Here is a 72,089-nt window from a genome sequence, read left to right on the forward strand (position 1 = left end):
ATACCAGTAATAGTGGTGCAATAACGTTTGATGAACTCGGAGCTGGTCTAAGGAAGTACGGCTCTACATTAGAAGATATAGAGATAAGAGAGCTTCTGAATGCGGTAATTAAGACTGTTATTTTGTAGCCCGTGAACATTAAATATTGTTCGGATTTAGCTGATGATGTGGGATTTCAGGCTGATCTGGACAACAGTGGGAAAATTGCTTATCGAGATTTTCTAGCTGCAACGATTCACCTGAACACACTGGAAGACCAAGAGCACCTTGTGGCCGCATTCCAGTACTTTGACAAGGATGGAAGTGGTTATATAACAGCTGATGACCTTCAGAAGGCTTGTGAAGATAACAATATTGCTGATTTTGTTGTAGAAGATATCATCAAAGAAGTTGACCAAAATAACGTAAGTCCAATATAATTATTATATATATTTGAATTAGGAAAGCATAGTGAATGATGAGTTTTTTGATGTGATGCAGGAGGGGAGGATTGGTTACAGGGAGTTCGTGGCCATGATGAGAAAAGGAAACGAAGGAGTTGCAAGAAGAACAATTCAGAACAGCTGAACATGAGCATGAAAGAGAGACACCAGAGGCACTCTAGTACTCGTATTTTTAAAAATTTCGTCCATAGGCATATATCCCCGCTTTGCTTTAGAATTTAACTTGGGTCATATTTAAAGAAGACAACATTAAACACACTGGAGATTGTACCGCTTGATGAGAATAGGTGCGGCAATTGAGGCATCAGGGCCATAAGTAGTTTAGCATTTCCCTTTGGGAGTATGCAATAAATACAAACACTGTTGTTTGTTTGTGATTGTTATATGAATTAAGCTAAAGATTGCCATTATAGTTGGAATTGTATATCAATTGGTATTTGCATTTGTTGGCAAGCTTATATGTGTTTGGCTGAAATTCTGATTTGATGTAAAGACTGCATATAATCTGTTTAAATGCCTGAAACAAAATGTATATCGCTAATATGTTTGTTGATCTGTTTTCCATCTTGCTGAGCGAGTGTATTGAATTTTTACTTTTGTTCTTTTATGATGTTATTTTTTTTATAAAAATGTTTTTATTTTCTTTTAGTGTTTTGTTAGTGACAGCCCTTAGGGTTGTTAGTGAAAACTAATTGGGTGCATTAAAATTTATACCTTGCTATTAGAAAAATCAGGGGGCGGTTTTTAATATATAATGTACAAGTTTTTAAGCATATAATATGTTGTTAGTGACAGCCCTAAGGGCTGTCATTATCATTTTCCTTTCTTTTAAACACTCTGAAAATTTATACATGGTCTTTTAAGTTATATCATCTAAATAATTTTGTCATAACTGAATTATCTTCTTATTATGTGGGTTAATAAGCTGGTTTATAGGGTATATTATTTCGAGGTTATAAGTATCGTACTATCGTTGGATTGTTGTAACTTTGATGGCGAAGATACATTTTTGTAAACTTTTATTAATACTAGAGTGAAGGTCCGTGCGATGCACGACTATGTCTATAATGTTATTTGATTTACGTTTTAGATAATGTAACTTTATTGTTAGACCACTTATTTCGATACTGATAATGATTACTGTAACATCCTAAAAATTTTAGACCAATGAAAATTAACCTTATTAATAGTTTTGACATAAAAATGATTTCCTAGTATTTTATTTTTAAATATGGGGTTAAATTAATTGGGACTTTAGCGGATAGCGGGTGTAATACCCTTTTAATTTTAGTAAAGACGTGGCATGGAGAATGAGTGTCCAGCCATATCAAATTGTGAATCATCTTTCACTCCTAACTAACATCTCATTACAATATTCATATTTCTTCTCAAATCTTCCATGGAGTGTGTGTGTGTGAGTGATAAATTCATCTTCCAAACATCATTGAGGTATTATTTCTTTAACCTAATTTTTAATTTCCTTGTTGTGAATTAGGGTTCATGCAAGTATGGAAAATTTGGGGATTTTATTTATATTGAGTAAATTGCTATAATATGAGTTAGGGTTCGTATAAGTTAATCAAATTAGGGTTTTAATTGGGTTGCATGATAGATTTTGATGAATACTAGTAAGAACAAAGTTGGACAGATTCTGTCTCTGAGTTTGAAACGAGTTAAACACCCCCATGACAGAATTTTCACTTGTCGATTCCTAAAAAAGAAAATGTAGGTTATTGTGTTAAGTAAATTTTGCCACTGGAATGGGTTAAAAAGACGAAGTAGAACTCTAGATATGAATTTTTGAATTCAGGGCGCAATGCTGATTTTCAGCAAAACTGATTCTATGTCTGTCATTAAAATGGGTAAAACACATTCTTGAAAGTTAATTCATATCTTGGTCACTGAATATAAAATGTACCTAAATGTGTTAAGAAGAAGTGGCCACTGGAATGAGGTTAATATATGGTGTAGAACTCAAGTTATGGTCATTTGAAGTCAGTAAGGTCAAAAATGTTCTGTTAATGAAAACAACAGCAGTGTTGGTTTTTAAAACGACCAGAAGTCATCTTTGAAAGACAATTCACATGTTGGTCACTAAAGATAAAATGTAGATATATGTGTCTTATAAATTTGGACACTGGAATCAAGTAAAAAGAGTAAGTAGAACTTGAGTTACGCTTGTTTGAAGGCAGCTTGGTCAAATATGAAAATGGTACTTTTTGTATGAAAGTGAGTTTGGCCATATGGAAATGATATAAGAGATACATGTTATGTGAACTAACCCAAGATTAATATAAGAGTGTAAATGATGGGTTGGGTGTTGGAATGCTAGTGATTCTGGCTAGGTGACCTTATACGTGATGAATGACCATATGTGTGTTTTTAATGTGAATTGATAGGTTGATTGCAAATACGTTGTTTTATGGTCATCTTGTAATTGTGGTCGCAAATAAGGTGAGTGTATATGCATATCATCATATTCTGGTTATTGAGGTTATATGTGGGTAAATTCCTATGACCCATAGTCGATTGTTTGTAAGAACTAGTAGGTGTGTAAATTCCTACTAGTCATGTTGTATGTAAGAGCTAATAGGTGGGTAAATTCCTACTAGCCAAAATATCCATGGCCATGTTGAAAATGATTGTATGAGCTAGTAGGTGGGTAAATTCCTACTAGCCAAATTGATTTTGTGAGCTAGTAGGTGGGTAAATTCCTACTAGCCAAATTGTTTATGAGAGCTAGTAGATGGGTAAATTCCTACTAGCCAAATTGTTGATTACGACTAGTAGGTGGGTAAAGTCCTACTAGTATTAGGAATGATATGGATGAGATGACTATCAATTGATAGGCTATAATTGATGCACTTTTGTATGGTAACTTGTTTATGATTATATGTGTATACATTCACTAAGCGTTTAGCTTATTCTTTTAGTTGTTTACCCTTTTTATAGGTTGTTCCGGATGCGGAAGAAAGTTAAGTAATGTAAAGATTGAAGTTGAAGATGCTTTATGGGTATTGATTGCTTTAGCTAAATGCGGTTAATGGTAATGATATTAGGACCCTTAGTGACCCCCTTGGATCTATTGGCTCATGATACACTTGCTAGATCATTTTGGTAAAGTCATTATGACGTCAAATGCTAGATTTGGGTTTTGATTCTTGTAATGGACCGTTTTGTAGTATTAATGTATTGTTCATAATTAAATGGGTTTCGGAAAAATATAATGATCCGTAACAGGTTTGGACGATGGTCTTATGAATGGGTCATGCCGAAATTTCTAATTTTGTGCGTTGTCTTTTATAACGAGTTTTGGTTAATGTATTTGTCGAGATTATGGCTATGTAATTTCCTTATGAATGGAAGGCTTCATTGGTGTGTCTTTAATCCATTTTTGAAGTATAAAAATTATTGGTGAAAGATTTCAAGTTTATTAAGTGTTCATGTAGGTTATAAATTTATTTCATCTTGGTTCTGATTTTTACTTCATCTTGGTTCTGTCTCTTACTTCATCTTGGTTCTGATTTTTACTTCATCTTGGTCCTGATTTTTACTTCATCCTGGTTATGATTTTACTTCATCTTGGTTGTGATTTTCTTCATCTGGGTTTAAAAAAAAATAAAAAATCCTTGTTTATCCATTAATCGAGTTGTGTCGTTTCAATTACGCAGAACTGGTTCTTGATGAGTGATAGGATATCTATAGTTTGATACTACTCAACCTCAACTAAGAACCATACCAACGATATTTATATGCATCTATCATCTATAGCAGACCCTATTTTAGATAGCACGGAACACGTTATTAAAATCTAGATTTTTTTACAGAAGTTTCTATTAAACTTCATCCTCAAGAGATCATTTTAATAAGAGTGTGTTGGGTAATGAGTCTAAGTGAGTAAAAACATTAAATAGAAGGTGTACCTCAGCTTGTCCATCCAAAATTTCCGGCGCAGTCATCTTGTTAACTTTTCTGTAGTCTCATCAAATAATACAATCACGGTATGGGCAGTAGCATCTTTGATATGGAGGTGAACCCGAAACCTGGCAGTTCAAAGTTTAAGCAAAATATACATAGCCCACATTTAGTTTTAGTCTTCAACCCCACTACCAAACAGAGTATCTCAATGTAAGAAAGCGTGCATTTATATATTGGATACCATACAACTAATACTTTGAATTAAAAAGGCGGTTCATGTTTATAAAAGGCAAGACAAACATGCAGGGTTATAACACAACTTCAAATGGCAGTAGATTTGTAGCGTATGCTAGACCCCATGTCATACAACTTTAGCATAAAATAAGTGAAATGCATGTTCTATAACATATACCTAGACTAATATGGTTTCACGTCAACATAATCAAGTATATTAAGTGTAGCACTTTAGATACACCTTGCACGTGGGTTGGAAACTGCCTTCTAACACGCATCGCACCAAACGTTGTGATTGTTACGACCAAGGCCATTTCGACACTTACCATTGGTACATGAATTGTACCAGCTATTTTCATGTGAACATAAAATATCTCAATTGTTAACTTAAAGGTGGCATCACACAGGATTTGGAATGCAACACCTCATAAGAGTGTAATGGTAACATGTGTAAATCTGTTAGAGAAAGCTTCCCACTTACACTGTTTCTTCTATCGCGTGCCTAATTCAATGCTTCTTCAAGTGTTTCTGCCTCTACCGACATCTCCATGATTAGACTCGCTCAAATTGACATCCCTACAACCCAAAATCATTAAGGCTGATATGTAAAACAACCCGTTCAAATGACCTCATTACATGCAATTTAGGATAGTTATAGCTATACATTAACCGATATGAGGAGCATGATGGATGATATTAATTGTTGTATCAACCCTGTCATTTACATAATGGATAATATTAATTGCTGCATAACCCCCTATTTCTTTTACGTAAAGTCATCATCAAATATATGTAGTATAGTTAACAAAAGTAATTAACCCTATTAATTAACCCTATTAACTACACATAATGAAGCGGCAAGAATACACTAAATTGCGTCAAGAATGCGCTAAATTCTTCCACCACCATGATAGAACTTTTATATATAAATATAAATATAAATATAAATGCTCGGGTTGCCCCTGATTTAATTAGTTAGCTTTTAAAATAATTTAATTCAAGTTTAGTTAGTTTAGGCCATATTTGATTACAACCGAATGAAATGTTTCAACATCAAATATTTGTTCGTGAAGTTCTTTTGGACACTTAATGACATTGAACAAAGGAATAAAATATATCAATTGGTTCGTCCTAAAACATCACTTAACCATTCTTTATCTAACTTATGCCCTAATACTCTTTCTTTAACACCTTTATTTTCATCAGAATTTTTTTGTACGGTTTTCATGTGCTACTTTTACCCTAATCATTCCTATGCAAAAACCGAGTAGAGGGTTACGAGTATTAGGACCTATGTGGGGAGGACCCGAAGAGTCAAATCGGTCTACGACTTAATTCGACTTCCGCAACTGTCAAACATTTAGACAACTGAAGCTAATTTTGCAATGCTTGTACTAAACACTACCATTTTTAGTTTAAATATAAATCAATGTATATTAATGGTCTACTTAGAATTTAAAAACATTGGTATGAGAAATTTTTCTTCTTGATCTCTTTTACATTTTAAAAACACTGAGCATAATACCCGCGCATTGCGGCGGAATTTTGATTTAGGAGTGACAATTTGTTATTAGGATAGATATGGTAATTAGTGTTGTAGTGTATGGAGGGACATTTTGAGAACCATAATATGGTGAAATGGGTTTTTTTTGGCAAAAATAAAAATAAAATATATGCTTATTTCTTAAGACATACTGTAAATAAAAACTCAAAATGCTTTATAAAGAACAAAGATTATACATACACTAAATAGTGTTGTAGTGTATGGAAAGACATTTTGGGAACTATAAAAATGTTGAAAGGGCATTTTGAGAACAAAAAATATGCTTAAAGTCTTAATATAATTCTCTTTATAACAGGTTAAAGAAATCTATAAATCCTTATAAAACATATTGAAATTCTATTTAAGGTAATTTAAGCACTTTTTTCAATATCTCCATATTGCCCCTAATTCACACATTACTTCTAATTATATATCTCTAAACACAATCAAACAAACACCCTACCATGATCTAACAAACAGTATCTTCTTTCTCTCCTTCCTATTTACACACACGCATATCAATTCTTCCCCACTGTTTTGTATTATCATCATTGTGTAACCGCCACAACGTGCAGGCACCAACCCTCGTATAAATATAGATAGATATAGAAAAGTTAGGGAGCAATATTTTAAGAATATTAAAAAAAATGCTTAATTACTTAAAATATGAATCCTTATAAAAAAGTATAGATATAGATATACTAAAATTTGCAATAGTTTGTTCTCTTTGACAACATACCCCTTGATAGTTATTTTAAAAACATCTAAAGATAACCAAAATGAATAAAAAAAAAAAAAGAAAAAAAAAAGCAAAGTCTGCAGTACTATATTTTGTTGTTGTTATTGACCCCCTCCCTTCATTCCCAAACATTTCTAGCGACAGAAACCTCAAAAGCAATTCATTTCTAGAGACAAGGTTTTGATATAAACATTTTCAGGGTTTATATTTCACATTAATTAATTTTTAAATAAAAAGAAGAAGGAATTGATTCTTTGAAAAGAAGAGTGAAAATGGAGTGTTTCGGAAGAAGTGTACGGAAAGAAATTTGAGGGGTTTTAATGGATTAGTGAAATCATCATCTGGGTTGGTTGAGATCGATTGAGAAACTGCGAAATCGAAGAAATCGAGCTCGAAGAATCGTCTGATCTTCTGAATTTGGATCAAACAAGTCTTGGAATGACCTAAAAAATTTGGTAAGATTTCTGGGTGTTGTTTAAATTTAGGTAATGTAGTTAAAGTTTGATGCTTTTAGTTTGAATTTTGTTGTAAAGTATGGAAATTAGTTGTAATAGTGATGATGATAATAATAATAATAATTTAGATTTGAATATTGATTTGAATAATGGAAATGATTTAGTGGATAATAATTGTGTTAAGAAAGAGCGGGTTATCGATTTAAATATGGACGTAGATGATGATGATAATGATGATGATGAGGATAAGAATGAAGATGTTGATCTTGGTGGGTATGTTAAGAAAGTCGAGAATTCGAGTGAAGATGTTCAGGAAATACGGATGCAGGATGTTTTACGTATGGGGAATGGGAATGTATCGGAAAATGAAATGAAAAATGTGTCTCCGAAAAGAGAGGATGTCGAGGATGGAAGTTTGGGGAAAGGATATACGGGAGGGAGGAGAGGTAGAAAGAGAAAGGTTACGGAGAGTCCACAAACTCCGATAGAAGGTGTGTTAAGAAGGAGTGCTCGGAGACGGGCTAAGTTATCTATGGAAGAGGATGAGGCGAAGGTTATTAAGTTTGATGTTGATAGTAATGGCGTTTTGCCAGCTGCCCCTTCTCCGGTTATAAGTGCAGTTTCGGAGGAACGGCCGACAGGTTCTGGTTGTGAAGAAGTTGAAGAACCAAGTGTTTTACCTCTGAAGCCGGAGTTACCACCGACAAAGGGAAATTTGAATCTAGATGGGCTTCCTGCCCTTGATCTTTTCTCTGTTTATGCGTTTCTGAGGTCGTTTAGTACAATATTGTTTTTGAGCCCTTTTGGGTTGGGGGATTTTGTGACTTCGATTAGAAGCAAGTCTCCTAGTTTATTGATTGATTCTATTCATGTTTCTCTATTACGGATCGTGAGGAAGAATTTACAGTTCCAGTCAAGTGAGAATATAACATCAGCTACTAGCTGCCTAAGGTATGCATCTTTTGCTTTATTCTAGAACTTTTTTAAGAGGTGGCAATCGGTTCTCATTTACTTTTGAATTGATAGGTTTGGCTTTTATATCTTTCTTGCTGGTAATATATGGGCGTTTAGTCTAAAGGGGAATACGTCAACTAGGTTGAAAGTTCCTCATTCATTTTTTATGTGAAGATAGATAGTATCTTACTAAAATTTCTTTGTAGTCATTATAACACGTGATTTACATAAAAAATATTTACTATTACGTAATAACAGATAGGAAGTGTTAAGGCGAAACTTGAAGTGGCCAGTGGTTCATGTAAGCTCATACTAAAAACGACTTATTAGCCCGGTTGGCCAACCTGCCTGGCCGTTACATTTTTCTACCTCTGATTTGTTTTTCCCCATGTGATATTAAATGTAGGGATCTTAACTGGGATCTCCTGGATTTGATGACATGGCCCATATTTATGGCTGAGTACCTACTAATGAAAGCTGATTTTGATCTTGATCGGTTAAAGTTATTCAAGACTGACTACTACCAACAGTCGGAATCTCTGAAGATTGAACTGTTGCAGTATATATGTGATGATGTCATAGAAAATGAAGCAATTAGTTCTGAGCTTAATAGGAGGATTGTGGTAGGTGAACGTATAGATTCTGGTTTAAATTCAAAAATGGCGACTCCCAAGAAAAGGAGGTTAACAATGGCTATGGGCGAGGAGGTTATTGATGGAAGTGCAGATTGGAACAGTGATGAATGTTGCCTATGTAAAATGGATGGCAACTTAATATGTTGTGATGGTTGCCCTGCCGCATATCATTCAAAGTGCGTAGGTATTGCAACTAATCTGTTGCCAGATGGCGACTGGTATTGTCCAGAGTGTGTAGTTGACAAGAAAAATCCCGAAGTTCATGTGGCAAAGTCAATTCGAGGAGCAGATTTATTGGGAGTTGACCCTCATGGAAGATTATATTATAGTAGTTGTGGTTACCTTTTGGTGTAAGCTCTCTATTTATCTTATTACCAGTGACATTCTATCTTCTTAGACTTTCTTGATGTATGAACTTCACAGAATCTCTTTCTTGAAAGGTGCCACTGTCGGTTCCTTAACTTCATTACTGGTTGATCTGGGTTACTTTTAATCTGAAACATTTCATATAAAGAAATATTATCTAAGTAGAGAACATCTGGGTTAACCCTAATTTGAAATGTTGAATATGTTAGTTAAATAGGCTAGTGGGGTCGAAACTCAAAAGTCGACCGAAGTGTCATTTTCGTGCGTACAACCTTCCAAATCACCTCAACCTAGCCTGTCTGTTTTGACCCGTTAAAAGATACATCTCAACCTGACCAAACCTCTCATCTCGTGGCTTCTACTCTTTCTGGATATCCTTTCCATGCTTCTCTAATTGAAGTGGATGAATTTGCAGGTCAGATAATGATGCGGAAACTTCGTTTCATCACTATCACATGGATGACTTGACAGATGTTATCAACTCACTGAATCTATCGGATGGTTCTTATAGAGCTATATCGAAAGCCATCACCAAGCACTGGCGTTCATACACAAAACTTTATGGAGAAAAAAGCAAGTTGAATCCAGAAAATGCTTCTTTAAGTGTGGATCCTCTTCTGAAAACGGCCACAAAATCTGTATCTGAGTTTTCTGAGGATGTCACAGGTACTAAAAGTTCCGTAAAAACTCGACGACGTTCGTTAAATGCATCTTCTGGGGTTGTAAAAAATGTTGATTCTTCAAGCAATGATGTTGAATTACCTAAAACAACTACAAGGTTTGGATTGGATTATCTCAATTACTACAGTTTTGCTAGAGTGGCGTCATCTGTGGCTGTAGAATGGACACGGAAACCATCAGACAAGACTTCTCAAACACCTACAAAGTCACTGGAGGAATTGATTTCAATACAGATGAAATCTATAATGAAGACATCTGTTGACTTCTGCTGGTCTAACACTCCAAATTTGAGTGTGGATGCACGAAAAGAAAAATGTGGGTGGTGTCTTGCTTGCAAATTTCCTACTGATGATGGGAATTGCCTGTTCTTCATGAATAACCCTACTGATGTGGAAAGTTTTACAAGTGACCTGTTAGGTTTTGACTCAATAATAAGCAGGAAAGATCGTCTAAGGGATGCCATGTGTCATATTCTCTACATTGAAGATCGTTTGCGTGGTCTTTTGTTGGGTCCTTGGCTCAGTCCTCAATTTCCAAACGTTTATCGTAAAAGTTTTCTTGAGGCATCAGATATTGTTCCGATTAGAGACTTGTTGCTCATGGTAAGAATTTTTGGTTATTTGGTTCAACACTATCTATAATGCGTGGGCAGGCAGACCAGTAAACATTTCTTACATATTTATAAAGCTATTTTGAACAATTAACATGTTAAAAGGGTTCTTTGGGTTAGTTGTTTATTATAAATGGAACTTAATAGCTTATTGCTGTATGATAAAGCTATTGAGTTCTTGTAAGTGTTCCCTATGGGTCTTTTCGAATAACTTATTTGACTTCTTCCTCCTACATAAGCTTATGCACGAAAATTTGTGTGACTTTTCGACTTATTTGACCCATAGATATATAGCATAACTTAATCCACCCAGTGGGCTGAAATTGCCACCTCTATATCAAGGATTCTATTTTTGGTAGCTGTTATAAGCTTGTGTCAAAAGTATATCATACTGCTGTTTTAAGTTGTTGCATATGATGGTTTAACATATGAACGTACAATGTATATTTTCAATGCCTGCGTCAAGAAAGCAAATAAATCCCAGGAAATTTGTATCAGATGCCAGTTCCTATTAGGTTCAATGATCCTAATTTAGTATTTTGAGAAAGCAGGATCTGGATGGAATCTGTTTTCGCTTTTGTGTGGTCTTCTATTTAATTAAAAATTTCTCAATGAAAATATGCTTCACATGCTTTTTCATTCCTCCATTTTCTTTATCTTATTTTGAAGAATGTTAGTTTATTAATTTTAATTGAACTCTTGAGATCACCGGGAGAATTAATGTAAGAACTTCGATTGTCAGACAAGGTCACATGAAGTGGATTGTAAATCAGCATGGTCGGTTGGTAAATCATGAAACATAGTCGATGCCAATATAGCTGTAATTTCATACTAGAGCTTTTCCCTTCGAAGAGTTGATTATATAAGTAACTTTCAGTTTGCTAATTACTATATAAGATAAACTCCTAGGTTTTTAAGATAAACTCTTAGGTGTCTTTCATGCACTCTTGTGTGGATCGAGTTAATTAATTTCGTTGGTGGATATTCATCAGGATCTCCTTCCCATTTTATGCAAGGGTGATCTACCAACAGGCCTATAGTTTGTGGTACTCGTGGTGCCCAGCATACTGATTTCGTAAACGGTAGTCAGGCATTAGGTTTTGATTTATAGTAAGATGGTTAAACAAATATAATAGTTATGAGCATTTACGCCGAGAGTGACCACACCTGCTAACTCATCCTTGGTCCACTGCATTTGGTTACCTCAGACATATTTCCACTTCACGTGCTTAGTAGTTAGTATATATCAAATTTATCTAAAATCTTTACTTCGAAACGTTTTTCTCTAGACCTCCAACTTTGTATTAACGCTAATAATATTTGCTTCCTGTTTCCACTTCCTCACAAACAAAATTAGAGCACGAAAATGGGAGCTCATGCTTCCGCATTTTTCCATATCAACCTATATAGATATACCAATAGTAATTATCAAACAAAGTTTTGTAAAATATAAGGTTAGTCTTCTGCTTGTTGCTTAAGAAGCCAAAGTCAAATTGTAATCTGGATACTTTTTATAGATGGATGTAGGTCAAAATCGGTAGGGTTGAGCTAGTATGCAATAACTTTTTTCTCTTTTCCTTTTAAAAACTGTTCACCAATATAGTAATATAGTTCTCTTAAATCTATGGCTAGTATCCATTTAAGGAAACGCTAAGCATTTGATAACTTATTAGGCAAGTATTTTGACTTTCTATATTCGTTGGTCCCTCTTAAATCTATGGCTGGTGTCTTTTATTTTACATGTATGATCTGTTGCTAAAGTACAACCTAAATTGACCAGTTTTTATGTAAATAGGTTGAATCTATTGTTGCTATTGTTTAATACTTTATTTACAATTTTCATCAACCTTTTGGTATTAATCTATAATATAGAAGGTTATTTGACTTATGGTTTGTGCTACTTATGTGTTCAGTTAGAGTCCAATATATGGTCACGTGCACTTTCTGATGACTGGCTGAAACATGTGGATTCGGTGAAAACGGTGGGCTCTGCTTCTCATATTATCACATCTAAGCTTCGTATGCAATCACAAAATGTGATTGGAAAGAAAAGATTTACGTCTGGTTTGCAGCCCCATTCTTTCAAAAGTGCATACACTGGTCTTACCATGTTTTGGTGGAGGGGTGGTAGGCTCACTCGAAAGATTTTCAACTGGAAGGTTTTGCCTCGCTCCCTGGCTTGCAAAGCTGCCCGTGAAGGTCTGTATTGAATTAAAACCAGTTATCTAGTTTCGATTTACTAATATAATTTTAAATGCATAGTGGTTAAGTCATTCTCAATTTTGACGTTGTTAGGCGGGGGCAAGAAAATTGATGATCTTTTATATCTTGAAAATTCCGACTATCCAAAGAGAAGCAAAGCTCTTGCGTGGCGAGCTTCTGTCGAGTCAGCAGTTACAGTGGAACAGCTTGCTCTTCAGGTACCTTTTTGCTTCATCAGTTCCTTCTTTATGCTGTTTAGGTTAATATTTCACTTTTACTTCCAGTATATGATGTTTTAAGAAGTGGCAGTTACAACAAGTTTCTGTGAAAATGGGTCAATTCTACTCCCAACATGCTCAAGTTTTGAAGTCTTGCTAAAACTGGGTAAAATGGTCTGAAATGTTAGCGACTTTGAAAGTTGCCTGATATGCGTATAAATGAATACAACCCCTAGAAATGCTTTTATTGGAAAAAAATAATTATTATTTTAATGATATAGCTTGTGTTTGAATTTAATATATTAGTTACAACAAGTTTCTGTGACAAAACCCCAGCATGATCAAGTTTTGAAATTTGCTAAAAGAGGGTTAAATGGTCTTGAATGTTAGCAAGTTTGAAAGTTGCCTGATAAGCTGATATGCGTTTAAATGAATACAGCCTCCTTATTGCTTTTATTGGAAAAAGATAATTATTATTTTGATGACATAGCTTGTGTTTGAATTTAATATATTAGTTTACTACAAGTTTCTGTGAAAACGGGTCATTTATACTCCCAACATGCTCAAGTTTTAAAATCTTGCTAAAATAGGGTTAAATGGTCTGAAATGTTAGCGAGTTTGAAAGTTGAGCATTTGGTAAGTTTTCAAACCTTGATAGATTTTCAGCGGATTAGTAGTTCTAGTTTTTTATTCTTACTCAGATTAGGGAACTTGATGCAAACATTAAATGGGAGGAAATCGAGAACACAAGTCATCTGGCAAAGATGGATAAGGAATCTATAAAGACAATGAGGTCATTTAAGAAGGCTATAGTCCGGCGTAAGACATCTGAAGGAGCTGTTGTGAAATATCTGTTAGATTTTGGTAAGAGAAGATTTATACCTGATGCGGTTGTAAAACATGGGTCTAAGATTGAAGAGGCATCAAGTGAAAGGAAAAAGTTTTGGGTGGAGCAGTCTAGTATTCCGTTATTTCTTTTAAAACCATTTGAAGAGAAGAGAATTTCACTCAAGTCCAATAAATTGAGTCTGAGTAGTCTTCCAGTTAACATAAGAGCGGTGAGACCTGCAGAGAAAGACGTTTTCTCATATCTTCTTTCTAAAACAGAAAAACCTGAGAACCATCTCTGTGGGCATTGCAACAAGGATGTCCTCGTCAGGTACATATTTTTCAATGTATCATTACTCAACTAACCTCTGGTTTTCTTAGAGGTATCAATTTAGACCCATTCAATTATGACAGTGTCATTTGGGTTGTGATTTATCATTTATCTCAAACGGGTCATATAAAGTATTTAACTAAAAGGAAACTGGTCAAATGGGTTGAGTGGGCATGTTGAAATTTGCTTAATAAAGTGTTTTTGTAATGCACACAACCTTCTAAGTTGTTTTATCTAAAAATTTAAGATTGATAGTGTAATAAATTTTCTTATAAGTTATAACCATAGTTAACAGTAACACCTTACTCATTTTCAACTTCTCTATATTGATAAAGAAGTCTTTGCTGTTCAACCCAACCAACCCCGGCCCGTCTCAACTGTTACCAAAAAATGACCTGTTTTTACTTGGCACATTAGCCAATGTTGTCCATCTTACCACTTCTAGGTTTCTTAACAAATATACAAATTCACATACAATGGATATGTGGATTTTGTTTGATACTTTCCCTTTCTATAACTCTTCGAAAGTTGTATCTATATGTGCATTAACTAGAACCCTTTCAGATTTTAAATGAACTATTATATGCTTTTTATGTGAGAAGGAATATACAACCAGTCTAAATTGATGGAGATGGACTCAGAAAACAAATTTTGACAAATCCTTTACACATTCGAGCTGCAAAGCTTGAAGAAAGTGTTGAATGCTAGCTGAATTATGAATTACTAATTCGAAAAAGTAGGTCGTGCTAGAGTTATCAATGTCCACTATGAGTTAGATGTGTTGTAGAGGATAGATTGTTCAATATTTGGCTATTTGCTAACAGTTACTCAGATACTTAGGGGCCGTTTAGTTGGGGAAAAAACACCTTTTGTTTTTCATCTTTGTTTTCCAAGAAAACATGGAAAACGGAAGACGCGATCAAATCATAGTTTTTCAAAAAAGTTTTCCAAGAAAACAGAAATCACTGTTTTTCACTTTTCTATGGGAAATTAGAAAACACTTTCTCATTTTTTTCCACTTTTTATTTTCCATTTTCTAAATTTTTAAAACCTCAAATTATATTAACTCCCCCCTGACCCCCCCCCCCCGGCTCCTGCCCCCGTCCCTGTCCCTTTCACACCCCTGCCCCCACCCCACCCCCAACCACTTATGGAAGTATATTAGAATATGTTTTCTAGATGGAAATCGAAAATAGCATTTTCTAGTTTTTAATGCGTTTTCAAATTGTTCTTTGTTTTCTAGAGATGAAAAACTCCTTCCATTTTCTAGAAATGGAAAACTAGAAAACATTTTCCTCAACTAAACGCGCCTTTAGTGCTTATAGTGTTATATCCTTCATTTCGATGAATGTTTTGTGGTTAATTTAGCTATATAACTTTAATCATCATTGATTCATCTGAGTATTTACATAAGTCAATGAAATGAAGAAGAAGAAAATTAGAGATAATGATTTTTTCCTTAGTGATTAAGTGGTATGTTAGTGAATTTAGACGTTTTAATCTTTTAACAGCATAGAAGATAAGTATTGTGAAACATCCCATAGGAGCACATTAAAACCTCCTGGGTGTTTGTATCTGTGCGTTAGCCGCTGATTAAGGAGTATCATTTACCTGCCTTATAGAAACCCACATAACCCACACTTGGCTTTCTCTTCATTACAACCTCTGCATTATGCATCTACGTGTGTACGAGCAATCACTATTTGAAAGAACAGCCAAACACCCTCAAGAGATATCCTGTGTCTTTCTTGCAAGTTACAGAAGTCTTAACTTAAGCTCTTTTTAGAGCCTCCATGAGTCTCTGATCCATACTTTACAAAATAATATGGCAAGTTTTGGTATCTGTACTATTCTTACCTGCTTTAAGATTTAAATCAGGATGCACTTGATATTCGAAAACCTAATTTTTGATCATGAACATTGAAGGTTCCAAAACTATATGTTTTTCTGTAGCTCGCGTATCTAGGGTCTAAAATTTCAGCATCTAATATAACTAAGTTGTGGTACTTGTTGCATATCTGACCAAAAAACCAGCATTAGACAGGTGGTGTAACCATATCATTATCATAGTATTTACTTTGTAGCTGTATTAACACCACATCTTGTTTTGTTTGTTTATGCAGGAATGCCATTAGCTGCCGGTTTTGTGAAGGTAAATATATTTTACACCAGTTTTTTTTTTTTTTCTGCTCTTTGTAATGAATATAAAATCTAAAACCCTTACTTCTAAAGTTTTATGTCCTTTGTCCAATACACTATTTTTCATTTTTTTTTTTTTTTTTTTTTTTTGATTTTGCAAATTCTACTTCAAGTCATCTTCCTTTATAGAAGGTGTAGATGTCGATGCATAAGTTTTTTTAATCATAAATAAAATGTGATAAACTACTTGGTCTCAAAAACCCAATTTTGTTTCTGTAATTCTCTTTTTGAAATTGAAACTTGGTGGGTCATAAATCCAGGCTTTTTCCATAAAGGACATGTGAGGAAGACAACTGGAGGCACGCATACGTGCCGCAAGTGCCATGTTGGTGGCACAGTGAATTCTATACCCAAAAAGGGAAAGTCACATTCTTGGAATACCAAAAAAGCCTCGAAGATCACCAAAAAGGGTGGAAAAGGAAAGCAGTTGGTACAATCACAAGCCAAGACTAAAGGTTTTGTTGTACCGTTAAGACGATCTGCACGCACAGCTAAAATTGTTTCATTGCAAAGTAAAAAGAAGCCTGTGAAGAAGAAATATAAAAAAGGAAGTAAAAAGAAGCAGCAATTGCAATCTACTGTAGATGAAGTGGTAACACCGAAGGGTAAAAGAGGAAGGCCAAGAAAAATAACTAAGACAAGTTTTCAAAGGAAGAGAACACACTTGTATGCTAGTTACTGGCTCGATGGTCTCCACCTGTCTAAGAAGCCTGATGATGAACGGGTTATACATTTTAAGGCCAAGAATCATCTTTTGCCTTTGGAGCCGTTGGATTCCTTCATTGAAAAACCTATATGTAGTCTTTGTCATGAACCAGAATTCAGATCATCTTTGAGTTATGTTAACTGTGACACCTGCAGAGGTAACCACACTGGCTTTCCTTTATGTTTGTAGTGCTTTTGTAAAAATGATTAATCTTCGGGTCGGGTGGCTCAGGTCAAGCTGGGCTAACCTAAAACACATTTTTTCAAGCTCCTACAAAAACTTATAAATAATTTGTTAGTCCGTTATGATTACAAGAGTTTTTTTTGTTTAGAAATAATCTTTTTTTCAATAAAATAATTTCAGGATTTTTGTGATTATAAATACCCTTTGGGCAACTTTTGACCGGTTTTATTTGTAATTCCCATCTGACATGTCAGAGATAAAACAATACACTAGTTAAATAGTTCATAGGTTAATGGGTTGAAATCTCCCCCATTATATGTGTAATGATTGTATATATATATATACTTCTTGCAGAGTGGTACCATGGGGATGCTTTTGGACTTACAGATGAATACATAAGGGTTGTTATTGGCTTTAAATGCCATAAGTGTCGTGAAAAGGTGGCACCTATCTGCCCCCACTTACATTCTATTGGTGATGAAACTCAACTGGCTGAACAGAAAAACGAGGGGACTCGATCTGCTAACAAGCTATCAAGTGAAGTACTTATGAAGCAAATGTCTAATACCATCAAAGAACAGAATGATTTGTTGAGTAAAGAGGCTTCTTTAAAACAACAAAATGGGCATGGATCTAAAGAAGACATGGCAGAAGATGTAGAAAATGGATTTAATTCTGAAGAGTGTGCAGAAGATACACTTATGGAGCCCGGTTTGGGGCCAGCAGATGCATCGATTGAAGTGGAAAATGGGCATGAATGTAAGGAAGACCGTGCAGATGCACAAGATGGGTCTATTTCTGAAGAACAGCATGGAGAAGGTACACAAAATGGGCCTGATTCAGGGCCAGCAGATGCATTGATTGAATTGGAAAATGGAAGTTCGTTGGTACAGGATGAATCTTGTGCGGCAGTTGCACCAAATGGTTCACTAAAGGCAGAATAGGCAAATACAAGTCTTGTTGATCGAAGCAGATCAAAATCGTGGTGGGTTGGTAGATAAACGAGATTAGTCTATAGATTAGCTTTTAACTTATGACCCATAAGCTGGCTAATCAAATGATGTGATTGCCATAGGGTTCATTTTATCCAGCATATTCTTACATTGAGTTTTTAGGAAACACCAGGTGATGAAACCAACTGCTTTTTTAGGCTTTTAGCATTTTACTCAATTATAGATGACATTTCTTTGCTCTGCAATATGCACAAGTGTCTGCAAAATCGATAGCCTTGTTTTGAAATATAATCGTAAATTTGATGCATGTAGCTCTGACTTACAAAAGAATGATTGATATGTAGTGATCGAAAGCGGATTATTACAGAATTGGGAAACATGCTTTATGTAACATGTTGGGATCGAATGAACAGATTTGATGCGTTATAGCTGATTGATTTTCAATGCTTGAGTGAGGTGATTTCAATGCCCTATCGTAAGTTTTTGGAAAAATTTGGTTCAACCTTTTAAAACTTTAAAATAGTTTTTGGTTTTGCTAATAGCTTGGAAATAGTTAGAACTGGCCATAGAAGAAAAAAAATATATAGTTTGACCTCGGCATTTGAGTCAAAAATGGTTCGCCCATTTCACGATAGCTATATATGGAAAATCTTATCTGTTTATAAGAGTCAGATGCATAATTGGTTAACTGGCTCATAATCGCAAGTATAATCATTACTACTGCTTTGTAGTTATGAAACCTTCTCTGTTAATCAAAAACTTTTCATAAAAGGTTCGGTTTTTTGTTTCTAAAAAAATTTAATTTTAAGTTTTATTTGGTTTTAGTTACACATAACATCATGTCGCTTAATTGCATGTGTTTAATGAAGAAACCAAATATGAGTAACCAGTAACCACCGAGTACACATTTATCGGTGCTACAAAGGTGGGTCAATGCATGTCATCTCAAGTTTTATATGCTAATATACCAATTGTATTAAAGAAAGTACTTAATTTTATTTCGTTTGTATATGGACAAAAAGTTTTAATTATTGTCTTAATTGAAATCCTTATATTGTGTATTTCGTATTTATATATGTCAAATGGTTGCTTGCTTCAATAACGATAAATTCACTTGACTTTTTCAACAATTTTGACTTTTAACATTGCCAATAAGACACTCTTAAGCTAAACTTTACACTTGTTATATACGAGTACATATGTTTTTTTTCTTATTTCAAAATTCTTTTTCTTTAAGAACGAAGAGAACTCCTAATTTGTATATTGGATCACATATTTGTAATGTTTATTCACATGTGAAACATTATAAATATATAACGGCGAGTTATTAGTTATAATCAAGTACCAACTGAACAAAATGACATTCAAATGGACAGTATGCAGATCCTGATTCACGAGCCACATTTCTTTGTTATCGCCACAAGGAAAATAGATCAGGGATACCACGTAGAAAGCAAACCCTTGAAAGACTTATACTCAAAACCTTATGAAAAAAAAAAGCCCCTCCATCGCATCACATTGATGGTACGGTCAATCCTTCTTCTGAAGGGACTAATTGGTTTACACTTAGTATATTTAATCTAGTTAATAACTAGCATAAGGTCTACTCTAAACATTTTAAAACCACACTTGTCTTACTTCCTTTATAACCTTTAGCTCATGGCTTCAAATTTTCAAACATCTCAATTTCTCCACTAGCAATGGTTTCCTTAACTACAAATTTCAAAGCACTTGCATTTTCAGCATCTATCTTTATGGTCTTTGTGTTTTTCCCATTCATTAACAAACCCATTTCACTCCAAACCAATTTTATTCATCTTGCTACACCACCCTTGTCTCAACAACCAAATGATGCCACCAACATTTCCCATCTAGTTTTTGGCCTCGTGGGCTCGACCAAGGCATGGCGCTACCGAAAATCCTATACGGAGTCATGGTGGCGTCCAAACGTTACTCGTGGCTACCTCTACCTCGACACGCCTCCCACTCAAGACCTCTTACCATGGTCACAAAAATCACCTCCTTTTCGTATTTCTGACGATAACACAAAGTTATTAGAAGAAACCAAACATGTTGCACCAATAATGGTTCGAATGGTTCACGCCGTGATTGAAGTATTTAGAGAAGAACACGAAAATGTACGGTGGTACATCATGGGAGATGATGACTCGGTTTTCTTTGTTGACAATATGGTTGATGTTTTGTCGAAATATGATCATACAAAGTACATATATATTGGTGGTCACTCGGAGTGTATAACATCAAACCAAGCATTTTCTTATGACATGGGATTTGGTGGAGCTGGACTAATAATGAGTTACCCTTTGGCAAAAATGGTGCAAAAAAATATAGAAGATTGTTTTAGAAGGTATCCATACTTAACAAGTGCTGATCACATTTTAATGACTTGTGTCAATGATTTTGGAGTCTCGGTGACTTCTCATCAAGGTCTTCATCAGGTATAAATATTACGAGTAGCTAGTATATTACATTACATGTATACATAATTTTGTGTTAAAAAGTAACTACGTAGGCTTGTAACTACGTACATAATTTTGTTGATAGGTGAAACTAAGCTAATATAGATCGAGTTGTACTATAATTAATCAGGTTTTAGTGACCAAGTCGTTAATTAGCCTAAATTTAGTAAGTCTTTGTTTAAGTAATTTACGAGTAATGTAAGATTTTGTGTTAAAAAGTAAAATTGTTAGTCTTTATATAAGTAACTAATACAGTAAATTATTGTGATCAACCATACATGCGATCGATATGTATTACTCGTAATTAGTTCACGTAAATTGGGAAAAAATATCTTGAATTTCATGCAAAAGAAAATTATGCATTAATTGTTCTTATTGAAATTTTACCACTTTGGTGTGCAAGATATATAAAACAAACATGTATTCGTTACTTAAATTATACTAAAACGAACTGTGAATTACACAATATTAGTTACGTTACCTAGCTACCTTAACTAATGAGACAAAAGAAGGGAAATTAATTATGATTGATAATTAATAGTCGTCGATTAAAGGCAATAACACCTAGAGTCTTGAACCATATAATAAAGTTATGCAAGTTGATTTGCTTAATTTAGTATCAGTTGAGTGTTTAATTAGCTATCGATAATTAGAAAGTTAATTATTCAACAAACATGTTTGGCCGGTAGTGCAAATCTAATTTCACATTAAAAATTAAATATTGACAATTGTAAGAAACAAATGACACTATACGTACATACTCCATCTATTAAGGAACCATTTAAAGTTAAACCTTATCTACCTTCTATGTTCGATCGACATGTATTGAAATTGTATAGTAGCTAGTGTCGCAACTTAATTATATGATCATTATATATGAACCTTTATGGTCGTTCCATACCAAAAGTAATGAGAAATAACATACTGTTTTTTTTTTAAAAATATTTGTAAAGAATGGTAATATATGACTGTTAGATAATTAATCTTCAACATGAAATTAACCAGTGACGAAGCTAGAACATTCTCAGCAGGGGTCGGGATCTATATTTTCATTTCCCTAACACTATTTTTTTTTTCAAAACGGGGTCGAAACCGAGTATATCGAAATTTTTCTATACGAAAACAATATACCCCTACATCGTTAAAAAATATTCGGGGGATCGGGCGCCCCTCCCCGCCCCTATGTAGCTGCGCCAGTGAAATTAACATATATTTTTTTTAATTATTCCATAAAATTTATAGCGATCCAAACATTTATACATATATACCTAAACTTAGATGTTATATTCATTTTCCTAATTTGAAATCATAGTTAATACTCCTCCGTAGTACATTGAAAAAAAGTCAAAATTGGCGGAGTACAAGTTAACTCTCAATTTAGAACATGGTCCACTTGTACATGCACTTAGATTAAGAAACTTGAAATATGTCGTATATGAACAATTATTATGTTATACACCGTACAACTTATTAGATTACGTGCATCTTTTTTATTTGTTAATTTAGACGTTGACAAGTAAATTATTTTTGCTATATCCATCTATCTCTTTACACAGTCTCAATGAAAATAACGTGAACATGCATTTATTGACGTTTGATTATCATTTTATTAAGTATTCATGTTCAAGTACATACGTTATCACTAGTTATCCAAATTAGGAGAAATTCAGGATATAACTTAATTACTAGTATTAGTTTGGTTACTTAATCTATTGATCATTCTTCTGTGATATAATATTCGAACTCGAATTTCATTGGTAAACTATAAGTTGACTAAAAATATAACTTATCGAAATCTGGTCGATTACTATAATATTTTGTAAGAAACTTCTAGTCAATTTTATCTGTAGTTAATGATCGAAATTTGGATAATCTCCAAGTTGATGGAAAAACTCAAAATATTATTAAAGTTGAAGATTATGCATAATACTCGTATATGCCTAGCTTAATTAATGCTCTCATTTTATACTTTATTTTTCCATTTTAAATGTTCACATTTTTTTTTTTTTGCCTCATGATAACTAACAATTAATAGTACATGTGTTCGACACATAACAAATATTTCTACATAATGGATTCTTAATTAATTAATTATATATGTATACATGCATATATGCAGATGGATCTACATGGAGATGTATCCGGATTTTTATCCACACACCCAAAAGCCCCATTGCTTTCTCTCCATCACTTAGACCATGTCGAGCCAATCTTTCGGTCGATGGACCGTTTTGAGTCCCCAAGACACCTCATGAAAGCCGCGAACATGGACCAATCTCGTCTGTTACAACAAACCATTTGCTATAACAGAATGTTAAATTGGTCTTTTTCAGTTTCATGGGGCTACTCGGTTCACATTTACGAAAAAATCATCCCTCGTAGCATCTTAAAAATCCCGGTTGAGACGTTCAAACCATGGTTTCGGTTTGCCAAACCGCCTTTCTATATCTTTAACACAAGACCTCTTGTCACAAATGATCCATGTGAAACTCCTCATGCTTTCTCATTTGAATCGGTAGAAAAGAGTAGTGAAAATGAAGTTATTACAAATTATGTCCGAATGGCTTCACGTGGATTACCCGCTTGTGAATTTGCAGGCAACCATTCTGCAGAATTCGTCTCGAAAATCATTGTTGTGTCACAAGTGAAAAAACCTACCCAGGTGAGTTTAGATATCAAAATATTCGATAATGAGAACTTTTTTTTTTTATTAACAGCAAAATTATATTAAAACTGCAACTAGTAAGACACAACAACAACAACATGACCCAATTCCTACGTGGGGTATGGGGAAGGTAAGCTGTAGACAGTCTTATCTCTACACAAAATTATATTAAAACTGCAACTAGTAAGACACTAGATGCCAAATGTACAAAAATACTTTGGCGTCTTCCGAAGACTATAATAAATACATATTTATAAATGAATTGTTAATAACTTTGCCTTTGCTATGTACATTTGTTATAGAATGGAAAAACAGAATGTTGCGACGTGATTCAGACCAATGACGTGAAGGTGGTAAAGCTAAAATACAGGGATTGCTTGGAAGATGAATTAATTGCATGAGATTGCATGACAAGATGATTAATTTGTATAAAGTTAATTAACTGGGTATTTCTTTTTAGAGGTTGTTTTACCATGTTACAAGCAAGTGTGACATTCAAATTATTATTTTTTTCCTCCAATAATAATATAAAAAATTTAGATATTGAATGATGAATATTTCACATTTTTTGTTTTATGAGGAAAAAAAAAAGATAGAACTTTATCTTAAGTCTGCATGTATATAAGTATATAACACTAAATGACCGAAAGAAAACACATATGGGCTTCCAGTTTAGTGTTCAAACCTTGAAAGCATATTAACGATTTATGTTTTTCTAGATGACCCAATGGCCCAATGGGCCGTTTGAATTACCTTGTCAAATTGAATTGCTTTTTTTGAGGTCGAGTCCCACTTTATCAGCCCACCTGATGTGATTACATCATTTTATATTAATATAGGGTAACATACATGATTGAAATGTCCATTCTCATTTTTGCCTTTTCTACTTACGGTATATTTGGCAAAACTAGCTGGTAGTTAATAACTGTAACAAAGAGCGGAAAGCTGAAGCTTTTTAAATACTTTTGTCAAAATACTTTAAGCTTTTAATAAATTGTGTAAAATGACTAAAATAGGTATAAATAAATATTACTTAGTACATAATGATATATAGGGGGACAATCAAATAGGAACAATTTTAAAATAAGAACGGTGAGAACACTTAAAAAACATCATTTTGATGCATTAAAAGTCCATAAAACTAACATAGTGCTTAACTAATTATCATTATTTAAGTGTTTAACAACACATTGATCCGTCAAAATCGAAAAAATCATGTTTTTTGGTGGATGCATTATTTTGAAGAATATGCATCCAAGATGGATGCACAAAACAAAAAACATGATTTTCTTGATTTTGACAGGCCAATGTGTTGTTATACACTTAAATAATGATAATTAGTTAAGCACTATGTTAGTTTTATGGATTTTTAATACATCAAAATGATGTTTTTTAAGTGTTCTCACCGTTCTTATTTTAAGTCTGTACTCAATGGAGTGTTACTCATGATATATATATATATATAAATTTATCAAACTTCTTCAAATAAATACATACATGATGAATAAAAAGATGTTTGTTTCTTAAATATATAAAATATAAAACTTATACATAAAACGCTTGACTCAATTCTTATACCTATCTAACAATACCATGAAAAAGTGCACGGAGTTCTATTAGATGTTAAAGTTGATGCCATAAGAATATGAATATATGATTACTCTTTAATGTTTTGTTGGCACATATATTTTCGCTTTCATTTGTTATATGAAGAAATGGATAAAATTGTCTAGCAAGAAATAAAAACGAACATATCCAAAATAATTGAAAGGTCATTTATGTAATTAATAGATAAAAAGCTACTAGCTTTTCCCTAAACGCTACCAAAAATAACGTTAAGCTTGAGGCTTTTTCTTTCCATTTAAAAACTTGTAGCCCCTTCTATCAATTTGTAACCAAACAAAGCTTTTCGTTCGAGAAGAGATTTTTCTAAAAGCCTAAAACTTGAAGCTCCACAGCGTTTTGTTACCAAACATACCTTAAAATATCAACCCAATTGCTCTAAACGTCCATTCTTGTTGCCATCTTAGCTTTTTCTATTGCCACCGGACCAAATTTGTCCACCTTTTTACCCAAAATGTCCCCCATTTTATATTGGAAAATGATATTCGTATCATAACAATTAATATATTTATCACACATAAGTTTTACTGACTTGTACAATATGTTATAAAATTTGTATATTGTAATAAATAAATCACTTTATGTGGTACAAATATCACTCCCCTTTTACATTATATTAAAACCATGTTTATAAACATCATAAATGACCTTTACATATGTGTAACATCTTTAAATCTGAAGTCATGCTTTTTAAACGTAAGTGAAAAAGTTTTGTTACATACCTTTTATCCCCTCGTTGTTCCCTCCGTTTTTTTAATTCTTTTACTACTTTTGTCTAAAAGTTTTAAAAAATAAAATTAATATCAATTAATATGTCAGTGATATAGGCTCAACAAAAATGATTTTCTTATGTCATAATTCACTAAACAAAAATTTAATAAATTATTATCAAATAATAATAAAAGAATGTGAATTAATGGTAATAACACATATTATTGAAAACTGGTTTACCAAAATAAATACATGTTATTCAAAGGTTTATCATTTTATTTTATCGATTATATTGGAAACAAATAATTTATTTAATAGAATCTAAGTCTAATATATTTCTTACAGATAATTTCAAAACATTTACATCTAGTTATTCATGAACCGAAAAATGCAAAACTTGTGAAATTACACATTTGGTTTTGAAACGGCCGGCAAATAACAAATCGATCATTGTATATTTTGGCTCCTTTCTGGATTAATAAAAAACGTGAGACTGATGCGTATTAATAATGGTGAATAAAGTTTGCCAGATTTCAAGCTTAAGTAGCATAATTAATCATGTGCTTAGCCAAATCATAATTACTAGCAAACTAAATTTTGTGACAACAATTTTATATTATTATTTTCAAACAATTCGATTCGTGACTGATCTTAATTATTTACCTAATTTTTGGCTTTATCACAATTAATTTACACTACATAAATCTTATGCTTTCGTTGCTCATGTACATACTTTGCTGTACTATATATATATATACGTACTTTACAAAATTTCAAACTTATTCGATTAAAGTTGATAGCTCAAATTTCAGTCAAATTCATTGCTATATATGATTTAATATCACGTACAATCCTAGCTTATATACATTATATTCAATCTTTCCATATCACAATTCACCATTTTACCAATGTCTTCGAATACTAGTCTTAAACATCCATCAACGCGATTTTGCCAAAAGCTTGCGTTTTTGGGGTCGATCTTTTTGGTCTTTTTCATCCTCTTGCTCTCAAACGAATCTAAACGTCTCCGGAATGACATTTTCCATCTAACAACGCGTCCATCCGCGTTGTTGCCCCATGACACCCCCACCAACATTTCCCACCTTGTGTTTGGACTTGTTGGGACAACGAAAGCATGGCATCACCGAAAACACTACATTGAGTCATGGTGGCGCCCAAACGTCACGCGTGGCTTTCTTTACCTTGACACATCCCCAACCGGTGACCTTCTACCATGGTCACCAGCATCTCCAACTTTTCGTGTTTCTGATAATATTACAAAGTTATTAGAAGAGACCAAACATGTCGCACCCATTATGGTTCGCATGGTTCATGCAGTTATCGAGGTTTTTAGGGAAGAACACGAAGGGGTTCGATGGTACATCATGGGAGATGATGACTCGATGTTTTTTGTTGACAATATGGTTGATGTTTTGTCGAAATATGATCATACAAAGTACATATATATTGGTGCTCACTCGGAGTGTATAATGTCAAATCAAATATTTTCTTATGACATGGGATTTGGTGGAGCTGGACTTATTATGAGTTATCCTTTGGCAAAAATGGTGCAAAAAAATATAGAAGATTGTTTTAGAAGGTATCCGTACTTGAATAGTGCTGATTTGATCTTAATGACTTGTGTCAATGACTTTGGAGTTTCCATGACCGCTCATCAAGGTCTTCATCAGGTATATATACTGCTGTACTCCATAAATCTGGATCAGTTTTAAAATAAGAACAGTAAGAACATTTAAAAATTTCATTTTGGGCATTATATATAAGTTCATAAAATTAACATAGTGTTTAATTAATTATTATTATTCAAGTGTGTTTAGCTAATTATTACAGATGGATCTACTCGGAGATGCATCAGGGTTATTATCTTCTCACCCAAAAGCTCCATTGCTTTCTCTTCATCACATTGACCACATAGATCCACTTTTCCGCAACATGGATCGCTCTGAATCGGCAAAACACCTTATGAAAGCTGCAAATATCGACCAATCTCGTTTAGTACAACAAACTATATGTTACAATAGACGTTTAAACTGGTCTTACTCGCTCTCATGGGGCTTTTCGGTTCAAATCTACGAAAAGGTCATCCCTCGTAGCATCTTAAAGATCCCAATTGAGACATTTAAGCCATGGTCATCATTTTGGAAACCGCCATTATACATCTTCAATACAAGACCAATCTCAAATGATTCATGTGAAACTCCTCACATGTTTTCATTCGATTCTATTAAGAAAATCAATGACAATGAAATTGTAACGAAGTATGTTCGGATGGCTTCACGTGGCTTACCGACGTGTGGATTAGCCGGTAACCATTCTGCGGATCTAGTGACAAGAATTGAAGTTGTATCATCGGTGACAAAACCAAACCAGGTATATGTTCAATTTCGAGTTACTGACTTAGATGTTTGTTATAAATAACTTTATTAAATAAATAATATTCAACCTATTATAACATATACTAGAATAATACTCATCTAATGCATGGTAGGTCTACATATTTACATATTGAGCTGAGTAAATTAAAATTTGAAAATAAAACTCATAAATTTCACTTGATATCCTTGTTCTTAAAAATTTAAAATGCTAACCCAAATATGCTTGTTAAGTTGTAGAGATTTCTTTTACTAGTGATGAATTTTTTTTTTTCTGTGATGTAGAATGGAAAAACGGAATGTTGTGATGTGGTTGATACCAATGGCATGGAAGTTTCAAAGCTAAAGTTGAGAGATTGCATGGACGATGAGTTAATTGCTTGAACTACAATAAAAAGATATGTATTATAGCAATAAAAGTGTGGTGACCATTCACGTGTTTTTTGTTTCTAGATATACGAAATCATCCGTTCAATTCGATCATGTGTTTGTAATTTTCATTTGGTAAAGGATTTTGTTATTGATATTGCACTTTGCTCTCCAATAATAAACCCTTTTTTGCATTTTTCTTATCCGATCTGTTGTCAAAAATTTTATTATACATAAAAAGTATTCAAATTTTATTATACATAAAAAGTATTCAATTTCTTATGCTTGAAAGCACATGTGAATTAATTTTTTCTTGGTGACTCTGTAAAGTTTGTAGTGAAATTGGCTGGCTATTGGCACAAACAAGGCAAGGCATAGCCATTTTTATCCGTCTTGTGGCAGCAAGTTGAACGTTTGGCCTGAGGGTGGGTCTATTCTAAAAGCATTAATTAATCAACGATAACAAAGTACGTTATGTTATCCTATACATTCTTAATTATTTTATACTTCCGAGTTAGTAAAAGAATCACTTCCTACATTTGTAGAAGTGACTTAATTGAGGGGTATTTCAAGAGTTTTGGGTTTCATCACATGCATACGTGGTTCGAGATCTGCATACATTTTAATTGAATGTTACTGTGATGTTTCAAATGATAACTACTAACTACTAATTACTAACTCGCTGTTAAAAAAAATATTAGTAAAAGAATAAACTTTACAAATTAGTTATTGAGATCCACGGATTCCATTTATTAAGGGTCTATTTTGTTAAATGAAATATGGAAGTATAAAATCCTCGGAAGAAAAAGAAAAGCTAGGAAATGATTCTCAAATGAGAGGTTCAAATGTAGTTTAAAAACAAGAGTTAACGACATAAATCGTCCATATATTTGGTCAAATAGTCACATTTCATCCATGTGGTTCAATAACGTCATGGATCGTCCTTTATAGGAACAAAAGCTTCATGTTTCGTCCTTTGACTTGTTGACCGTCAACTCAAGTCCGTTATCCCTCTCACGTGCGGACACGTGAGGGTAAAAGAGTCTTTTCACACTCTCTTTTTGCTTTATCCTTCCCTTTTTACGTTTTTTAACTATATCCTTTTCTGACCGTAGACTTTCTCATCAAACTCCTCTCTCTTTCTACTCCCAATCTCTCTCTCTCTCACTCTACATATACTGAATACATATACATATATACAGACAACAATCTATAAAAAATCACTTATCATATCTAAACATACACAAATAGATATATCAAACTGTAAGTAATGAAATCAAAAATACATATATACCTTCAATCTATGAAGTCAGATATATATATATACCTTCAATCTATATATATATATATATATCAAACGTTTTGTCCTTTTAGCCCCTCTTTAAAGCAAATTATGGTAATTATATATACAAACACATGTATATATACGCGGATGAAGAGATAGAGAGATGGTGAGGAGGCGGATTCGACCATCTAATGTTTTCATGGTGATGTCGTCACCGAAAAAACGGACCCAAAAATCAAAAAGATTTTCTTCAGATCGATGTGTTAGTTTTGGCCGGAAAAACGCAGGCGGCGGCGGTGATAGGTACCTCAAGCTTTGTTTCAAAAAGTTGGGTACGATTTTCGAATAAGACAAGATGTTCAACGAGCAAAGATGCTATAGATGAATGTTGTGGTGAAGATTCGATCTTCTTATATGGTTTTGGAATATATTATTGAAATAGATCTAGATTATAAGATGAATTTGGAGTATAATATTTAAATTTAGGTTTTTTTTATGTATTGATATAGATACAGACATGTTGCCAATAATGATTGATTTATATATCTATGAAGTTATAAATTTATCATACTATAATTTATTAATTATTGATGATACATAAATAAAAGAGAATGAGGGCTTTGAGTAGAAAAGAATGGATAAATATATGAATTTTTTATTTTCATAGTATATATGTATTTTGAATTTTTAAAAAATCAAGTTTGGTCCTTTATGCTTGAAAAAGTACCAAAATACCCCTCACGTGAAAGGCACGTGAGAGGGATAACGGACTTGAGTTGACGGTCAACAAGTCAAAAGACGTAACATGAAACTTTTGTTCCTATAAAGGACGATCCATGACGTTATTGAACCACAGGGATGAAACGTAACTATTTGATCAAACCACAGGGACGATTTATGTCGTTTACTCTAAAAACAATTAAAGAATCAAGAAACGAGGTCACATTTGTACCACCTACTTGGGTCCAAATAGTTAATTGGATTGTCTTAAGAAAATGGCCCTATAAGAATTGAATCAGAATAGTCAATTTTCTCAAATTGACTCTTTCAGAAAAAGATAACCTTCTTTAGTTACCAAAAATATTGACTACGTATAGTCTATAGATAAATAAACAAGTGGTATCCAAACCCATCATGTCATCATAGAATAAATAGATGATGATCCGTACTTTATACTATCTTAGCCTTAGGGGTGTATGCCTGTACGGTTTAAACTAGAGTAATAATTTAAGGAAATTACTATACATGGTTGTGAAGATAGCACAACTTTTACCTTTTTTGATGAAATTAATAATTAATGATCCAATTCTTGATATAAATGATTTTAGGATCATTTAGGTTAGTTAAAAAGTAAAAGAGATCAGTCGTTTAGAAAATGATTCATTATCTATCAAAGTTTGTTGTTGATCCCTCTTATCTTGGCCTAGAAATAGATGGGGAAGTGTGTTGGTTAGAGTGAGCAGCCGGCCCATTTTTTTCGCCCAAAAAACTAATTGCTTGGCTGGGGTAGTATGGCCGGCAATTTGCCGGCGGCTCATGCACGCGGCAGCCGGGTACCACCCCTCTCTCCTTGGCCTTAGATATTCTTTTCATCTATCAGAGATTACACTATACACCTTCACATGTATACAAAGAGTTATCATTTAGTTTTAAACTTTCACCACAACTGAGAAGCTAACATAATTTGGATCGGTGACAAACACTCTGGTCCCTGGAGATATAGGTCATGGGTTAGATCCTCATCCCATGCAAAGGTTAGAGGTTTTTTTTAGTTTCTTTATTCAATTCTCAAGAGTGCAGCTTGTGGTATAATATAATAAAAATAAAAATAATAGGAAAAAGATAGAACTAATGAAAAGCTCAATGAAAATTTCCAATTTGTGACCAAAGCAAGGCAGGAGTTAATTACAAAAATGCTTGGCAATGAAATAGGAATATGAGGAAATACAGAAAAACACACACATACACAACAGAAAAAGCCTTCCGAAATGCTCTCTTCACTTTATTCTCATAATAATACGTGAAACACAACTCCTGAAGCCTCCGCTTGACCACTCAGTTGCTCCTCGTTTACTCGTCGATGGCCAATGGAACAGATTCGGCCTGGAACAGCACCATTTTCAAATTTAGTTCAATCGCTAACCGATGGTTATTAATGATACACGCTATAAGTATGAAAACTCATTAGACTAAAAAAAATGGGAACGTCTAACTTACCAGTTTGCGGTACTTAAGAGCGTGAAACATCTCAAGATAACGACGGATCTCAAGCCTGTCAAGCTTAGACACATGCTTCCAGAATCCATAAACTCCAGCAAGTGTCAACAACCGATCTGAGTAAATCTGCCATGTGTATCTGTTGAAATGAACGAACACATATTAAACTCAGCTCAATACATATATGTTGTATATACTTGCTAATATATTATGTATATAACCCGAATAGCACTATGTATACTTACTTCTCCTGGATACGTTGCAGGCCACCCTTGGAAATGGCTTCCCAGTGAGAAGGGTCTTGTTTGCTTTTTTCAAAGAAGTTGATGAGAAGCTCGGTGATCTGGTCACCGTGATATGGATCAATGTGAAAACCAGATTTTCCATGAACGATAATTTCAGCTGGCCCTCCATGAAGGGTTGCAAAAGTGGGCAAACCGCAAGTCATGGCTTCCACCACGGTCAAACCAAATGCCTCATAAAATGCAGGCTGAATAAATGCTCCCCTGGTGTCAGCAATCACACGGTACAACTCACCGTTCCTCACTCTGTTCATCTGTGAAGAAATCCATCTAAACTGACCATTGAGCTTGTAGTTCTCAATCAGCTCATACATCTTCTTCATCTGGGCTTGCTCTTCAAGATCTTTAGATTCCTTCCTTCTGTCACCACCCACAACAACAAGGTTCACCAATTCACGAAGCTTGTCACACTTGGCGTACCATTCCACCAGTCCCGTTAAGTTCTTCACATTGTCCAATCTCGCCATTGTAAATAGAATGGGCTTGTTCTTGTCCTTCAACACACATCTGTAACATTCATTCAAATGTTATGAGTACTTGTTTGTTTTCAATCAATAACTAAAAAAATGTAATAACAGAGGAAATAAACTCCTACAGGTGCTCTTCGTTCTCAACAGCACTGAAGAGTAGTTCATCTATTTCAGGGTGAAGTGCCGTGAGCCTCCTTTCTTTCTCGGTGTAAGAGAAGTAAATTCCCATATCAGCCCCAGGTGAAACGATATTGAATTTGGGGTCAAATACATCTATTCCATGGACCACACGGTATAGCCCAGGCATTGTGAAGGCGGTATGACTCTCATATTGTCCAACTGTGTCCTTGCTGAAAACATCATCAACTCAAAATTAGGTTGCTACAAACCTATTTGAAAAAATTAATCAAGAGATTCATCTTAAAATGATATAACTTACCTTCCAGCGATCTCTTGGAAGGTACTAGTAATGATAAAGTCGGTGTGGTTCATGGCAATAAGATCAGCTGTAAACTGAGCCGAGAAATGATATTTTTCCTCAAAGTTCTTCCAGTAGATATCGGAATCAGGGTACTTGGTTTTTTCCAAGGCATGAGCAATGGTACACTGAATTTATAAAAAAATTTAGTCCGATTTATCAAGTAGCAACATTTTATTATCAAGTTACGAGTTTCAAAATTCAACGTAACGTACCTGAGTGACACCCAACTTGTGAGCTAGCAAAGAGGCAACAAGGTTTCCCTCACTGTAGTTTCCAATGATCAAATCAGGTTTTGCCTGCAGCTCTGCAGTAACTTCCTTGGCGACATCCTAATGTAATAAGAAGATGGTATAATTAGAACAGGCAGGATTTTAACCGATGATTAAAGACGATCCGGACCCATGTTTTTCAGGGTTCTCACGAGTATCAGTGACATCGGCTATAACAATTTTTACAATACTAATGAACCTTTTTAACATATATATTTAACAGTTCGGTGTTCAAGGGACCTACTCTGTGCTTATGGCACAGGGCAACAATAGATAAGTTGTTAACAACCGATAGTTAGCGGGAAAAATAGGTGAGATGCGTTATATACCTCGGTGAAAGTTTCAATGTATGGCCACACCTCAAAACGAGAGATCCATTTACGTAGAATACCCTTTTCGGTTCTAAAGGGAACACGAAGAATATGAGAGTGCTCTGCTCCAAACACTTTCTCCATACGCTGTCCACAAGTGGTTCCTACAGCATCAGGAAGGAGCCTCGTCACCTGCCCAATATCAACATTTTTACACATTAGTTATAACCAACTACCACATAACTAACATGATTTTAAATCAAGACTTACAATGAGAATACGAGGAATAATATCAAGTCCTTGTTCCTTTATTCTCTTAAGCATCTCACGTTCCAAAGCAGGAACTTGATCAAGAATGTACACAACTTGACCACCAGTATCGGGATATCCTAAAACGTTTTCTTGAGCAAAGTAACCATGTGGTGAAAGAATGACAACGTTAAACACCATTGGGATTCTTCCAAGGAATTTCTCTAGAGTGCAAGCATCAGGAGCCTCTAGAAGGTCTAGTAGCATATGGATCATTTCCATCACACGCTCTGCTTTATCGCCCCAACCTCTTTCCAATCCGATCTCTTGAAACTTGTGTTCAAAATCAGAGAAAGGAGTGGTTGCATCGAGTGTTGATAGGTACTCGGATGCCTTTCTCAAAACAGCTTGGAGTGCATTCAGGTTTTGGATTCTGTCATTCAGCATCATTGTCTGCACATCAACATACAAACCAGGCACAATTGTAGTTAATACAAAGCTATATACATAGACAAATAGTCTAAAGGGGGAAGTGAATATGGGGTTGTTACACATCCAACTTGAGTGAAAAACCCTCACATCCTAATTTTTAATACAGGTGGCAAAATGTTCGGGTTGGGTGACTGGTCAAAACGGGCACTTTTGAAAACGGGTCAAATTGGATCGGTTCAAAATGGACCCGGGCCAAAACAGACCTTTTTCAAAATAGCAAACAAACACACAGAAATTCCCATATTGGTATCATATAAGAAGTTTGATGCCCTTAATAAGCTCAAAGTTGTGGGCTACTAGTATCTTTTCAACATGGTTCTTAGTTATCCTAGTAGTCCATTGCTTTCGGCTTTGGGGGCGTTACAGGAAACAGTTCACTGATAAAATATAACAGAACATAAAAGTTTTGAATGTGCCATGCTATTACTTCAGTTATCCTAAAACAATTTCATATAGCAATACCTTGCCCTTGTAGTTATGGGTACGAAGGAAATCCAATAGAGGGTGCATGCTATCCTTGTCATGAAACATTTTAGCAGAGAGGTGTCGGTTAAGGAACTCGACCCCATTACCAATGGATTTGGTGAGAGTTGGCCGGGGGAAAGAAGCGGTGAAAGGCTCAAAGTCCAACTCCAGTACAAAGTTCCCATTGGATCTGTAGTTATCAATCAAACCATAATTAGTTTGCGAAAATAACGAGTTTTCTGTTACCATAGAAATTGTAAAAAATGTACTTACGTTCCGTTAACAAGTTCTTCCTTGAAGTGAAGATACTCGGGAACACTTAGCTCCTCGACTACCAATGCATTTACATTGACTCGAACATATTCCCAGACACCGGGTCTGAGACGAATAGCAAGTGCAACCCATGGAGGTAGCACAATTGCTTCCTGTAGAGACCAAAACAACCAGAAAATCAATCAAATTGTAGCTCTTTGGCACAACAAAGATACTTGGCCAATTCTTATGGGCTTTAGCCAATTTTCATAATGTGTAGCATATAATTATATAAATAGAAAGTATATGGGCTACATCTTATGGGCTAGAGTACAAGCGTAACAAATATTGCATTTATTAACATCTGTTTACACTTTCTAATTTTAGGTAAACATAAAACATAACACTACAGATTACAGAAGTGATTAATCTTGTTTGAATATAATCAGTTGTAAGTTTGTAACGAACTAATTCACATATTTAGACGCGAACAAATTTTATTTCTTTCAATAAATTAAGAACAAAATTATTCAAACATTGCATACGCGAATAATTGGATTAATTTGAGATCCTCTGAAGTTTAATATGATCCGGAGAGTATTCTCAAGTTGATAAATTATTTTCTTTATTTATTTGGTTGACCCTTACTCATGCTCCTCTTAGTTGGTTTAACATTACCATCTTTAAAGATTTAACTTTCGAAGATCTCAATCCCCGAAAATATTTTGGCTTAGTAAACTTTCTTTTTGTCATTACGTATAATGTTTTTAATATTAAAACTAAAGTAAATGTGTACTATTATAAATTATAGAAAATGATCCGTACGGCAAACTTTACTTAAAAAATTACAAATTAAACTTTTGAATTTGATACGTACATAAATCCTAAATTTTACATAATCCCGCTTTACCTAAGATACCTAACCTTTCCCCATGTGCCAAATCCAAATAGAGAATAAAAATAGTATATGAGATGTAAGCAAGTTAGGTGAGAACCTGAGTGTTTTTAAGAACTTCATAAAAGGCATCATCATGGAGCTTGGTTTGATCCTCTTGGCAGATGGATTCAAATTCAGCCATTAGTTGATGAGGCTTCAATATTCCTTTTCCATGGCTCTCAATCCTTCAATTTCACATTACAAAAAGAAACTTTGAATTGATTCTTAAATCCAGTGGCCAAACTTGCACATTTTTATTGGGCTCAAAATATATGCAGTATGTATACTTTTTGGTTGGTAAAGGTTTAACCAAATAAGTTACTCAAAGTTGCATTACAACAGAAGATCATTAGATCAAGCTAGAAGAAACACTTTTAGGCTTGTTGGATTAGCAAATCACTAAGTTAATAATAGTAAAAACATTGTTCAGAAAGTTAAAAGATTCAAAATTAACAGTAAATTCTTTTTGTATGGTCAAAAGTACACTACTATTTATTAGTAGTACACGTTTCACGTTATTATACAGTATAGTAACTTAAAATATATTTGGTGATGTACGGCTTTAAAATGGTGTGCTGATCATATAACTTGTGAGTCACTTTTTTTTAATAGAAAAAAGCATCATTTTACATATAAATGGGTTGAGATCATTAAGATTTACACTACTTTATTCATTAAAATTAAAACATTGATATAGATATATACATACCTTGAAAGAACCATAAGGATTTCATTACGATGAGTTGCGAGAGTCGAATCAAGACGCTCCCGAAGACTGTGAACACGGGTGAAAACACGTTCCGCCATGATCGATATCAACAAAACACTTTCCTAATATAACTTTTAACTGCCAAAAAAAATAATTAAAAATTAAAAAGATATCAAACTACACCTGAAAAAGATACACACACATATAATTTGCCTATACATATGAAAATATGTCGATATGTATTACATTTTGTTATTAGTACATACATATATATACATAGGACACGCGGCACTATTGTACTTGTTTCTAGAGAATGGAAAAGTAAAAGCAAAAAAATTTAGTCAATGTTGGACAATATAGCCAAACTTGAAAATGAAGTGTCAACTACTCACATTATTTACCATCATGAATGAAATTTACTACGAGTAGATTATATTACTGCTTTTGTAGTCAGCAAAAGTACATTTGTCCCACTATGTCAAATGTACATAAACCAAATTTATCAAAGTTATACAGGGCGACCCGAACCCGTCTCGATCGAGCCCATATTTTTAGAAATAAAAAAGAAAGTGATCAAAGAAGAATATCTAACTCTTTGTAGTTATATGTCGAATATATATATGTCAACATTCATATTGTTGTTGGCATATATGGTTCAATTTCAAGCCATTCAAAATAAAAGAATTTTTGCAATTCAAAAGTGTAGAAGAACAAAATAGAAGCAAAAATCATACCTTTTTTTTTCTTATATTTCTACTTGGTTTTTAAGAAACTGAAATAAAGGGAGAATGATATTAATGAAAGGGGGGTAGAATAGAAATGAGATAGAATGAATGAGGATTGTAGTGTAGGCAGGGGATATTATATAGGCAAAGCTAGAAAGTGGAAAACAGACACCACCACCTTTTCTTTTTATTAATTAATCTATTTATCTATTTATGTATGTACTATACCTTCTATTTCACGTCCAATTTTCATTATAAAAAGTTATGAGTCTTTTTCTTGAAAAACAAGTTAATAAAAAAAACAAAAATAATTGTAGGGAGGATAAGTGAAACTAACTTTAGTTAAAGAAAACTGGAAATCTAGTTAACAAACAAGACTTTTTTTCAAAACCACTATGTCAAATTTTCTAGAATGGTATTAGACCATTATTTATTACACCACTTTGGGCGGTACATAATATATTGTATTAACATTTACTCTATACATATAACCACTAGGAATATGACATGAGATTGATACTTGTTTGTACCGGTTTCGGTATTATTATCAATTAAAACTCATACCAAAAATATTTTACTCGATCCTTAGTCCACATGAATTCAGTACCACTTTATGATCGACATATCATATCAATATCAAGATCAAGATGGTAACGGAACGAAATTAGTATCGACTTGTATAATTCTACTCTCTAACCACATCTACATGTACATTAAAAAAAGTTATTACATACACATCAGCTTTATAGTTTTTTTTCTACCAATGAATATCATTTTTTACTCCAAAATTTTTTTTAAAAAATACATCGAATAAAATATCTATATCTATCTATATTTGATATATATACATATAAGTTCTAAAGTTCATATATACTCGGATAGAAACCAGATTATTTACCTGTTTCATTAATTACAAGTAATATATTTAATATTTCTTGCCTTATTAATGCATTTGTTAGGATCAGTGTTCGTTGATATATCTTAATTGTTGAAGTAAGCCATGAACGACCAGTCAGTAAGTTCACATTAGAACGGTACTTTTATCTTTATCCTTGTGTAAGTCAAAAGGCGAGAAGAATTTGAAAAAATAAGAAAACAAAAAATCACATTGCATTATTACAATTGTTATATGACTATTTTATCAATATAAGACAAAGATTTTAGTCAAGGAAAAAGAAGACATTCTTTTTTGTGCCGAAAATGGAGAAAGAAGACGGAAAATGTCAGTTGCAGATTTCTAAGCCAAAATGAAAGATCAACAACAACCATCATGTCAACATTCGGATCTCGATCGTGTTGCCTTATCACTTTCCCTATAAAATGCAACGCATAGAATTCATTTTAGTGTGTTCACAGATATTACCTAATGTATTTCAGTCTACATCTATTGTAAACTGTTGAGTTAGTTTGTTAGTCAGAAACTCAACAAGTATTGTATTTATGTTCTTGTTTGTCAAGATTTAATCGGTTATGTATTCCCTACTTAATCATTAATAAATCTGATTAAACTTTGTTATGTTTCTTTTTACGGTTTTATTAAGTTTAATATTAGTTTTTAACTGCAAACTTAAAACTTGAGAAACTAGATCAAAATTCATGTTTCATTAGCCATCTCCCAACAATGAACTTTTCTCTACCTCTTCCTTGTTGCCACATCATCGCTACATCACCTATTACTTACATCCCATTCTCATCACTTTTGCCAACATTACATTCTACATCCTTACTTCTTCCTCAATATTTTATTATTTTGAATTAAATAAAACATACATATATAAATTACACATTTTTTTATGAGTATTAAAAAACATTTTATTAATATATAGCCATTCTAAAAAATAACATTTTGTTAATAAATAAACAACATTACATTTATGAAAAAACATTACGTTGAAAAAAATTACATTAGTTAAAAAAAAATGCACTATGCACTACATATATTAAAAAAAACATTACAAGAAATTACATCAAAATTGAAAGTAATTTGCCGAGAGGTTTTAAATGTGTTCGACTAGAACCTTGCAAAGTCGATGGGGCACTCTTTTATTGCTTAGCTCTGCGTCCATAGGTTGTTGTGTTGCAATCCTTTCATTCCACGAACGTTGCGGGACATTAGTTGGATCAGCTAGATAGTCTTCTTCAAGTTCACATAGTGCGAGATTGTTGTCCTTTGTGAGCATGTTGTGTAAAATCACACAATTGTCTAAAATACCTTTAACAATTATATTACACTATTAGTCATTTATCTTTTAAATTATCTCTATTGACCCTTTATATCAATTACTTTTACATCAATTATCTACACCACTCGACACCCCCTCTACCGCCAAAAGTCGTTTTCCACCACTACACCATCACCGCCATGAGCCACATTACGCGGATACTGTAATAGTATATATAGACATATATATCAAGTACTAGTTCACAATCTATAATAGTCTAATAGAGATATATATGTATGAGATATCATTTACACGTGTGGCAAAACTTAATTTGCCAACTTTACAAACTTCCAAATGGTAACTTGAATCGAACAAAGTCAATAAGTCATAAACAATATAATGATATAAAAAATATTGTTAGAAAAGAAATAGAAAACATTTGCAAAACATAAATACAAAATAAGATTGGAATGAATTAATCTTCGTAACTTCGTCACCGCTTGTTCTTCATGAAGAATTGTTATTTGGTGACACGATGAAGACACGGTTTGGCCAACAGTATCAAATCGTGGCACACCGATGATCGGTTGTGACGCACCGTTGAGAGCGATCTTCTAATATGAGTATATTAGTTTATATCTAAATATGTAAGTCAAACATCACTAGCATAAAATTAATGAACCTTAATTAAGGGGATAATGACATGTGGATGTAGTGAACTATGACAAAATGTCTATGTTATGTATTGATCTAATCGGGGGTCTATGTTATGTAATGAACTTACCAAACTGTCTATGTTATGTATTGATCTATGTATTGATCTAATCTACAGGTAGGCGGTTACCATCCATTTTTTTAGGGGATAATGACCTGTAGATATAGTTAGAGCTGTCAATTTCGACCCAACTCGAAAAAAATCAGGTTAGGGTTGAGTATTTTTGACCCACCAACCCGCCAACCCACCAACCTGATTTTTTCTGAGTTGGGTTCAGGTTGGGTTGTTGGCTTGTCAGGTTGACCCGCTAACCCAATATCTTTAAAATAATTGAATTATATATAATAGTTCATACTCCACATTACACTAATTCATACGTCTTATTCTCATTTTTTATATTAGTAACTTCAAATATGAAATAAAAGGAGGATTCAAAATTCTGTGAGATGATAAGTGATGTAGGATGAGGCGGTAAGTTTGTTAACTTTGTACCAAGTATTAACAATACCCTCGTATTTCTATCTTTTTTGTACCATTCGTTTTCGACTTACACCATCAATGATAAAACTTTATATTGGTTGATTTATTCCATTTTATATTTATATATATTTGCTTCTTGGGTCACATGGGTTGGGTCATGGATTGTGTGTCAGGGTTGAAATTTCTGACCTGAAACTTTTAGTGGGTTGGGTTAGGGTCGGAGTTTTTCAACCCACCAACCCGCCAACCCGAACCCATTAATAGCCCTAGATATAATGAACTATGACAACATATATGTATATATGTTCTGTGATTATATAAAAACTGTAAACACCTTCATATCTTCTGGTCGCCGCCTACCTTCCCATTTTTCTGATCAACCCTAACACAACCATATACCAAAAAATCAAAGATCTCAAAAATTAGAATCGCATTTGAAGATTACGATCCCTTATAGGGTCAAGAACCTGAAACCAATCACTACATATATTCTCAAACATATACACATTGACACACACAAATCTAAGGGTACATATATACAACCCACACAAACAAACAATGAGAGACTAGGGGACGTATTCTTACATGGCTTCTTGAAGCATAACTTAGAATTGAAATGGGAAAGAATAACTAATTGCTAGATTTTAGTTAAAGCAACAAAACAACAAACTTAGAAGAACGCATTACAAGCCTAAAGCTGAAAAGATCACATCCCCTTGACCTCAGAATTCATCATTTTTATTTTCGGGATATTAATAAATAACAAAATGGAAACAAGAAAATACCAGTTCTCAAATACTCGGGAGGAGTTGGAAACAATAAATAACATTTATCACTTAGACAGTTTTGGTAAGTTCATTACATAACATAGTCCCCCGATTAGATCAATACATAACATAGACATTTTGTCATAGTTCACTATATTCACAGGTCATTATCCCTTTGGATGGTAACCGGCTACCTGTAGATACCCGGTAACATGCATCACGTAGACAGTTTTGGTAAGTTCGTTACATAACATAAAACCCCGATTAAATCAATACATAACATAAACATTTTGTCATAGTTCACTACATCTACAGGTCATTATCCCTTAATTAAGTGAATGAGTCACATAGTTTATGGATTATTGAGGATAAACCTAAGAATTTAAATTATGATACTGTACGTCTTAAAAACTCGACAAGTACACTTGAAACCTATGGCATGTTAGGTATACTGGTTTTGTAACTTTATGAAGAAACACTTGGCTGATTATTTTAATGTACGTGTTTTAAATTTAAATCAATAAATAAATAAGATCCTAGTTTGATTTATTGGTGTGCTGTTAGTAGACCGTATTTTCTTTTGTTTATTAGTCTAACTTGCTCTTGACCAAACTACCAAAGTACAAAACAATGGGAGAAAGATACATTGGAAACAGTTGGTAATTACCATCACATTGTTTTGCTTATACGGAGTATTATTTTATTTTAGAGTAAATTACACTTTTTGTCCCTGAAGTTGGTACGTTTTTCACTTTTCGTCCCTTAAGTGAAAAAATTACAATTTTGACCTTAAAATTGGCAGATTTTTTCAATCATCGTCCCTCGCCAAACGTCGTTAAGTTTCAGCCGTTAAGTCGAACACGCGCAACACACATGAGGGACTTAAACTGCAAAAAATGACAAGTTCACGGACGAAAACTGAAATTTACTTTTCTGTTGTAATCATTTTCATCTTCTCCGGCTGACTTTCGTCGGAAAATTCGTCCAGAAACTTAAAATGCCGATATCTCACTCGTTTCTTTGAAATAGACCACGAAACCTCACCAAACTTCTCAAAATTAATTTCCGCACGAATCATAACAAAAAAAAATCTTAAAATGCCGATATTTCATGACATGTAAATGAAAAGCATCGTAAATTTTTGGTGATTTAGTTAGATATTAGTTTCATCGTAAGGTTTTCGATATAGTTTACTGGTCAATCGTTAAGGTTATTTAGTTGTTACAATAGTTACATTAGTAGATTGAGGTACAATAGTTACATTAGGAATCGTGCAGAAATTAATTTTGAGAAGTTTGGTGGTGGTTTCGTGGTCTAATTCGAAGAAACGAGTGAGATATCGGCATTTTAAGTTTTCCGATGAATTTTCCGACGAAAGTCAGCCGGAGAAGATGAAGATGATGACAACAGAAAAGTAAATTTCAGTTTTCGTCCCTGAACTTGTCATTTTTTGCAGTTTCAGTCCCTCACATATGTTGCACGTGCTCGACTTAACGACGTTTTGCGAGGGACGATGATTGAAAAAATCTGCCAACTTTAAGGTCAAAATTGTAATTTTTTCACTTAAGGGACGAAAAGTGAAAAATGTGCCAACTTCAGGAATGAAAAGTGTAATTTACTATTTATTTTATTTTTTGAACGGCAACTTATTGAGAGTATTATTATATATTATTTTTAATGTTAGTGGCGATTAACGAGTTACTATTTGTTTACATCATACTCCTATCACTATTTGAATTTTGTCAAATGATGTCATGCATGTTCTGGTTCTTTAATACGGTTTATTTTTCGGTTTCTTGCACGCTATTTTTCTGTTGGATTTTCTACTAATATATAACTACGAATTGTCCACGTCACACCAACGCACGCATATTTAGAGTTTGTCACATTGCATCATGTTTGAGTTTTAACTATGGGTTACCTCTATCTTTCTTGCACCCTCTTTCCTTTTGGCCGGGTTACCATTTAATATATAAGAAACTTATATGAAATTTTGTTGTGGCCACACCCTATACCATAATTCGAATTTCGCGACATCGTATTCTGTTTAGGTTTTCAAATAGTATATTGAAAACTTTTATTCAACATTTTGTGGTCACACCCCTTATCCCTATTCGGATTTTGTCACATCGTCCCGCTTGGGTTCTCAACTAATATATTAAAAACTTTTATTCAACTTTGAAAATCAAAATAGGATGTAAAATTTACTAGATATTCTTATATAAAAGCAGTAATAATTTAAAGTAATAGGTTATTTTTTTGTTCTGGTATAGTATTAATAAATGGAAAAATGAACTACGATGTGAGGATTGGTTGAAGTTCCCTTTTCTTTCCATTTCGTTTCCAAACACTAGACATGGTTGATAATGAGTTCCTTTTGCAACTTTTGGTTTATAGCACGGTTGATGCCGGTAGAAGTTGATCTGTGTTATCCTCATGTGATTGTGCTTTAAGGATAACATTAAGCTAAAGTATAAATACAAGTTTCTTGGAGTTCAAGAAACTCTTATTACGAGTACGAATCTAGGCATATATAATTGTTGCTATATGGGGTAGTCAATCCTTTCCATTTGTTGAATCCTTAACTTTTGGTCATTCTGGCTGACGATGTACCCCCCCCCCCCCCGAGGCACCATACGAAGGACATTACAACGAGGCACATTTACGAAGGGCATAAGCACGGAGGTGCTTAACTTGATCGATCAGCTGAAGGATCAATACAAATCCTTTCCAAAAGGATAAACACATCTTTGCCTAGTCCGGAATATTATAGGATATCCTCCTGAGGAAACTAGATCGGATACACATGGCAAGAAGAGTTTGATGCGAAGAAGGAAAAGGAAAACCCTAATCTTCACCTCTAAGAAACCAAGGAGGAGTATTTCTCCACAAAACGATATACAATATCGAAAATCCATGTTAGATGAAGGATTGTATTATGTTGATGAAGTTACTAAAAGCGGAACTGTAATGCTTGCTCATGGAACTAGTGAAAGAGAAGCATGGTTATGGCATTGAAGATTGGGGCATCTTTCAGTTAGTTATTTACATGTTTTGTTTCCAAAACTTTTTCCTTTGAGTAAAAAGAATGATTGTGAAACTTACATTCTAACAAAAAGTCATAGGCAATCTTTCAAACCTCGTAATACTAGAGTTCAATTTCTTTTTTCATTAGTTCATTCTGATATGTAGTGTCCTGCACCAACTGTTGGAGGTCATAATTTCAAGTATTTTGTGATTTTTGTTGATGATTTGATGAAGTTTATGATAGATTAACTGTTTTCTATAATATGGTTCAAACTCTATTTCAAAAATCTATAAAAATTATGAGAACAATAATGGTGGAGAATATGTGAATTCACAAATGAACTCGTTTTTCCAATCCAAGGGAATAATTCATCAAACCACTTGTCCTCACACTCCAGAACAAAATGGTGTTTCTTCCAAAGATTCTTCTGAAGATTTATAGTCCTCCTCTCAAAGTGACAACCCGAGTCCAGGCCTGATATTCAAGGTAAGTAATTCTGAACCGAACCATAATTTAAATGATATGGATATTCCAGATAATGAAGTGCAGGAAAATATAGAGCATGCTGAAGTAAATAAAGAACCAGAAGTTGTAGAAGAAGCAGTTCCAGAATTCTCCAAAAAGTATGTTTTACCTCCAAGGTCAACTAGAGGAGTTCCTACAAAACGATATTCTCCAGAAAGAAGTTCTCGGTCTACTAAGTATCCAGTAGGCAACTTTGTTAATGTTGTAGAAGGATATATGTCTGAAGAAGCAAAAGGATTTATAGCAAAGTTGTATTCAGAAGAGCTTCCATCAGGAGTAGAGCATGCTTTGAAATTAAAAAGGTGGAAGGATGCTATGGATACTGAAATGAGGCTCTCATCAAGAATGATACATGAGAAAAATGTATTTTACCAGCATGAAAGAAGCTGGTAGGTTGTAGATGGATATATACAATCAAACATAAACCAAATGGTGTAGAAAGGTACAAAGCAGGACTTGTAGCTAAAGGGTACATTCAGACATACGGCATTGATTATTCAAAGACTTTTTTTCCAGTTGCAAAATTAGATACAATAAGGGTTCTTTTCTCAATAACAGCAAATAAGAGGTGGTCTCTTCATCAGTTTGATGGAAGCTCCTCCAGATTTTTCTTGTGATTTCAGACATGGGGAAGTTTGTAATTTGAAGAAATCCTTATATGAATTAAAATAGTCTCCTAGAGCTTGGTTTGGAAGATTCACTCTTGCTATGAAGAACTATGGATATCAGCAGAGTAATTCAGATCACACATTATTCCTTCGTCATACAAGGAATCTAGTAACATGTCTTATAATATATGTTGATGACATGATTATTATAGGTAATGATGAGAAAGAGATTGAGAAACTGAAGATAGCCTTGTTTACAGGCTTTGAAATGAAAGACTTAGGAGATCTCAAGTATTTCCTTGGAGTAGAAATTTCAAGGTTAAATCGTGGAATTTTCATTTGTCAGAAAAAGTATATACTTGATATGTTAGCTAAAACAAGGATGATTGACTGTAAACCAGCTGACACACTCATGGTCATCAATCAGAAGTTGTTTGTGAAGACAGAAGCTAAGGTTGTTGATAAAGATAGATATCAAAGGTTAGTGGGTAAACTTATTTATTTGGCTCACACCCGTCCAGATATAGCATATGATGTTGGAGTGGAGAGTCGGTTTATACACCAACCTCAGGAAGATCATATGGATGCAGTTCTGCGAATTGTTAGGTATTTTAAAGGAACTTCAGGGCATAGGTTGTTATTTAAAGCTAATGGTCATCTCAAGATTCACATATATACAGATGTTGACTGGGCAGGAGACAAAGGTAATCGAAGGTCAACTTCCGGATATTTTTCTATGGTAGGTGGTAATCTGGTTACGTGGAAAAGTAAAAAACAAAAAGTTGTTTCGTTGTCAAGTGTTGAGGCTAAGTTCAAAGGTATAGCTAGAGGATTAGCAGAAGCATTATAGTTAAGAAAGCTCGTATCTGAAATAGGTTTTGCTCCTAGAGAAAGTATTCAAATTATGAGTGACAATGAAGCTGCTATCCAGATTTCAAAAAATCCCGTTCAACATGATAGAATCAAGCATGTGGAAGTTGATCGTCATTTTATAATAGAAAAGCTTAAAAGTGGAATTATCAAGTTACCGTTTGTTAAGTCTAATGATCAACTTGCTAATATTTTAACTAAAGCAGTGGGAACGTCTATGTTTCATAAATGTCTAAGAAAGTTGAATTTCGGTAATTTCGCTATTCAACTTGAGGGGGAGTGTTAGACAATGGGATCAGAATAATATTAATCACCTCCCTAAAGTAGAAGATCAAGACTTGGAGCACACACAATTAGGGTCGATCAAGGAATTAGAGTCGGTCTAAAAAACCATGACTTTGTAACCATAGTTAGTTTTCTTTTCTTGTATAAATAGAGGTTATATACTCAATTGTAATCGATCAACTACAATTCAATAAAACCAATAATTTCAAAACCCTTAATTCACAAAAACCGGTGCTTAGTGATCTTGAAGTATATAATAATTGAGCAAAAATAGACTAAAATAAATAAAGTATTTGAATAGAAATACTTTACTAAATATTAAAAGTATGTTTTAACGAAGATGCAGTAAATAACTTTAAGATAAGCATATCCTCGAGATCAATATACTCTGATTTTGATGAATATTAAAGAAAATGAAGTGCAAAAAGATAAATAACACCAAGATTTGTTGACGGGAAAAAACCTTGATCCTGTTATAGAATTCTAGGTAAAAAAACCCAGAAGGAAACAAGTGTTTCTGCCTTAGTTCTTATATTAACGATGAGAATAAAATACAGCAATTAAAGCGTTTTGATAGATTTCTAAATATGAAAGACTAACTGATGTGTGTGTGATTACAAGTGAATAGATGTGTCCCTAATTGATCATGAAGGCTAGTACTTAAAGACTAAGACGTTAAACTAATTGTGCGAAATATCAGAACTCCTGGTCTTGCTCCTTAAGTCGAAGACTTGGTGTAGATGACTGTTGAGCTTAATTCTATATGTGTCAAAGTCTTTTCAAGTTCCGATCTTTTAGGTTAACTAGGTATTCCAGATGTTCTGGCTTATTTCCTCACTTGAATAATGTTCTTGACTTGTTTCTAAGATGAATAAGTTGTTGTTGAGTCAAGGATTCGCTGAGGAGACTTTCTGAGTGAATAAAACTTAGAAAAATTTACACAAGTTTGGAAAGATGTTTTATATTTCATAATAGAGGGTTACATGCTAACAAATAAACATAAACTACTCTATTACATTTGTCTCCTTCCCAATTTGCTCCAAACATCTTCGTTCTTGATGAAACTTAGCGATGGATCAGCTTGTCTGTAAGGCAGCAACCACTCATGATCGATGATGTCAATGAATGCTCTGTTGTTGGTTGTGTCAGCACACCTTCTACTTATGCCAATCAGGAACCCACTGATGCCTTTTTTATTTCACTTACTCGGAAGAAGAGTTGCTGATTCTGATAGTTCGTATAGAACATACCAAAAGGGTTTTCTATCACGAGCCCCTCTTGAAATACAACCCTCGCTTGCAATCTTGTATCCAGAGTAGCATCTCCAGATATAGGAGGAAGATTTATATGCACCATCTGATCATCCCTTTTTCTTTTGAGACCAACTTTCCTTTTAGATGTTGATGATGATGGTGTCGTTGAAGATTGTATTGCTAGAAAGTCTTTAAAGTATTTCTTCAATACTTCTATAACCAGTCTTCAATCTCCTTTCCAATTCTCTGGCCTTGGTGAAGAAGACATGAATGGAGTCCTTTAGTGGAGAGTAACTGTGAGCAGTTTTATCTTTTATCAGCTTATGGACTTCCAGCCATTCAGTGACCCCAGATTTGGTCTTTGTACATCTTTGAGATGAGAAACGTGTCCATCTATGCAAGTTTATAAAGGAATACCCTGATCTTAGAGTTATTAATACGTGCATATGATTCAAGATCACATAATAAATAAAACATTATCTCAATTCAAATGATTATCAAGGATAAATATTAAGCCAAGATCCTAATGGTCAAAATCTTACCGAAAGAGATAGAAATTTGAAAGACATGTTATATGAGTTTATCATTTTTTAAAGGTTAAATGCATAAAAAAGAAATCTATTTTCATAAAATTCATAAAAGAGTCCATGTGTTTTCAAACCATATCCAATAAAGGTAAAATCGTTAGATTTTAATTAAGTACCAATGTGCCATGTCACATCATTAGAAAAAATCTACGTAGTATTTATCTTAGTAATGCACATCTCATTTCTATACACATAGGGATGCAAACCCCAACTCTATACCTATCATCGAACACCGACTTTTTCTTCAACCATTTTTAGTCATCATCCGATTATATTTATTTCACCGATAAATAATACTCGATTGTTGGAGATTACGATGTTATTGTGTAAACTGTTTAGATCGACCATTTTCTTTGATGATGTGAACTATTTTTTATTGATGTGGCTTGTCACGTTGACACTTAATGATGGTTTAACGTTAAAAAGTAACGATGTTATAGTTTTCACAATTTGAAGGATAAAGATCCTCTTAAGTTATATTAACTTTATTGGTAAAGTTAAAGGAAGCTCAATAATTAAATTAAAATCAAAGGTTAAAATTTAAAATTTATTTTTGAATTTTAACCATTAATATTAATCCAATGATTAAAAGTTGTCAAATTTCAACCTATGGAGTTGATACATTAGAGTATCCCAATTTGAAAACATAGTAAATTTAATAATCAAAATATAAATATATTATCTTTATAGGATTATTACCTATGGATGTAACTAACTATGCTAAAATGTCTATGTTATGTAAAAATTTAGTAAAATATTTATGTAATATAATGAACTTTCAAATTCTGGTTATTGAATGTACCTGGGTATATGTTGCAACCATATAAGCTGTCATGTGTAAGTTTTTGATTAATCAGATACATCTAATAATCGGGGTTTGAAAGTTCATTACATGACATATACATTTTACAAGATCTTTACATTACATAGATATTTTAGCATAGGTAATTACATTCATAGGTAATAACTAGATATTAGACCCGTGTCCAACACTGGACACGGGATTTACGATATTATCAATATTAGATCTTCATACATTTAAGTCATAAAAGCTTATAATTTTGAAGAAATACGGTTTTAAGTGTTATATACAATAATCATAGGTTCGTCACTGTCATTATTAGCCTAGACATATTGATGAGATTATTTGTCGTAGTCATTCCATAAGGCACATGCTATATATAATAATTTCCCCATTATAAATTATTATGAAACCATATGTACTCATAATGTGATATCATCATGAAAGATAATTAAGAATTAAAATATAAACATATTTGTGATCTTGTATTTGACATTCAAGTATATGTATTTAATCATGATGCGCGTCAATAACACGCATAGGTTTATTTTCAATCACTTATTCTATGATAATATGATAACAATTAGGATTGTTTTTATGTTCTTTGATAACAATTAAGACTCTTGATTTGAGTGACAACTGTAACTTTAAACAAAAAAAGAGAAAATTATGTACCTTTTTTATTGAGAGATAGAATGAATCTTGAATGGAGTTTATATTGATTTGGATTTAGGATTCAAGTAACTCTGTGTTTTAAATCATGTTTGGTTCTATGATCGTCCCATGTCCAGTGAATCCTATTGTGTTTAGAATAATGATGTTGTATATCGTCGTCTGTTATTATGTTTGAGATGTGTATCTAGAGTTCACTTTGTATTTATATCTAATATTAAACTAAATATTAATATTTATAATTATAGAAATCTAATCTAATATTTGTTAATAAGTTATTAGGTTTTGAAATACTTTTTTATAAAAAATATTTCATATGTTTAAAAAAAATCTATTTAATTAAATGATTATAAATTTTAAATAATTCTCTCAAGTTGATGACTAAAAATAAATATAAATTAATTATCAATGAAAAACAATAAAAATGTAAATTAATAAGACTTTTTCTACAAACTAATATAAATATTAGTATAATAATATATTTGGATAATGATTATTAAGATTTTTAATTTGTAGTTTATCTAAATGATGACATCATCGAAAGTCAATTTGATAAAATCGAACGATATGATAATAAATCATTAATTCAGGTTTCTTATGGTATAAATTAAGAAGATTAAGATCCCTATCTCTATCGAGAATTTAGGCTAATAGGTTACCGTTATATAAGTTTATCCTTTTTTCTCAGTTTGTTAATTATTTTTCTTAACTTCGTTATGGAAAAAGGAAAGGGCCCCACCAACTCCGAAAAACAATGTGCGGTTGAGGTTTTATATTCCAAAAACCATGAGTGGTATGGTGATGTGTTCTATACGGTTTGCATGGCGCAGGACACCAACCAGTCAATTGTTAATGTATCTGTAAAATTCATCTATTTGTTTTTATATATATATATATATAAATAAATTGTTTTTCGCAAATTCTTGATGCAGGCAAAAGGCCCAAAAGAGAAGAGAATGCTAAAGTAGTCTTGTGCCATCTGGGAGTATATATGCATGCAACCAAGCCCGTACGTTGTACATACATGTGGATTGTGGAACGCCAATCATATCATACACAACACGTCAGTATCAAATAAATCATCTAATCATCCTATAAATTAAGTTTTCATTTTATCCGAATTTCTCCATGAATAAATTAAAATTTTAATTTAAATATTTATATCAATACTATATTATAAAAAAACCACTTATTGTTACATGGAAGAAATTGTCTAAAATGTCCTTAATAATTAAATTACACTATCAATCATTAATCTTTTAATATATCTTCATTAACTCTTTTCTCCAATTACATTTATATATCAGTTATCTATTCCACTCGCCGCCATATCGACCAAAAATGGACAACGGTCTTCCCCACCACCACAACGTCACCGCTATAACCACCGACGCATTACTCCCATATTGCTTTTTCAAACTTTTATTTTTTTGTGTTATATATATAAAAAAATTTTAAATATAGTTTTATTTTTATCAAAAAATATTATATAATGACAATTTAATAACTTTATAAACTTTTACATATAAAGGAGAAAATATGGATAGAATTTAAATTAATATCCTTTTGATTAGTAAACGTTAATAGATAACCACTGGGTTAAACCCCAGTGGTCAGGGGTATTTCACTAAACCTGCTATGCGGGACCTTTGGAGAGTTTACTCCAAAGTCTCGAGTTCGAGTCTTGGTAGGTTCTTCTCAACGATATTTTCCATTTAAGGAGGTGGTATGGTGAGAAAGACTATTTAAGATCCGCTTAGTACGAGACCCTTTCGTTGTGCGATTAGCACATCATACACGTCTGAGATAAAATTCACTTGTCAAAAAAAGTAAACGTTAATAGATACCTACCCAATATTTTAAGGTAATAGAAAATTAACCTTTTTTGTAATTTTGACATTTAATTAATTTCCTAGTATTTTGTTTTGACTTAAGGGGTTAATTTAGTTGGAACTCTAGTGGCTAGCGGGTATTTTACCCACAATTATTTGTTATGGGACGTGGCTAGCTGGGGGAAAAGCCAGACACTAAGTCTTATGACTCATATTTCCCACTCACTCAATTCAACTTATTTATTTACTCATCTCTCAAACCTTTCAAATCCATGCAATAGAAACTCAAATTAAAGAATTGTAATCTTAGAACAATAACAATAATCATCTCCAATTGTATTAGAAATTGAAATTGGGGCTTTCATTGAGGTGGTGGTGACCGAAATTTTAAGGAAGAAAAGGGGGAAGAATTTCAATTTAAAAACCCTAATTCTTTGTCTCTCATTCTTGAGGTATTGATTCCATAACCCTAGTTCTATTTGTTATTGAAATTTAAGGTTCTTAACCTTAGAATTGGGGGCGGGGGTTTGTTAATTGAGATTTTAAAGTAAAACCCTAATAAATTTGATTGATAATTGGATAATTTGATTGAAAGAGAATGTTGATAATGAAAATCCCCCATAGTAAGAATCTCATATTTTGTGGTGTTTGGCTAGTGATTATGAAATAAAGTTCTATTATGAGAATTTGGAATTTTGTTGGAAAAGTTTTGAGTAGCCAAACACCATAATGTTAGAATTGATGAATGCAAGTAGATGTTTGTAAGGAAGTTGAGTCATAGAACTCATGGATGTTTATGTGTTGATTTATGTATAGGTGTTGAAGATTAATTGGTTGAGCTTGTTAGCCTTATAGTGTCAAGTAGCCAAATTGAGGTGAGTGTATATGCATATAATCAAGTTCTTGTTATTAGAGGTCATAGATGGGTAAATTCCTATGACCCATTTGTTGATCTATTTTGAGAACTAGTAGGTGAATAAATTCCTACTAGTCATATTGTATGCAAGAGCTAGTAGATGGGTAAATTCCTACTAGCCAAATGTCCATGGCTATGTTGAAAATGTATGTGTGATTTGCAAAATCAAGCCTTAAATTTATAAAACTAGAATTACCTAAAAACTCACTACTACGCATTATCGGGCAGTGGACCCGACCGTTTGTAATATAGCTAAGAGGTAAAACCGTGTTCGTTCTCAGGGATTGTATTGACTAGTTGATTGATAAAATGGTTTGGAAAACGGGTGTTGCTTCGAAAATCCTTTTGACAATAAAATTAAAAATGAATTTGAAAGACAATTTGCATAAAAGTAAAAAGAACTTCAGATAATATTGATAAAAGTCATTCACCTTGAATTCACTTGACTTCAAATGTGATTACATTTAATTAAGACCAAATTCATTTGAGTTTAAAGATAATCGTGACAAGATTAAGGTGCTCACGTGGTACCACCAACCGTGAACAAATTACCGAATCACCTAAGTTGCTAGTTAAATTACCCAAGCCGGTACCACCAAAGCTAAGACAACTTTTCCAACAATTAGTTTTATTGATTATAGAATTATCAATTGCACCTATGTGACAATAACGTGGTACCACCAACCGCTATGAATCACGTTGACAAAATTACTCTTTTCTTAAAATGATATTCACTATCATACCATGAACTAGTGATAATTACTCATAGACAAGTAACCGTTTTAAAATCACACATACATTTAACTGGTACCACCAACGAAGAATTTATATGCAACCAATATCATATTAAATAATAAAAGAGTTAAATTTTCAAGATCACGGAACAATGATAATTAAATAAACCCATTTGAATTAAAAATATTGCAATCACATCATTCGTCTAGTTTCATCAAGGTGGATGATTAAACGTTTAGCCACTCATGATCAATTCAAAATAATAATTAAAATAGAAGAGAAACATGATGTACCAATCATTTGATAAATTGAAATTGCAAGACAATAAAAGTAGATACGATCTAGATGGGTGCTCGTGAATCTTCAATGAATCCGCCTAAGAAAAACTTGCTTGGTGATTGAAGAACCCTTGTAGAACAACTCCTAGAAAGATTTTTGATAAGCTGGAAAAATAGGGCTAATTTGTTATCTATTTATACTCTTCAAAATCTGATGCAGAAAACGTCCCAGGACTTCAGATCCCGTGCTCTCACTGCGGCGCAGTGGGATTGGCCTTCCCTCACTACGGCGCAGTGACCTGGGTTTGACTTTGACTTTCAAGTGACTGCGGCGCAGTCCTTTTCTTCGGCTTCCTTTTCCCTTGTCATGACTGCAGCGCAGTCTTTCTCTTGCCATCCCCACTGCGGCACAGTGGGGTTTGTTCACAACCTTTCCGTGGGATTGGACTGCGGCGTAGTGGACAAGGTATATCCCACTGCAGCGCAGTCACATGCATGTATAAATTTTTTTTTTCCATTCTTGAAACTTGCATCTCTTCCACTCGAAACAACTCTCGGTAATACAAATCAACTTCTAAGCCAATAAATCTTCCAAAAATGTATAAAATGAACGCGTAACCTGTTTAGAGCCTGAAAACACTAACAAACACATAAACTCGGCAAATGCACACAAATTCGACTTACAATACATAATAAAATGGCCAATAATGATGTGGGCGATGGGTATAAATTGGTCACATCAAATCCCCCCACACTTGAGCTTTGCTTGTCCTCAAGCAAATCCAGAATTTAAGTAAAAGTAATCCTTGACAAATAAGCTATCAAAACAAGTGACGAGTATCAAAAAGAAGCAACACCAAGCATGTCAAATGACAAAAGGCGGGTCAAGCAGTTTTAATCTTAAATGAAAACCCAAAATGTTTGACAATACCTGAACAATCCACAAGCCACGATAACTCAAATAAGCATAAATGAAACAAACGATGCTATCAATATCATTATACTCCAACAAACTTACTTTCGGGGTTGAATATATGAAGAATCACTCATAGCTCACTCGTGATGTATACTCTTTTACCATAGGCTTGAACTAGGACCGATGCTCCACCAACACGGCGCAAGCACCAAGTACATCGTCAAAATCGGCATCAGGTCGGTTGTATAATTAAACTAAGGTTGTGTATATATGAATATTTACGAGGAAGTATGGGAAATATGGGTAGTAAGTGAAAGGTGATAATCACAAGTATATAGTATATGTATGAGAAATGTACATACCATTGATTGCCAACAAACCACCAACCCATAAGATGTCATCCCGCGAACACACCTCCAAAGTACCAAGCAAAACCGATACCATTATGGTGTATCAACTTCAAACAACTTACAATCTACAAAGTCTTTCATTATAATGATACAACAAACTTTCTAGACATTTAAAAATGAGGAAGACCCAATAGTAGCCTAAGTTCTTTTTCTCTTTTTTTAAAATTTTTCTGTTTTTCATAATTTTTATTCTTTTTGAACCATTTTTACTCTACTAGTGGATACCCTCTTACAATGATAAACATGTCTTTAACTCTTCACTTTCTTTGTTTGAACAATCAAAGACAACCCTCAATAACTTAACCCATTAACGTATTCTCCTAGACAAGAATATTCTACTAATTAATCCACTGAAGCTCTCCCAAACCATCCAAACAAACCAATGACAATCAATGGCCCCCTAGATTAGACTATCGGTATAGTAAGGTATAATTAAGCGAAGTTTACATATATTAGTGGATTTGTACAAAGGTAAAGGTAAAGTTAAAAGGGATGTATAAATGTATAATTGAACTAAGGTATACAAAGAAAGGAAAAATGAGTGTATATATAAGTATATGTATAAGGTTTTGTATAGTAGAGGTATGAATATACAAAAGAAAAGTGAAAAGAAAGAAAGAAAAAATATGGTCAAACCTAAATGTCAATTCGTCATCCGATGTACTCGTCACGATCACCAGGCCAAGTTCTAGAATCAACACATCACTGATATACTCTTATCGAGAAAAGAACTCGGAAATGGCTTAGAAATACCTCAAACATGCACATCCTAGTGCAGGGCATAAAAACAGAAACCCTTACTCCCAAATAAATCCAAGAACCTAAGAGAGGGACGTATTTACGAGGCAATCAAACCAAAACCGTCACCTGACACAACTATATATGAAATGATGAAATCTCACAATTGGGTGTTTTGGATATATATGAAATGATGAAATCTCACAAATAACCGTTCAGAACACACTTCGCCAATAAAAAATTTTGTCAAGGAAAGATTTTGTAGTAAAATTGCTTATTAAATTATAAATTAAGTGACAAAAGCAATTTACCACAAGGACAAGTTCAACTCAGGTTTTTTTTAAAAAAATCATATCAACTTCTATCATCCCGCCAAATTGAAAGCACCAGTTTTAAACACGCACATCACAGTGAAGAGCTCGAAATGGAGACTCCTACCTTTAGATAGAATCCAAAGGCCTATGAGAGGGACACATCAACAAAACCGGTAGAAATCTCAATGGCAAAACAACAAAAACGATAAACCCGGTAGCTTAAACCTATTTGCCACCCCCCACACTTAAGATGGACAATACCCTCAATGTCCATATTCGGTCAAACAAAGGTAAATTGGGGTAAGCAATCATAGAAAAATGAGAGCACATACCGAAATAAGGACACATTTCGTTTTGAAACAAGTTAGTCGACTCCGTGTCACAAACCAAAAACTTGATGTGCAAAATTGAGCCTTAAATTTTTAAAACTAGAATTACCTAAAAACTCACTATTACGCACTATCGGGCAGTGGACCCGACCGTTTGTGATAAAGCTAAGAGGTAAGACCGTGTTCGTTTTCAAGGATTGTATTGACTAGTTGTTTGATGAAATGGTTTGGAAAACGGGTGTTGCTTCGAAAATCCTTTTGACAATAAAATTAAAAATGAATTTGAAAGACAATTTGCATAAAAGTAAAAAGAACTTCAGACAATATTGATAAAAGTCATCCACCTTGAATTCAAATGTGATTGCATTTAATTAAGACCAAATTCGTTTGAGTTTAAAGATAATCGTGACAAGATTAAGGTGCTCACGTGGTACCACCAACCGTGAACAAATTACCGAATCACCTAAGTTGCTAGTTAAATTACCCAAGCCGGTACCACCAAAGCTAAGACAACTTTTCCAACAATTAGTTTTATTGATTATAGAATTATCAATTGCACCTATGTGACAATAACGTGGTACCACCAACCGCTATGAATCACGTTGACAAAATTACTCTTTTCTTAAAATGATATTCACTATCATACCATGAACTAGTGATAATTACTCATAGACAAGTAACCGTTTTAAAATCACACATATATTCAACTGGTACCACCAACGAAGAATTTATATGCAACCAATATCATATTAAATAATAAAAAGAATTAAATCATCAAGATCACGGAATAACGATAATTAAATAAACCCATTTGAATTAAAAATATTGCAATCACATCATTCATCTAGTTTCATCAAGGTGGATGATTAAACGTTTAGCTACTCATGATCAATTCAAAATAATAATTAAAATGGAAGAGAAACATGATGTACCAATCGTTTGATAAATTGAAATTGCAAGACAATAAAAGTAGATACGATCTAGATGGGTGCTCGTGAATCTTCAATGAATCCGCCTAAGAAAAACTTGCTTGGAGATTGAAGAACCCTTGTAGAACAACTCCTAGAAAGATTTTTGATAAGCTGGAAAAATAGGGCTAATTTGTTATCTATTTATACTCTTCAAAATCTGATGCAGAAAACGTCCCAGGACTTCAGATCCCGTGCTCTCACTGCGGCGCAGTGGGATTGGCCTTCCGTCACTGCGGCGCAGTGACCTGGGTTTGACTTTGACTTTTAAGTGACTGCGGCGCAGTGGCAATGGATACCTCCACTGCGGCGCAGTCCTTTTCTTCGGCTTCCTTATCCCTTGTCATGACTGCGGCGCAGTCTTTCTCTTGCCATTCCCACTTCGGCGCAGTGGGGTTTGTTCACAACCTTTTCGTGGGATTGGACTGCGGGGCAGTGGACAAGGTATATCCTACTAAGGCGCAGTCACATGCATGTATAACAAACACATAAACGCACCAAATGCACACAAATTCGACTTACAATACATAATAAAATGACCAATAATGATGTGGGCGATGGGTATAAATTGGTCACATCAATGTGTGATGTTTGTTATGAATGAAATGGCTAGCTTACTAGGCTTTATATGGTGCTTGATGTACAATGTCAAGGTAGCATAATTATGATTGTATGTGTATGCATTCACTAAGCATAGCTTACCTTTTAGTTGTCTAACTCTTTTATAGGCGTTGGTAGTAACAAGAGCAAAGAAGTGACTGAGTGAAGTTCAACTTGGAAGTTCTTGCCAATTCGAGGTTGCCATTTTGGGTAACTTGGGTAGATGATCCCTTTGGTACATGTTGGCTCTTGATACAATTCCTTTTGGTTAATTTAATTTTGGTAAAATTTTGGAAATTTGGTGGTTGCGATGGATATGTAAGCTTTTGATAAACTTGCGAATGACTTGACAAATTATCCAAGTTGGGTAATTGACCCACTTGTTGATCAATGTGGATTGTAAATCTTGTATAAATGGCAAATCTTAATGTAATGATGTTTTTATATGTCTTGAATACTTTTGGTTTAGTCTTTGAAAGGTTTTGAAGTGAAATGGTATTTTGGTTGAACCTATTTTTGAGTCAAAGTGCAGGAAAAAAATGAGGTTTTGATCAAAGCTCTTCTGCAGGTAGTACCACTACGCCGTAGTGGGAGTCCGTCCTAGCTCACTGCGCCGCAGTGGGCATTTGATAAATTATTGTCGGGATTTTCCACTGCGCCGCAGTGGAGATGTTTTGCCTCACTACGCCGCAGTGGAGGTGTTTTGCCTCACTGCGCCGCAGTGGGTACTGATAAAAAAAAATTATTCGATTTTGATTAAAAAGGATTGGGTCCTTACATTTTTGGTATCAGAACCATGGTTCAAGGTATTTAGGTATTTGATCTTTAGGTTAAGATGCCTAGACTTGAACCATAGGAAATTGACCTTGACCTTAGGTATTGGATTGTTCATGTTTGAAAGTTGAAGTATTTCGTAAGATTGATTTAAAATGAAATAGTTTATGATTATAATAGAGTCGGCCTATTATCAGTCATAAGCTATTATGTTTTAAATTGAACTTACTAAATATGGAAATGATCGAATATGAAGGTTTGGGGGTATTAGAGGTTATGTAATGAATGAAATGCGATATTTATTGGTCTCTTAGATTTTGTAGTATGGATTCATCTCAAGACGAAGATGGGTCAAGTCGCGATAGAAATAAGAGTGTGATGAATGAAGATTTAAGTTGTGACTTCATTAGTGAACAGATAGGGAAAGCCTTGGAGAATTTATCTCCGTTCATTGTTAAGAAACTAAATGAGACTCTCGAAGGAGCGATGAGCGATTCTATCGCAACCAAAATAAGAGAAGAAGTGGCCTTCGCGGTACAGGAAGTATTTGATAAACGCTTTCCTAAAGAGAAAGTACCGGAAGCACAAAATGCTGAAGAACAACCGAAGCCTAAGAATGAAAAGCCTTATGATCTTAAGAGTTTCACTATTGTTAACCCTCCCAAATACAACAAGGTAACTATTTGAGGGAGCTTTTCGCATCACAAAAACTCCACCAGAAGACAAGACCTTGTATGATGGGATGGTGTAATAGTGAAGATAGGAGAGGATGCGACGGTGAAGATGGAGTGGGCTGATTTTAAGGTGGCCTTTTTCAAAGAATTTCGATCCGAAGCCGATGTGACTAGGCTTAGGAGTGAGTTTTTGAATGACTCGCAAGGCACCTTAAATGTGAATGAATTCCGGGTAAAATTTCTAGACAAAGCTCAATTTTGTCCGGAGTATTTGAAGGAGCATTTCTATCGCAAGCTTCCCAAGAGTATTCGAGAAAAGATTACTCTACTTCAAATTGAATCGTTTACCCAACTAGTGGATGTGGCAAGATGGCATGAGGTTGAACAAGGCATGCCGGATGATGAGTCTTCGAAGAAAAAGGCGGAACAAGGTAACTCTCCAAACAAGAAGTTTCGGCCTAGTGGAAGTTCGGGGGGTAATTCAAATAGAAGAAACATTCCCACTTGCAATAATTGTGGGAAACATCATTCTGGAGTATGTCTCTCACCATCTAAGAAAGGATGCTTCAATTGTGGCCAACTGGGTCACATTAGCCGAGATTGTAAGTTCCCTCTTAGCAAGCCTACCGTATGTTTCAAGTGCTTCAATGAAGGGCACATGAAGAGTGCTTGCCCATTGTTGTCGGAAGAAGAAAGGCAAGCCGAAGTAAGAAAAGCAAATGAAAGAAAGTTAGCGAAACAAGTAGGGAATCCTAGGTGAAGATCATTTCAAATTTTGGTAGCTCAAGCTAAAGAGTCCCCCGATGTTGTGTCAGGTACCTTTCTAGTTCATGACACACCCGCTAACATTTTATTTGATTCCACAACAAATCGTTCCTTTGTTGCTACTCGATTCACTAAATGCATTCATTTACAATTGTCTTCTCTTGAATCTCCTTTGCTGGTGGAAGTAGCAGGTGATCAAACTTATGTGCTTAAAAGTGTATATTTAGGTTGTAGCTTAACCTTAAATTTCGAAAATTTCAAAGCAAACCTTATTCCTATGGGTTTGGGGGAATTTGACGTGATTTTGGGTATGGATTGGCTTGGCCAACATAAGGCAAATATTTGTTGCACCAACAAAAGTGTTCATCTTAAGGCTCCTAGCGGTAGGAATATGGTTATTTACGGTGAAAGAAACCAAGACTCATTACCTTTATGCACCTATGCTCGAGCTCGTCGACTTATCTCTCGAGGGTGCAAAGCTTTTCTTGCTCATGTTGTTGATTCCAATAAGGAATCTAAATTGATATATGAAATTCCTGTCGTGAACGAGTTTGTAGATGTTTTCCCCGATGATCTACCGGGTTTTCCCCGATGATCTACCGGGTCTTCCTCCTGAGTTTGTAGATGTTTTCCCCGATGATCTACCGGATCTACCGGGTCTACCGGGTTTTCCCCGATGATCTCATTCCGGGTGCTACACCTATTGCCAAGGCTCCATATCGTCTCGCTCCAATCGAAATGCGAGAAATGATGGATCAACTCCAAAGTACTACTTGATAAGGGTTTTATTCGCCCAAGTAGTTCACCATGGGGTGCCCCCGTCTTGTTTGTTAAGAAGAAGGATGGTAGTTTACGGATGTGCATTGATTACCGTGAGCTCAATAAGGTTACTATCAAAAACAAGTACCCTTTGCCTCGTATTGATGATCTTTCTGATCAACTTCAAGGAGTTCTTATTACTCGAAGATTGATCTTCGATCAGGGTACCATCAACTTAAAATTTGTGAAGAAGATGTATGTGTGATGTTTGTTATGAATGAAATGGCTAGCTTGCTAGGCTTTATGTGGTGCTTGATGCACAATGTTAAGGTAGCATGATTATGATTGTATGTGTATGCATTCACTAAGCGTAGCTTACCTTTTAGTTGTCTAACTCTTTTATAAGCGTTGGTAGTAACAAGAGCAAAGAAGTGACTGAGTGAAGTTCAAGTTGGAAGTTCTTGCCAACTCGAGGTTGCCATTTTGGGTAACTTGGGTAGATGATCCCTTTGGTACATGTTGGCTCTTGATACAATTCCTTTTGGTAAATTTAATTTTGGTAAAATTCTGGAGATTTGGTGGTTGCGATGGATATGTAAGCTTTTGATAAAATTTGTGAATGACTTAATAAATTATCCAAGTTGGGTAATTGACCCACTTGTTGATAATGTGGATTGTAAATCTTGTGTAAATGGAAAATCTTAATGTAATGATGTTTTTATGTCTTAAATACTTTTGGTTTAGTCTTTGAAAGGTTTTGAAGTAAAATGGTATTTTGGTTGAACCTATTTTTGAGTCAAAGTGCAGGAAATAAATGAGGTTTTGATTAAAGCTCTTCTGCAGGTAGTCCCACTACGCCACAGTGGGAGTCTTTCCTAGCTCACTGCGCCGTAGTGGGCATTTGATAAATTGTTGTCGGGATTTTCTATTGCGCCGCAGTGGAGGTGTTTTGTCTCACTGCGCCACAGTGGGTACTGATAAAAAAAAAAATTATTCGATTTTGATTAAAAAGGTTTGGGTCCTTACAATACCCTTTTTTAATATTAAAACAAATCATTTGACCTTATATATCTATTTAAAGATCTATTAAATAAATAAAATATAATTGTGATGACATAAAATTTTTAAAAATTATGTACTCTCATACATTCTTGTAATTAATTATGACATCATCATACTTGTTAATTTAAACTTTAAAATATCCTTCCTTTTTTAACTATATCTTATTAAGATAAAATTTTATTAAATGCTCACGTTATAACGTAAATTTTTAATCTTAAATTTTAAAATATCCTTCCTTTTTTAAATATATCTTATTAATATAAATTTTTATTAAATGCCCACACTATTATGTAAGATTTTTAGCACCTTAATTTGGGAAATGATATTCCTACAAGACAGTTGTACCCTGCGCAATAAAGTTTGTATCTTTATTGTAGATGACAAAATTATGTTGTAGGAATATCACTCCCTTTTCGTTATAATAAGCCGAAAACTATGGTGTCTTTTAAGATATGTTTTACTCTTTTGTTTTTACCACCCGTATGTGTTTCAACATGTGTCCACAGCTACACAAGTTTTGTTTCGGTTTAGTTTCGTTATTTACATAATAACTTATCACAAATTTTCAATTTATTTAACGTTGTTATTATACAGTTTAACATGATAACATATTTTAAAGCTACCCAAGTATAATTCAGTTTATTTGTAAAACGTTTATAAGTTAACCCGGATTGAACCCGAAATGACTAGCTAGTACTTTCAGTATATTTTTGATGTTCCATGTATCTATATGATTTATATTAAAAAGGTTAGCACATTCTATTAAAATGGTAGACATTACTTAATATATTACAATTATCCATATTTATACTTAATGTAAACAAATTACAATATAAAAGTTTGTCACATTCTCACGTGTAAAACTATATTCAACCAAAACTGTATAGAAATTTATTAATACTAAAAAATGTGAGGTATTAAGAATCCAAAATTTTAATGTGGACTTTTTCATATTTAATTTGTCACACAAATTTTGTCCATACTAATTATTATAGTTAGTGTGGATAAAATTTGTGTGACAAATTAAATATAAAAGTCCACATTTAAATTTTGGATTCTTAATACCACACATTTTTTATTGTTGATAAATTTCTACCAAATTTTAGTTTAATATAGTTTTACACACATAAAAGCGTGACAAATTTTTATAACTAAAAGTGTGGATAATTTTAATAGTAGTTGTATTGAGAAAACTACTATATAGTTAAAAAGAATTTACAAAATGGTGTTAATGTATATATATGAAAAAATTTAAGTTTGAGAGACGAAAGGGTAATAATATGTTCATGCCTTAGACATTTGTATATAACATATAATGGTATGTTTGTATTTGTTATATACGACTAATTTTTGTTATGAATCTATCATTATCTAAGCTGAAAACAAGCAGTGTTGATGGACGTTCGTACTATAAAGTGACAATGATGAAAACGGAAATGACTTGCATGGTGACGGTAAATAGTGTAGATTATGATATATAATGGAGTAAAATAATTATTTTAAGCGTTTGTAAATTAATGTAATTCATTAACGCTATTTTTGTTGGACCATGTTTGTTAGTAATTAGGTGTGTAATATGTTAAAGAGATTGTCACATGATTTGAAAATTGTAATTCAAATGCTTTACTAAAAATTGAAGATAATTGCATGGTAATACGCCAAAATGGTGCATCACTGCATCCTACCTTACCAGGAAAATAAGCGCTCAATGCAGAGATGGAACTAGAAAGTTTTACGTGAGGGGACATATTTAAAAGTTGTTTGTTATATATATAAGAGTCGTATTTGAGATTTTAAAAAAATTGACCCTTAAAATAATTCCGTCCCCCACATCGGGTGTAACACTCATATTTAAAAATGCCAGTTTATTTTGAAAATAAAGGTCGCACGCGTCGGACAAGGTCTTGTTGAATGAAATCATATTCAATCATAATGCAAGAAAGCCAAAAAATATATCTAATATTTAACCTTTCCTTAAACAAATAAAACTTTTTCTTTAACCTTTACTCATTCTTTCGATTAAAAATTAAAACAACTCAAGTTTTTTATTCTGTCTATGGAGAGATTTCTCGCAACATTAATGTTTCGATAATTTATGACTTTCAAAGAATAAACTTATAACAACGGTCAACGGATTTAACATTTGCATGTATTTCCTATTTAGTTTTTTGTTTTTTTTAGGAAAAGAATTATAAATATATCATTTAAATTTTAAAAAATTATATTGTACCAAAATTAGAGTGGAGGCAGCTGCCACTACTGCCCTATAGTAGCTCCGTCCATGGCTCAACGAATGTATATATTGATCGAGAATGAGAATGAGAATTAAAATGAGAATCAAAGGAAAAATAAAGGTGAAAATGCTAGTTTACATTACACTTTTGCTTTCATCTAATTACGTAAAAATCAAATAGAAGCTAGAAAAAAAGGTGTCCAATTGAATTACTTACGCCTTTAATTTAAGGTAAGTTGTTGTTTCTGCCTTACAAATTGTTTAACAAATTGTGTAAACATCTGATTCATAATTGTAGTAAATTAATCAAACTAGGTGATACTTTTACCAATTTTTGTAATTCAAGGAATAACAAAGTGAGTAAACATAATACGTGTAATGACCTTTTCAATGATTATGACATAGAATTTTTAACTAATATACAGCGACAATATATCATTTGTGACTCAACAGATATGTAGATAAAAAATATAAAACATATTATATTGGAATAAAATATTGTTAGAATGATGCGTATATTTCAGTGGATAATGTTAATGTTTAGAGTAATCAAGTACTGTACTAATTCACTGGTCGTAATATATATGCCCACTAATCAAGGAGTTGGTGAACCTTAGTTATGGGTGGGGTGGGGACTCTACCTAATATGTAATTTCTAAATCAGTGGTTATGATTTAAGAACTACACTCGCTTTTCTTATGCTTAAATCCCAAGCCTTCTTATCCACATCACTATATGTTTTTCTAATTTTAGTTGGACATTTATGACATGTACCGGCCAGCAAACTCACCACACTCTATGCTTTATGCCCCATACACATCAATTGTACAAGCCAGAATACGCAAAAAATAGTTTAGTTTGTGGCTTTGAATAGTCCATTTTTCTTGGCACGTTGAGAATAACAAGGTTAGAGAATCCACAATGCCTAGTTTTTGGCCCGTGATCTATAGACTCGTTTTAACTTAGACCACGAGCCTCACACTATTGTGAGGGACTCGAAGAGTCATGGTCGACCGGTCATGTTTATTTGTGATCGTGAAAACGAGAAAGTAATGCAATGGTTTTTTATTATTATTATTATTTTTTGTAATATCTATATCTATACTTCTCTCTATATAACTAAGAGAGGATAATTTTTTGATTAGTTTGCAACTATAAAAGAATGTCATGTAGGATTTTTTTCTTATTTGTCATACTTACATTAATTTTCTACTTTTAAGCATTTTTTTAAAAATTATTCTATATCCTAATCATCATTAATTACTAACAAAAAAATTAAAAAGTAAAAGAAAAAAAAGAAAAAGAAAAAAGATAACAAGTCGGCTAAATATTCTTTATATTTATATCATTGGTATATTTGTATAAGATTTTCCATCCATATATTATATTTATATATTATTATATTTACATAAATCATATCTATCTTTTATATTTTATATTTATATATTAATTGACAAGTCGGTTATTTCTTAGTGATCAGCCATATATGGTGGATCTTTCTATAAAATGAAGAGATAATAGTTTTTTGCTGACAATTATAAAATAATGACATGTATGATTTTAGTCTTTTGATTTTCAAAATACACGTACATATTAGTTTGACATTTTCAAAGTACGTATACATAATCAAAATTTAAAATATCTTTATATGACTAAGAAATAATATGTTTTTTTTTATGTGACATTTTTAGTTTTTTGCTACTTTAGATTTTTAATTAGTTGTCATTTTTTCATTTAATTTGTTATATTTATGTTGCCATGTATGTTCTTAATCAATAGTTTTAATCATAATCATCAATCCAATTATAATCAAATGAGATTGTTTATTATATTATATTTATTTTCCTAAAAGTATTTATTATATTATATATAAGAAATATATATATAATAAAAACGTTTTTCATAATTTATAAATATTTATGTTTCATTAGTCATGCTCTAATATATTTGACGTATCATATATTCACAAGCTATAATTTTATTGTTTGCCTTATTTCTTAATCGGACAGTTTTTTATATTATCATAAAATTTGAACAATGATGTAACTATTAGTTATTGTATATATTATTTATGTTCTCCGCACAACGTGCGGGTTTAATCTAGTATATCATAAAGCAAATACACTTTTGAACTTTCAATTTTTCAACATTCAACATTAATACTAAATCTCAACTACTCATTTATTTTCTCTCCTTGATAAATCATTGGGATAATGGCATACGAATGTAACCACCTATGATAAAATGGTTATCTAATATAGTAACCTACTCAGGTGGCTATATAATGTGTGCACCAATGTTTTTTTTGGCTATACTATGTAAAATATGTACGAACCTTACGTAGTATAGCAAAAAAAATACATAGATCCTTACATTGATTGACCTAAATAAAAAGGTTCTTACATAGTATAGCCAAAAAAAACATAGGTGCATACATTACATAGCCACCTGAGTAGGTTACTACATTACATAACTATTTTGTCATAAGTGGTTACATTCGTATTCTATTATCCCTGAATCATTTTATTCCTCTAATTCATTCAAAATATTTTATCTCAAAAACCGTACATCGATAAATTATAATAATTATATAGGTGTTCTTAAAATTTTATGTTCTTTCATTAGAGATGTCATTCGATATACTTTCGACGAATTTTTAAATCCGATGGCGGAGCCTGGATTGTTAAGGCATTTGACTATCACAATCTATGACCCATCACCTCTTATTATCTATCATACTCTAAAACCTATTACCCCAACCATATAACCACCGCAATGCACGGATACTTAGTCTTGTTTAAATAAATGCTGGATTTCAAACTAGTGGTATTGACTTTTGAGGGTGTCGTAGATTATTGGTTAGAGGAATTTTTTTGATGTAATGCTAACACAATATTAACCGGGATTAATGATGACTTACCGATGTAAACAACATAATGGCTAGCACCTGAGCATTAATTGCCCATACATAAATTAGGCCCTAGTCTGTATATGTTTGAAACATACCTACCCGTTGTAGCAAAATGGCGATGAACAGGATTGTGTATAATAGATTAAGAGTAAAGCTTTGCTTTTTAAAAAAAATAAAATATGGAAAAAAATAATAGTGTTCCTCGATCATTATGGAACACTTTCTTATTTTAACGCAACAATATTCATATATGGGTATATCGTATGTTGTGTTTCAAATTAAAAAACTTTATAAAATAAAAACACTTGCCATTTCAGGGAATAGTATGCAAGCGGCTGAGATTTCTCATTTCTCTATAATTGGACCTGGGATCCCAAATTAAGTTCGTGATATATATCTGAAAATCTTTGTTGCTAAGAACTTTTGACATTTTCGTCGTTTGAATCTTACTTATACTTATACTTACTCTATTACCCTCTCTTATTTTCAAATTTCTATCTTTAAAATACCAAAAATACCTTTAATTTTCAATACATTCCTAACTCACACACTAAATTTACCAAATATATCCCTAAAATATTTTCTAACCATATTTATCCAAACTATTTATCTCCTCATTCATTAGTTTAAATATTTTCACCTATTATATTTATAATACTCTAGATAAAATTATTTATAAAAGATACATTCTTTAACCATAAAATAACAACAGTACCATTCACATCAATTCCTTTTAATAACCACATCGTTACCACCACCGCCATCATCACCACCCGTTGCCGCCACCATCATCGCATTGCGCGAATACCAATCTCATTTATATATATTTATATAAACCTTCAATACCCTTCATTTTCTCTACTTCATTCTATCCAGTTTTTATTTCGCCATTGATTTATGTTTTGGACCAAGAGTTTTTTTTAGCGATTATACGTCGTTATGTCCCTTCTATCATCTCCGTTTTTTCTCTTTCTTTTCGAACTCTATCTTTGTCCTCGATCTTTTCTCATTCTTTTTGAAAATTCCTTCAGGATGACCGTTCCTAATAACACTCTTCATTTTCTAGTCCACGACACTTAGACACCTATGACGTCTAATGTTTAAGGGTAACTTTACACTTAAATTAATAAAGGTTTAACCTTGTATGAGAAAATGATAATGAATGATTTTATACTTGTTGGCGGTTCCCTAATGGTGTGAAGGATTAGCCTCACGCCACCAAGTGTGTATGTTGATGTGTTTGTGTCTGTGAAAATACATTAGGGTTTTTGGTGGATCCATCAAGGGATATTTATAAGCCACTTGAGAAGGATCTAGACAGCTGGAGGCTAACGGTAACGTTGGAAATCTCGTCGTTAGCCTTAGACAGCTGTGCTACGTGCTATGGTTTCAAGGTACAAGTACTGGTTGTACGCATTGAGGTGTTGTCTACCTTGTACTATTTGTCTGTGGGATGGGCGTAGCTTTCGGAGGCTATTTCACCGATCAATGGATTATGTCCTTTTAATCATACGTGAGTCCGAGATTTAGCTTGTCTAATACTCTTGACCTTCCGGGCTTGTTAAAATGAGGCCTGTGTCGGAGCCGTCTGCGCTGGAGGCCCCGTCAGTGAAAAGTTTCCATGCCTCAGGGTTTTGTGGTTTCTCCGACTTCTTCGACTCTGTCTCTTGTACAACCTTTCTCTTGTTTTTTGTTTCAGCTATTGGTGCTTCAGCGAGAAAGTCTGCCAATACTTGCCCTTTGACTGCATTTCTTGGTTTGAAATCAATTTCGTGCTCTCCTAATTCAACTGCCCATTTGGCCAACCTCCCCGAAACTTCCGGTCTTGTTAAGACTTGTTTGATAGGCCTATCTGTTAAGACTTGAATAGGATGTGCCTGGAAATAACGCCGGAGCCTACGAGCTGCATGAATTAAAGCAAGGGTCAGTTTTTCAATTTCAGGGTACCTTGTTTCTGGTGCCTGCAAGACCCTGCTCACATAATATATCGGTTGTTGAGTTCCCTTCCTATTTGCTAATAGGACTGCGCTTATAGTCTCATCGGAGGCCGCCAAGTACGTCTGGAGAGTTTCTCCGAGTGTCGGAGCCGTCATTGTTGGTAAATGACATAGGTAGTTTTTTAGATCTGTGAAAGCTTTCTGTGCTTCTTCTGTGCATCTGAAATTCTGCTTCTCTAAACAGCCTTTAAGTGTATGAAAGAAAGGCAAAGATTTATCTGCTGACTTTGATAAGAAACGATGGAGGGCCGCAAGCTTGCCATTGAGGCTTTGCACTTCTTTAAGAGTTTGCGGAGGCTTCATATTCTGGATATCCTTAACTTTTTCTGGATCTGCCCGAAATCCTTCTTTTGTGATCACATGTCCGAGAGACTGGCCTTCTTCTACTCCGAAGGAGCACTTTTGGGGATTTAATTTCATATTGATTAGCCGGAGGGTCCAGAATGTTTCTTCGATATCCAAAAACATGTCTTCTTCATTTCGGCTCTTAATTACCATATCATCAACATAAACTTCCAGATTCCTTCCAATTTGCCCTCTGAAGGCTTTATCCGCCAGTCTTTGGTACGTTGCTCCGGCGTTTTTGAGGCCGAAAGGCATTTTTTTGTAACAAAAAATTCCTTCGGATGTATAGAAAGCTGTCTTATCTTCATCATCCGGATGCATTTGGATTTGGTGGTAGCCTTTGTAGGCATCCAAGAAACATTTTAGGCGGAAGCCTACCAGGGACTCAACCTTCCAATCAATTTTTGGAAGTAGATAACAATCCTTTGGGCAAGCTTTGTTGATATCAGTGAAATCCACGCACATTCTCCAACCTCCGTCATGTTTCTTTACCATTACCGGGTTGGCTACCCAGCTTTGGTATTTAACCTCCCTAAGGATATTAGCCTTTACGAGGTCTTCTACTTGTTCTTTTGCAGCCTTACTTCGGTCTGGAGCTAGGCTCCAACGCTTCTGTTTGATGGGTTCCAGATGTGGTCTTGCATTCAAACGATGTTGTGTATCAAAAGCTTCACCATTTATCTTTAACTATCTCGGGACACCTGTCATGTCCGCAGGCGTCCAAGCAAATACATCTTTATTCCTTTCAAGTACTTCTTTGAGTTTTCTCTTGTATTCAGTTGGTAATTGTTTTCCAATCATTATGTGCTGGTCTGGGTACTTGTTGTTGATGAATAACCTTTCTGTTTCGATTTCATGATTTTCATTTTTCTTAGAGCATTCTCCAGCCTCCGGAGCCAATACTTGGGAACATTGAAACTCCGGACGCGGTTTTGTTTTAATGGATCCGATTCCCCTAGGAGTTGGGAATTTCACAATGGCATGTTGTATGGTGACTCTGCTCGTACTATGACGAAAGTTAGTACCTCGGACCTTATCCGCGGAGCCTCTCCGACGGTGACATTTAAAGTGATTTTTCCTAACGACCATGCTCTTTCATTTGAAAAACCCACCAAGGGACTTATATTGTCTTTTCGCTTTTTCCTTAAGGTGGCTTTCAGCTTCAGGAAACAGTGTTCGTACATGATCTCGCATCCGCTCCCCGTATCCAAATGAATTCTTTTTACTGGATGATTTCCAACGATAGCTCCGATTATAATTGGTGCATCTGATGCTTTTTCGTCTTCGACTGGAGGGAAACTTATTGCTACTTTCTTCCATGCTTCCGTTCTTGAAGGTTGTCTTTCTGGTGTCGGACATTCTGGAAATACTGTGGCTATTATTTCTTCCAATGGCTCCGCCTTTGGCTCCGGAGCTTCAATTACGGGATTTCTTCCATGATTGTTTCTTGGCCCTGGCTCTTTAATACCTTTCAATAACATCGAGTACTTTCCGGATTTCATTGCTTCTTCTACTTTGCTTTTAAAAACTTTGCATTCGTTTGTTTCGTGGCCGTAACAATTGTGAAATTCACAATATTTGGACATATCATTATTGCGTAGATTGCCCTTTATCGGAGCCTTTTCTGCTGCTAGAATATCACGGGCATTCTTTTGAGGATGCTGGAAAGTGTGATTACTTCCGGAGGGTCCTCCCTGCTGCCTATTGAATGGGGCTGTTCGGAATCTCTCATGACGGGAATTCCTATTTCTTCTGTATCGATCTGTATCTTTGCCATAGTTTGGATTGGTAACTCCGCCTGCTGTCTCCTTGCCCACCAGAAAAGTGTAAGTTTTGTCCATCAGCACTGTGTATTCCTGCGGAAGGTCCGTAGAGAGAAATTCCACAAGTGGCTGGAATCGTAATCCGTGGACAAATCCTAAAATTTTTTGATTCTCACTAAGGCCTTTCATTAATGCTGTTTCATCCATGTAACGAGTGATAAACTGGCGGATGCTTTCGTTCTCCCTTCTTTTGATGTTATGAGCTTCTAAGTGCATCTTCTTGAATTTTCTTTGCTGGCTAAAGTGTGAGCGGAATTTTGCTTTTAGGTCTTCAAAACTGACTATGCTTCCTTCTGGTTGCGCATCCAACCAAACACGTGCTAGGTCCTTCAGTGTAAGGGCAAACATGTGAC

General features: G+C 33.8%; 7 protein-coding genes across 7 annotated transcripts in view; 5 read left to right on the forward strand and 2 right to left on the reverse strand.

Annotated features, from left to right (window-relative positions):
* Window positions 1-632, forward strand: part of LOC122596973 (calcium-dependent protein kinase 26-like) — a 3,813-nt gene extending 3,181 nt beyond the window's left edge. The window contains exons 6-8 of the mRNA XM_043769631.1: window positions 1-104; window positions 180-404; window positions 481-632. The exon at window positions 1-104 is cut by the window's left edge and continues 64 nt beyond it. Of these exons, the coding sequence (XP_043625566.1) occupies window positions 1-104; window positions 180-404; window positions 481-567 (416 nt within the window). The 3' untranslated portion in view covers window positions 568-632. The remainder of the gene's footprint in view (window positions 105-179; window positions 405-480) is intronic.
* Window positions 633-6,934: 6,302 nt separating this feature from the next.
* Window positions 6,935-18,443, forward strand: LOC122602759 (DDT domain-containing protein PTM). The gene is made up of 9 exons (XM_043775357.1): window positions 6,935-8,283; window positions 8,693-9,271; window positions 9,703-10,570; window positions 12,492-12,777; window positions 12,874-12,998; window positions 13,700-14,157; window positions 16,281-16,309; window positions 16,617-17,219; window positions 17,600-18,443. The coding sequence occupies exons 1-9, from the start codon at window positions 7,412-7,414 to the stop codon at window positions 18,187-18,189; spliced, it is 4,410 nt and encodes a 1,469-aa protein (XP_043631292.1). The 5' UTR covers window positions 6,935-7,411; the 3' UTR covers window positions 18,190-18,443.
* Window positions 18,444-19,898: 1,455 nt separating this feature from the next.
* LOC122597152 lies at window positions 19,899-20,663 on the forward strand. The gene has a single exon (XM_043769803.1). The coding sequence runs from the start codon at window positions 19,899-19,901 to the stop codon at window positions 20,661-20,663; it is 765 nt and encodes a 254-aa protein (XP_043625738.1).
* Window positions 20,664-26,585: 5,922 nt separating this feature from the next.
* LOC122597234 lies at window positions 26,586-28,454 on the forward strand. The gene is made up of 3 exons (XM_043769881.1): window positions 26,586-27,368; window positions 27,529-28,068; window positions 28,356-28,454. Exons 1-3 carry the CDS (start codon window positions 26,586-26,588, stop codon window positions 28,452-28,454), a joined length of 1,422 nt encoding a protein of 473 aa, XP_043625816.1.
* Window positions 28,455-31,573: 3,119 nt separating this feature from the next.
* On the reverse strand, window positions 31,574-37,701 carry LOC122585299 (sucrose synthase). Its single transcript, XM_043757427.1, has 13 exons — window positions 37,614-37,701; window positions 36,879-37,018; window positions 36,228-36,354; window positions 35,254-35,405; window positions 34,978-35,170; window positions 34,045-34,476; window positions 33,793-33,966; window positions 33,407-33,523; window positions 33,153-33,319; window positions 32,839-33,063; window positions 32,187-32,750; window positions 31,942-32,080; window positions 31,574-31,827 (listed from the first exon to the last, which is right to left on the reverse strand). Exons 2-13 carry the CDS (start codon window positions 36,974-36,976, stop codon window positions 31,795-31,797), a joined length of 2,421 nt encoding a protein of 806 aa, XP_043613362.1. The 5' UTR covers window positions 36,977-37,018; window positions 37,614-37,701; the 3' UTR covers window positions 31,574-31,794.
* A 21,790-nt stretch (window positions 37,702-59,491) lies between these two features.
* Window positions 59,492-60,601, forward strand: LOC122597334. The gene is made up of 2 exons (XM_043769963.1): window positions 59,492-59,842; window positions 59,927-60,601. Exons 1-2 carry the CDS (start codon window positions 59,492-59,494, stop codon window positions 60,599-60,601), a joined length of 1,026 nt encoding a protein of 341 aa, XP_043625898.1.
* Window positions 60,602-70,884: 10,283 nt separating this feature from the next.
* On the reverse strand, window positions 70,885-72,084 carry LOC122597515. The gene has a single exon (XM_043770126.1). The coding sequence runs from the start codon at window positions 72,082-72,084 to the stop codon at window positions 70,885-70,887; it is 1,200 nt and encodes a 399-aa protein (XP_043626061.1).
* Between the last annotated feature and the right edge of the window lie 5 nt (window positions 72,085-72,089).

Source organism: Erigeron canadensis, chromosome 1 (genome assembly GCF_010389155.1).
Source record: "Erigeron canadensis isolate Cc75 chromosome 1, C_canadensis_v1, whole genome shotgun sequence".
NCBI lineage: Eukaryota > Viridiplantae > Streptophyta > Magnoliopsida > Asterales > Asteraceae > Erigeron > Erigeron canadensis.

Excerpts from the sequence above, each read along its gene's own strand:
- LOC122597334 (XM_043769963.1), top strand. The coding sequence starts at position 59,492 with ATGGATTCATCTCAAGACGAAGATGGGTCAAGTCGCGATAGAAATAAG. Across the intron at positions 59,843-59,926 it reads ACCCTCCCAAATACAACAAG|ATAGGAGAGGATGCGACGGT; the intron begins GTAACTATTTGA and ends GTAATAGTGAAG.
- LOC122585299 (XM_043757427.1), bottom strand. The coding sequence starts at position 36,976 with ATGGCGGAACGTGTTTTCACCCGTGTTCACAGTCTTCGGGAGCGTCTT. Across the intron at positions 36,355-36,878 it reads ATCCTTATGGTTCTTTCAAG|GATTGAGAGCCATGGAAAAG; the intron begins GTATGTATATAT and ends GTGAAATTGAAG. Across the intron at positions 32,751-32,838 it reads GTTGAGAACGAAGAGCACCT|ATGTGTGTTGAAGGACAAGA; the intron begins GTAGGAGTTTAT and ends TGAATGTTACAG.
- LOC122597234 (XM_043769881.1), top strand. The coding sequence starts at position 26,586 with ATGTCTTCGAATACTAGTCTTAAACATCCATCAACGCGATTTTGCCAA. Across the intron at positions 27,369-27,528 it reads CTCATCAAGGTCTTCATCAG|ATGGATCTACTCGGAGATGC; the intron begins GTATATATACTG and ends TAATTATTACAG. Across the intron at positions 28,069-28,355 it reads CGGTGACAAAACCAAACCAG|AATGGAAAAACGGAATGTTG; the intron begins GTATATGTTCAA and ends TCTGTGATGTAG.
- LOC122597515 (XM_043770126.1), bottom strand. The coding sequence starts at position 72,084 with ATGTTTGCCCTTACACTGAAGGACCTAGCACGTGTTTGGTTGGATGCG.
- LOC122597152 (XM_043769803.1), top strand. The coding sequence starts at position 19,899 with ATGGTTTCCTTAACTACAAATTTCAAAGCACTTGCATTTTCAGCATCT.
- LOC122602759 (XM_043775357.1), top strand. The coding sequence starts at position 7,412 with ATGGAAATTAGTTGTAATAGTGATGATGATAATAATAATAATAATTTA. Across the intron at positions 8,284-8,692 it reads TCAGCTACTAGCTGCCTAAG|GGATCTTAACTGGGATCTCC; the intron begins GTATGCATCTTT and ends TATTAAATGTAG. Across the intron at positions 16,310-16,616 it reads TAGCTGCCGGTTTTGTGAAG|GCTTTTTCCATAAAGGACAT; the intron begins GTAAATATATTT and ends TCATAAATCCAG.